A 72,089-nucleotide genomic window follows, 5' to 3' on the forward strand; every position below is an offset into this window, starting at 1 on the left:
ATCTCACTTTCTATGTTTTCGTGAAACATATTTGTACATTTTTGTTTTTGCTTCTGTACTTTCATGGAAAAATCAGTAGAACTCATGCGTGTATGAACTATTCTATAGAAAACTAGTCTTGGATCCAAAATTATGTAACAACCGAACTAGGATACTGTTTGTCCTATATAGGTAGATTACTTTAGACAATAACCGAACTAGAACTTGAAGAGATAACTGCAGTTTCAGTAGGTTACCAACTCCCGAATCACTCTGGCCGAGATAAGCTCATTGAACGAAGTTTGAACTCATTAAACTAGGAACCTCGGTCTTCAACCGAGCTAAGCCTTTGGGGCTAAGCCAGCTTTCCTAATTTCTGAACCAAACTCAGAAAGCTGCCCCTAGAGGCTCAACCGAAGTAAAAAAACTCATATTTCAACCGATTTAGGCCTTTTGGGGCTAAGCCAGCTTTCTTAGTTTTTAGACCGTACTTAGAAAGCTGCCCCTAGACAATGAACCGGTCTAACAAAATTGTTTCCAAAGCCAATATGCCAAAATGCTCACCAAGATCTTGGCTAATAAAAACCCTACTCAAACCGAGCTACCTAGCATTTTTGCCGAACCGAGATAGAACCTGTCCCCAAAACCGAAGTAGGGCTCTATTACCTTGCTTTTAATTTGTAGCACAGTCCAATGATCTGTGCTTAACCCCCCCTATTTTCTACTTTGCAGACTTAGGTTGCCCAGGCACTCCTGCGTGCGCTCAACCGAGCTACTGAGCACAATTTTTGCACCGATATAACTTATTCGTAAATTATACAACAAATGGGTAAGTATAGGTATCTCGTAGACACTCTAGGCGGCCTAGCCGAATTCCGAAAGGACTATAATATACCTGATGACGCCCACTTGTCTTTAGCCGAAAAGGACGTCATTCCCTAGGATAATGAAGGCTTTGTTCCCTTCACCCTCTTATCCATAATCGAGACCGGACTATGATTTCCAGTCCAGCCTTTGATATGTGAATTCCTTAGGCAAAGTAGACTATGCCCAACCCAACTGTCCACCAACTCCTACCGTATCATAATGGGAATAGCCGAACTGAATCGCCAAGCCGGACTAAACCTTGGCCTGGCCGAAATCTTCCACCAATATTCCATTGGCTCCAAAGAAGATGGGTGGGTCTATTATCTTAGGATACGTCGCCGCCGAGAGAAAATAATAAAATATACATCGGACAAAGACTTAAACGACGACGACTTTTTCTGGGTCTCTGGGAACTTTGAGGATTTTCAAGCCCAGAATCCTGGCCGACCTATAAATTGGAAAAAAGGAGAGCCCGATAATTTAACTTCGGTCTTCTTCCTTGCATTTTTTTATTTTGGTTTGTTAGTCTATCAACCGAACTAACAGTTCTTCTTTCACAGATTCTGCCCACCTTCATTCCTTATACAGTTATCCAAACCTTGCAACTTTGCGAGCCGCACTACGATATCCTGAACGTAGTTGGGCCAAATTGCTGAAATTCGAGCCGACCTACCGATACAGTGGTCGCCGGAAAGCCAGAGTAACTGACTTTCTTCTTGAAGAGGCCCCAGAACCGGACCCATCCTTACCCGAGATTAGACTGATCCCACTAACAGCTGAAGAGGAGATGGCAAAAAAGAACAGAGTCAGGGCACTTTTAACCGAGACAACCAGGCCCGAAGTAATGCCACCAAGCCAATCACAGCCTGCTGTTGTGGCCCTCCCTTCTCAACAGCCGTCCTCTTCCCGCCGAACCAAGCGCGCCCGGACTGCCGAAGCCGAACGAAGTTTGGTTGATGAAGAAGAACCTGCTCTTCCACCGAGCTTGCCACCAAGCCCTCAACCGGAGCCTTCTGACCGAACTACCAGTAGCTGGGCACCAAAACTTACTTTCAACGACCGAGACATCCAAGACTCAGACTCGGTTGTTACTGAGAAAGACCATCAGTTGGCCTTCAACCTGGCCAAGAGTGTGTGCCTCCCCAAAAACATGGAGCACCACCAAAAACAACTAAACACCGAACTGAAGGCCATCCGGTCTTCGACAAAATCCATGATTCTGGTAAGTAACTTCGGCCGTTTTCTTGTCTACTTTTTTCAACTTTTTCTTCGGCTAAAGGGAAATCTTTGTTTTGTCAGGCCATTCAGAAAAACCACATTACTCACAGGAAGGTGGTTGAGCTCAGGAAGACGACAAGGCATGCCGTGGCAGAAGCCGAAGCGAAGGCGACCGAGCTAGAGGAGGCCAGAAAGCAGATGGCCGAGCTCCGAGCTGAGAACGGCCGACTGGCCGGATTGGTTAGTTCGGCCGAGGCAGAAAGGCAGAAGGCTGCCATTGCTCTAAAGGACAAGTACCTGCACGAGCTGGTGAAGCTTGAAAAGAAGAAAGATACCGAGATAAACCAGCAGAAAGAGAGCGCCACAGGAGCCGAAAAGAAAGGCTTCAAGAAGGCAGAGGATGTATATGTCAAGCAGTGTGAAGCCGCCAAGGAACTGTTCTTTAAGTGCGGTTGGAGGGGAGCCGTTGAGAAGCTCGGTCATGATCCACAGACCGAGGTTTTTAACCCTCCAGCCTACTTCATACCGAACTCCCTTATGGAGTATGCTAATGCCATGCAACAGCAGTTTCTTGAAGGCTCACTCTGATGAAGACTCTGCTTCTGAGGACACTCCGGTTGTCAATGTAGACCAATCAGTTCGGCTGGAACCCATGGTGGAAGACCTGACTGTTGAACAACCAGGTGAAACCGTGGTTCCGACCGAAACCACCCATGCGACCGAAAATGAGCTCCCGCCTGATGCCGGTCTTCAAGTTGATGCCGATGCAGCTTTTGATGCCGAAATTGAAGAACTTTTCTCCTGATTTTGTACTTTTTCTCTTTTTTGTTACCTTTTATCTTTGTAATCGGGCTATGCCCCTCTGTAATAGCTTTTCAATGAATGAAAATTTTGCTTGAACTCTTATTCCGGTTTCGATGTGTATGCGTGTACTTGTAATGTCTTCTATTATTCCAACTGTTATTCTGGTTTTGATTGTTAAACTAACTATGCTTACCAGCCAACCACTCCTTAACCGAAATAATTACTTCGGCTGAGGAGTACTCAGAGTTGGTTTAATCCAGCCAACCACTCTTTAGTCGTACCCATACTTCGGCTGAAGAGTACAAAGAATTGGTTTAATCCAGCCAACCACTCTTCAGCCATACCTATACTTCAGCTGAAGAGTACAAAGAGTTGGTTTAATCCAGCCAACCACTCTTCAGCCATACTCATACTTCAGCTGAAGAGTACAAAGAGTTGGTTTAATCCAGCCAACCACTCTTCAGCCATACCCATATTTCGGCTGAAGAGTTCAAAGAGTTGGTTTAATCCAGCTAACCACTCTTCAGCCATACCCATACTTCGGCTAAAAAGTACAAAGAGTTGGTTTAATCCAGCCAACCACTCTTCAGCCATGCCCACACTTCGGCTGAAGAGTACAAAGAGTTGGTTTAATCCAGCCGACCACTCTTCAGCCATGACCATACTTCGGCTGAAGAGTACAAAGAGTTGGTTTAATCCAGCCAACACTACAAAAAAATTGACTTTTTGCGACGGTAAAATACCGTCGCTAATACTCCTAATGCCGTCGCTAATACTTTTTGCGACGGCAAAATGACTTTTTGCGACGGCAAGAGGGGGGTCGCAACTGCAGGAGTTGCAAAAGAGTTTTTGCGACGGTAAGTGCCGTCGCTAATGTTTTGCGACGGCACCGTACAGTCGCTAATAACGTTTGAAATTTCTTAACTTTTTTGCGACGGTCCTATTTTACCGTCGCTAAAAATGTTATTTGAGACGGCAAAAAATACCGTCGCTAATAGTCTTTTTTTAAAAAAAACACTATTTTTTGCGACGGTATGTGCCGTCGCAAAAAGTATAAAAAATATTAAATTTTTTATTTTTTGCGACTGTTAATGCCGTCGCAAAAAATATTAAAAAATAATAAAATTTTTATTTTAAATAATAGTCTTTTTTTAAAAAAAACACTATTTTTTGCGACGGTGTGTGCCGTCGCAGAAAGTATAAAAAATATGAAATTTTTTATTTTTTGCGACTGTTAATGCCGTCGCAAAAAATATTAAAAAATAATAAAATTTTTATTTTAAATAATAAAATTTCTATTTTTTGTGACAGTATAATGTCGTCGCAAAAAGTAAAACCTATAACAAAATTAATAAAAATATTAAAATTTTCTATGTTTTTTCCGACGATGGTACCGTCTCTCACTCTCTAAGAGCTGATTATTTACATTCCATTCACAAAAACATCATAACATAAAATAAAAATAAAAATTGATCAAACCATCAAATTCAATATTTTACAAAGAATAATTAAGCTGTACATGTTCATAAAAGCATATTTAAATTATAAAATTCACCCAAATCCTAAAAAAAAATAAAATAATAAAATAAAATCTAAAATTCAGCATTATTTTCCATTATTTAAAAAGGCCTACAATGAGAACTTTCGGTTTTGGAGATTATAGGGCAGCCCAAATCCAAGCATTCAAAACAAATAATAAGTCTTTCGAAAGGGAAAAATATAAACATGTAGAAGATATTGCATTAGACAAATTGATTTCAACTGCTCCAGTGACGTCTTCCAAGTAGAAATGGCCATCCTCTAACTGAGATATAATGCCCATGACCCATCCTCTAAAGAAGGAAGACAAGAACCTTTTAGATGAACAGCCAGTAGAAACAACAGCAGTGCTTTTCCCGGAAAAACCAACATCAAGTCTGTTGAAAAATGCATAAGCACCAAATCAGTTCCATAGAAAAGGTTTCAGTGTGGACACAATTATGGCTCTACTATTAACTACCAGGTACATAAAACTTGAAAAAAGGGCAAGGGCTCAGTATGCGTTGCCTTTGGGTTCCAATATGTAACAATATCTCATTCCTACAGTCACGTTTTACGCACTCAAGCGTCATGCAGCTTATTTCACAAATTTCCACTGGGTTACGTAATTAATGTCGATGCTAGTTTATGTAAAGGTTAATTAAAGAATTGACCTCTAAGAGTAACTGAATGGTGGCTAATAAAAATTGATAGCAAAGACATGAGTTATATAAGAAAATTTTGATAGGGAATATATGAAATGATAGAACCACAGTTATCCCTGCAAGACTACCTAGAACCAACACAAAATTACTTTTGCCTTCTATGCTATATAGGCTTTTTCACACCACCATTTCCGTGTTTAAAAGAAGAGATGACCACTTTTGAGTAGACAGAAGGGATAGACAGTTACCTAAATTGGGTCTGGAATTGCATATATATGTGAACAGACAGTTACCTAAATTGCTTTCATAATTGGATTTTAATGTGCAATTTGGTGTTTCATAAATCAAAATGGGTTGGCCCAGGCAGTATTGGGATGGAGAATAAATAGGTTTTTTAACGGACAAACAAACAAATAAATAGGTTTTTTATTACTCGAATTCATTACCAAATTCGTTATATTATTATCAATTTTAATGATATCATACACGTGCCACACAGACACAGAAATCAGAGAAATGAATGGTTACCTCAAGGTGGAACTTGTACTTTATACCAAAGGGGCTTGAAGATTTAAATTTCTGAACCCAAAAACAGAAATAATCCCTAATTGTCAGATAGTGTCTCCAATGGTAAAATGAAAATGATAATGACTAATACCCCAAAGATCTACATGTATGAGGCAAAAAAAAATTACCTTCTCAGAAAATTCTTCATCAAAACGTATCCAGTAAACACTATTACGAAAAACCAGTCCTTCGGCTGCATACTCACAGAGAAAATCACATCAACCAGAAATTGAAAAAACTGGTGTAACTTGCCAACAGTTTCAACACTCGTATTCTAAAAATCAAGTAAAGATCTTTTGGTTCACACATGCATATTATCTTGTTCAGAAAACAAAAAGTTCATAATGATTAGGCCTTTTTTAAATTAATCAAATTACTTGGCATCAAAAAATTGAAGGGAGAAGACAATCGATGATTATGAGTGACAGGTCACCTCATATTAAATTGGAAAACGAATTACAGTAGCTGGTCAGATTTTTTTTTTTTTTGATCTGTCAACATATTTTCAAGAATAAAGCTGTCTTATGCATGTTAAGAAGAAGAGGATGTCTACAAGAATAAACATGTTAAATAACATGTTAAATAAATAAACAAAAATGAAGAAGAAGAGGATGTTTACAAGAGACAAACACTCTTATGTAAGAAAGCTGCCTTAATCAGTGTATCACATCCAAAATCATCACAAAACTACAGATTCATTTTGAAGAAACAAATATATAGGACTCTAGGCAAATACTTCAATAAGAAAATCCAACAAAAAAGACAACACCTAAATATTTATAGTTTTTCTACTTCATGAAGGCTATACAAATTGACCATAAGAAAAACACGGGAAGAAAAAAAAGAGTGCATCGAAAGAAAAAATTCATCCAAAATCATCCTCTATATAAGAAAACTCCTTTGACTAAGGAAGTATACAACCATGTGACCCCCAACATCTAGCAAAATAAAAGGCCTCACTGAAGGCACAAATGTATTATTAGGTGATCCAACTCCTGAAAATCAGATTTGCATTTAACTTTCCAAAATAAGTAGAGCCATTAAATAAGCTTGTCGGGCCTAAATTAAGCATGCCTAGTGTGTGTGTGTGTGTATGTGTGTGTGTGTAGTATCTCATGCATTATAATATGCAGGAGATATGCATATATATATTGTTTGTTAAAATGAGTGCCTTTGAAGCTATATTCATCATATTTCTTGTTTTTCATGCCATATATATTTAGTCTGTTGCTATTGGACAAGCACACAACCAATATGATATTTGATTAGGTTCTAGTTGTTAAAAAAAAACAAAAGAAGGTTCTAGTTGACTAATCTCTTTGGGCTGTGATGGGTTTGACATGGGCTAATTAATCAGTTTGGTATGGGCTAGCCTTGGGCTTATGCCCCAAACCACAAACCAAAATGAATTCTGGCTAATCCAAATTAGACTTCCCATTCTCTTTCCCCTTAACCCAACTTAAAACACTTCCATACCATTAAATTTTATCACCAGACGTCTGATAGTTTTATTCTAAATAGTGCCTAATTGAGTTTTGTGTTAGGCCAGCATACGCCAAAGCCTAATATAACTCAACTCTAGAGATAAAAATGTGTAGTGGATACAGTGGTTTTAAGCCTATCCCATGAAATGTTTGGAAACTCAATGCGGTGTTAACAATTCAAAAGTCCAAACTTAATTCGGACTAGACCGTAACAGATATACTGAATATAATCCCAATATAATGTTGCGGTGTTAACAATTCACTTTCCTTGGTCTACAACAATAAAATTCAATGCTCAATGCTCAATGCTCATTTTTATCTTATTTTTATATCTTATATATAGGCTTATTATTTCATAGAGAGCTCATATTGGTGGAATTAATTCAGACCAAGAAAACCGCAAATAATAGTGGTAATTAGGACCACATGACCAAACATGTACTAATCTCAGTTTTGCAGTCAAAGAGCTTGGGAATATTTATCTTTATCATCCATAATCGTTTCCCAATCTCAGTTTTGGCCCCTCCTAAGTATAATTTCTAATTCCATGAGCAGGGGATTGATCGCACAGCGTAACAAGCCTTCTAACCCATGCAGCCGGGGCCAAGTCAGGCTTCCCAATGATTTGGGCAACCTAAACCAAACCCCATCCCACAAAGTAAATTAATCTCCACCATAAACATCATTAAACAGAAACTATCAATCAATATCAAGTATCACAAGTAACCAAATCAAATATCAAAACAACCTAAATAGTGAACCCAATTGGAGAATTAAAATAAGAATAGCCAAATTCAATAAATAGTGCATAATTCAACAAATCCCTTGGCATTAATTTATACCCATTCAAAACCCAAAAACGAGCACAAAATCAAAAACCCACATAAGAAGTAAAATCATTGATTATACCATGAGAATTAATTAACAAGTCTCTAGAGTACAAAATTAAATATTCAAAACAACCTAAATCAATTGTTTTGACATTTTTATGGATGAATAGTCTATGGTAGTTTATACAAGTCCCAAGTGAACCCTGCATGAAATTGTAGAACATACCCACTAAGATAGATTTTATGGTGAGTTAAATAGCACCCCTACCTACCCGATTTTAGACCATATAAAAATATCAAAAACAAAAACATATGCCTGTCAGTTTCACCCCTACATAAATAATTTGAGTATTTTCTTTGATTTTATTTTTATTTTTTACTCTTTTTTTTTCATCTCACACAAACTATGTTGAGATGTGAGAGAGAGAGAGAGGCTTATCCGTGAAGTCGATCGGTGAGGAGTCGATCTTGCGAGGTTGATCGGTGAGGAGTTGATCTTGCGAGGTCGATCTGTGCAGACGAAAATGAGAGAGTGAGAGAGAGACTGATGAGATGAAGTGAGAGAGAGACTGATGAGATGAGAGAGAGAGAGAGAGAGAGAAGCTTACCTATGAGATCGATCGGTGCAATGAGAGAGTGAGGTCGATCGGTGAGGAGTCGATCTTGCGAGTTTGATCGGTGTGGAGTCGATCTGTGCAGATGAAAATGAGAGTGAGAAAGAGACTGATGAGATGAGATGAAATGAGAGGAATGAGAGAGCTGTGTGCATATTAGGGTTTTTTTTGGGGATTTTTGGTTGAGGGGGGGAAAAACCAGCGGGAATGGAAAAGGGGGAAGGGATTAGGGATTTTTGACATTGGGGATTTTGGGTTTCGGGGAATGGAAAAAGGAAGGGGGGGATTGGAAATGTTTTTTGGAATTTTTTTTATTTTTATTACAAATGAATATTTAAATAATAAAATGATTTTTTTTTTTTTTTGGCAACGGAAGAATTGTTAAAAAATTTATTTTTTATTAAAATAAATTTTTTTTATAGTTGATGAATTTTATTTTTTTTTACATTTAGTAAGGTTGAAAATTTATTTGTTTCATATTTATTTTAATGAATAAAAAATTATTTTTTTTTTATTTGGTAGAAGTAGGGATAATATTTTCCATTAAAATAAAGTTAATTTTTTGTGGTCAATGATTTTTTTGTGACTCATTTTTTTTTTTATACTAAAAATCAAGAACTAATTTTTTGTGGTAGAGGATAGAAATGGCAGTAGTGGTGAAAGTGGTGGATAAGAGGTGATAGTGGTGGTGGTAGTGATGGTGAATGAGATAAGTGGTGAAGTTGTGGTAGTGGTAGAGGAGATAGAATAGCGGTGGTAGATGAGAGGTAATGGTAGTAGTAGTGGTGGTAGTGGAGTGGTAGCGATGATGGTAGTAATGATAGTTGTAGAGATGGAGTGACAACAGTGGTAGTAGTGGAATGACATTTGCAGTAGTGGTGAATATGGTAGAGAAGATGGGTGGTGAGAGAGAGATAAGTGAGAGACAGACACAGAAAGAGAGAGAGACATAGAGAGAAGAGAGACAGATAGACAAACAGACAGAGAGAGAATAGTGATGAGTGAGAGAGAGAAAGAGAAGAGAGAAAGGAAGATGAAAAAATGGATGAAAAGATATAGACAAAGAGAGAAAGAGCGAAAAGAGATAAATGAGAAAGAGACAGAGAGAGATGAGCGAGAGAGATAAAGAGAAGAGAGATGAGTGAGAGAGGCAGAGAGAGAAGACAGATGAGAGAGATAGAGAGAAGAGATATGAGCGAGAGACAACGAGAGAAAGAGAGAAAGAGAGAGACAGAGACAGACAGACAGACAAACAGAGAAGAGTGATGAGTTAGAGAGAGAAAGAGAGACAAAGAGAGAAAAAGATAGAGAGTGAGAGACAGAAAAAGAGACAGAGAGAGAAGAGAGATGAACGAGAGAGATAGAAAGAAGAGAGATGAACGAAAGAGACAGAGAGAGAAAAGAGATGAGAGAAGAGATAGATAAATAGAGAATATGAGAAGGAGAGAGTGAGCAAGGCGAACATAATGAGGGAGAAATAGACAAATAGACAAGCATACAGAGAGAGAGATGAGTGATGAGTGAGAGAGAGACAAAGAGAAAGAGATAGACAGAAAAAGAGACAGAGAGAGAAAGAGAGAGAGAGAGAGAGATAGAAGGAGAGATAGAAAATGAGAGAGAAACAAGAGATGAGCGAAAGATAGACAAAAAGAGAGAGAAATAAGGCGAAAAGAGATGAGCGAGAGAGAGACACAGAAAAAGAGAGAGACATAGAGAGAAGAGAGACAGATAGACAAACGGACAAAAAGAGAATAGTGATGAGTGAGAGAGAGAAAGAGAAGAGAGAAAGGAAGATGAAAAAATGAATGAAAAGATATAGACAAAGAGAGAAAGAGCGAAAAGAGATAAATGAGAAAGAGACAGAGAGAGATGAGTGAGAGAGATAAAGAGAAGAGAGATGAGTGAGAGAAGCAGAGAGAGAAGACAGATGAGAGAGATAGAGAGAAGAGATATGAGCGAGAGACAACGAGAGAAAGAGAGAAAGAGAGAGACAGAGACAGACAGACAGACAAACAGAGAAGAGTGATGAGTTAGAGAGAGAGAGAGACAAAGAGAGAAACAGATAGAGAGTGAGAGACAGAAAAGAGACAGAGAGAGAAAAGAGATGAACGAGAGAGATAGAGAGATGAACGAAAGAGACAGAGACAGAAAAGAGATGAGAGAAAAGATAGATAAATCGAGGAGAAGCTCAATAAATAGAGAATATGAGACGGAGAGAGTGAGCAAGACGAATATAATGAGGGAGAAATACACAAATAGACAAGCATACAGAGAGAGAGATGAGTGATGAGTGAGAGAGAGTGAGAGTGAGAGAGAGACAGAGAGAGAGAGATAAACAGAAAAAGAGACAGAGAGAGAGAGAGAGAATGAGAGATAGAAAAAGAGAGAGAAACAAGAGATGAGCGAAAGATAGACAAAAAGAGAGAAATAGAGCGAAAAGAGATGAGCGAGAGAGGGACACAGAAAAAGAGAGATGGGCGAGAGAGATAGAGAGAGAGAGATATAAATAAGAGAGAGAGAAAAAAAAATGAGAGAGATAGAGAGAAGAAAGATGAGCGAGAGAGATAAAGAGAGAAGACATAAGAGATAGAGAGAAGAAAGATATACGAGAGACACAGAGAGAAAATGAGAGAGATACACAGACAGACAGAGAAAGAAGAGTGATGAGTGAAAGAAATAAAGAGAACAGAGAGAGATAAATACAGAGAGACAGGAAGATGAAAAAATGAATGAAAAGAGATGTTATATTAAAAGAATAAGACAACATCGTTTTTTTTATTTTTTTTGTGACAGAAAAATACCATTGAATTTATTCAAACTATTTTGTGACTGTATATATATGAAGCTGTCTCAAAACCACAATCACTATGTTAGGTTAGAGTTTTTCAAAAACTCTTTTGAGAAAATTATACTTTCTTATTTTCCGTGTTATATTATTTTTACTGAATTTTTTTAATATTTAATTTTTTTAATTTTTAGACACACCTAACATAAATACACCTAAAAAGTAAAAAAATCTTTTAAAAATTCACTAAATACCAAAAATACAAAAGAAATACAATAATTCAATACATTTTTTTTTTATATTTGTATGTATTTATTAATTTTTAAAAATATTTTTTCATAATTTTTTTTTTTAGATACATTTAAGTAAAGTGCATCTAAAAAAAATATTTAAAAATTTAAAAATATTCACTTAAAAAAAAAACCACAAAAGTGACTTTTTGCGACGGTAAAAAATACCGTCTCAAAAAATCAGAGTATTTGCGACGGTAAAAAATACCGTCTCAAAAAACAGAGTATTTGCGACGGTAGAAAAATACCGTCTCAAAAAAGAATAGTACTTGCGACGGCAGAAAATACCGTCGCAAATACTCTCTTTTTTTGCGACGGTATTTTTCTACCGTCGCAAATACTCTGTTTTTTGAGACGGCATTTTTTACCGTCGCAAATACTCTGTTTTTTGAGACGGTATTTTTTACCGTCGCAAAAAGTCACTTTTTGCGACGGCAAGTGTACCGTCGCAAATAGTTCCGTCTTTTAAGCCCCATTTTCTTGTAGTGCAACCACTCTTCAGCCATACCCATACTTCGGCTGAAAAGTACAAAGAGTTGGTTTAATCCAGCCAACCACTCTTCAGCCATGCCCATACTTCGACTGAAGAGTACAAAGATTTGGTTTAATCTAGCCAACCACTCTTCAGCCATGACCATACTTCGGCTGAAGAGTTCAAAGAGTTGGTTTAATCCAGCCAACCAATCTTCAGCCATGCCCATACTTTGGCTGAAGAGTCCAAAGAGTTGGTTTAATCCGGCCAACCTCTAAGTTAGTTTTTCCAGCCAACTTAGAATAATGTTTGGTTATTCCGACCAAACGTCCTGCAGCCTGGATCCTTATCCTGGGCTTAGGAAGGGTGTTGGTTTAATCCAGCCAACCTCTAAGTTAGTTTTTTCAGCCAACTTAGAATAATGATGTTTGTAATATTTCTAACTTCACTAAAGCTAACTTTCACAAAGAACAACCCATGCTTGAAAAGAATCGATTGTTTTATTGAAGAAAAAGAAATTACACATGTTTAAAAGGAAAAAAGCTAAAAATAAAATAACTTGAGATTGGCCGTGTTCCATGGCCTAGGGATTGCTTTGCCATCCTTGTCTTCTAGGTGGTATGCCCCTTTGCCTGCTAACCCAACGACTTTGTAAGGACCTTCCCAGTTCGGCCCTAACTTGCCATCTCCTGGTATCAAGGTGTTTCCCATTACTTTGCGCAGTACCCAATCGCCGATCTTGAATTGTCTTGGATGCACCTTTTTGTTGTATTTTCTAATTAACTCTCGTTGGCATGAAGCAATGTGAACCAGTGCTCTTTCTCTTCTTTCTTCTACAAGGTCGAGTTCCAATGTTATGGCTTCTCCATTTAAGTCTGGATCAAAGTTTTCGCTTCGAATTGTGGGGAGGCCAACTTCCAGTGGGATTACTGCTTCCATTCCGTAGGCTAAGGAGAATGGTGTCTCTCCTGTTGATCGTCGAGGTGTGGTGCGATAAGCCCATAAAACATGAGGAAGTTCATCTGCCCACTTGCCTTTTGCCTTTTCTAACTTTTTTTTCAGTCCATCCAAGATGACTTTATTTGATGCTTCTGCTTGGCCATTTGCTTGAGGATATGCCGGTGTAGAATTGTAGAATTCTATCTTGTATTCTTCACAAAAGCCTCTAAAGATTCTGCCGTCGAACTGAGTGCCATTGTCTGAAATTAGGGCTTTTGGTATGCCAAAACGAGTGATGATATTCTGCCAAACGAACTTCTTCACATCTTTTTCTTTGATTGATGCCAATGCTTCTGCTTCCACCCACTTTGTGAAGTAGTCTGTTGCCGCGAGAAAGAACTTCCTGTTGCCGGATGCTGTTGGAAGTGGTCCTACTATGTCCAAGCCCCACATTGCGAAAGGCCATGGGCTAGTCAATGGTAGGAGTTCTCTAGCTGGTTGATGTATTTGGTGTGCGAATTTTTGGCATTTCTCACACTTCTTCACATATTTTTCTGAGTCTGCCTGCATGTATGGCCACCAGTATCCTTGCGAAATGGCCCTATAAGCTAGCGATCTTCCTCCTTGATGGCTTCCGCACACCCCTTCGTGTATTTCGAACAAGAATGCTTCCACTTTGCTGGGGTGAACGCATTTTAGGTAAGGTCCTGAGAATGATTTCTTATATAATGCCAAGGATGGGGAGAGCCAAAATCGCTGTGACTTTGCTCTTATTCTGTTGGCTTCTTTTTTCTCTTCTGGTAGGATGCCGTCTTTTAAGAATAGGATGATGGGATCCATCCAAGAGGGGCCTAGTTCTGCTCAACATACCTCTTCTGCTTCTGGTTCTTCAATACTCGGTCTAGGTAGGTAGTCGATTAGTAGTGGATGAGGTATAGAGGAATCTGCCATTGAGGCGAAGCCTGCTAGTTCGTCTGCTCTGCTGTTTTCCTCTCTGCCAATTTGTTCTATCCGTACTACTTCAAATTTCTTGATCTCTGTTCTGACCAACTCTTGGTACTTGGCCATCCTATCATCCTTTGCTTCATAGTCGCCGGAAATTTGATTTACCACCAACTGTGAGTCGCTGTAGACCATTAGTTCGGTGGCCTTCATGTAATATGCTGATTTGAGTCCTGCGAGAAGCGCTTCGTACTCCGCTTCATTGTTTGATGCTGGGAAGCCAAGGTTGATTGCTTGCTCTACAACCAGGCCGTCTGGTGAGATGAGGACTATGCCGAGTCCTGCACCATGCCGGTTGGATGCTCCATCCACAAAGAGCTTCCACATCTCACCAACGAATAACTTCCAGCAAGTGGAGGGGTCAGATGATGTCGTGGGGTCAAGAATGGTGTTTTCTTCAAGGTCCATGCTTGCTGTCTGCCCCTCGCCATCTGTTTGTACTGTTGGTGAACCTTGGTTTGTTTCTTCCTTGTTGTCTTTAGTCTGGTCTGCCTTGGGGTCTGACTGAGTACCGTCTACTAGGGGTTGCGCTATTCCGGCGTCAACTTCCGTCCCCAGTTCGGTTGTATCAGTTAGGTCGACTGGGCAGATATGATGACTTCCAGGTGTAAACTCTACGACGAAGTCTACCAAAGATTGGGCTTTTATTGCGGTCCTGGGTTGGAACCTGATGTCGAATTGTCCCAACTCTACTGCCCACTTCAAAATTCGCCCAGAAAAGTTCGCCCTCTCAAACAAAGCTTTCAGTGGGAAAGCTGTGAGGACGACTATGGTGTGGGCGTGAAAGTAGTGCGCCAATTTCCTGGAGGCCATCATCAAGGCTAATGCCAGTTTTTCCAGTGGCAAATACCTTGTTTCGGCTCCCAGCAGCGTCTTGCTGACATAATAGATGGGCAAGTGTTAGATTCCTTCTGCACGAACCAACACTGCGCTAACTGCGTGCTGAGAGACTGCCAGGTATAAGAAGAGTTCTTCACCAGGTACTGGGGTAACAAGCAGTGGTGGGGAAGACATATATTCCTTCAAGCTTTCCAGAGTTTGGTCGCATTCTTCATCCCACTCAAACTTGGCCTTTAAGGCATGAAAAAATGGTCGTAGTCTGTCTGACGACCGGCTGATAAATCGGTTGAGTGCGGCCGCCATGCCGGTGAGATGCTGTACTTCTTTCACAGAGTTGGGTCTCTCCAAATCTTGGATTGCTTTGATCTGGGAGGGGTTTGCTTCTATACCTCGGTTGGTCACCAGGAAGCCTAAGAATTTTCCAGATCCAACTCTGAATGCGCACTTGGAAGCGTTGAGGCGCAACTTGTGTTTCTTCAAGATTTCAAACATCTCCCCTAAGTCCTTGCGATGGTCATTCTCATCCTTGCTTTTGACCACCATGTCATCGATGTATGCCTCCATTGTTCTGCCTAACAATGGTTCAAACATCTTGGTGACCATCCGTTGGAATGTTGCCCCTGCGTTCTTCAGGCCAAAGGGCATGACCTTGTAACAGTATAGTCCTCTTGGAGTTGTAAAAGATGTAACCTCCTGGTCTGGCTTATGCATGGCGATTTGGTGGTAGCCTCTGTATGCATCTAGAAAGCTAAGTCGATTGTGCCCTGCCGTTAGGTCCACCAGTTGATCTATCCGTGGTAGAGGAAAGCTGTCTTTTGGGCATGCCTTGTTGACTGTTTTGTAGTCGACGCAGACACGCCATTTTCCATTCTTCTTTGGCACTACGACCGTGTTGGAGATCCATCTTGGGTAGTGCACTTCTCTAATTGCTCCTGCCTCCAACAGGTTACCTACTTCTTCCGCCACTATTTCGGCATGGTGAAGTGCCGATCGGCGAGTGCGTTGAATAACCGGCCTGGCGGATGGGTGGACATTGAGTTGGTGACTGGTGAAGTTTGGATCAATGCCTGGCATGTCGTAGGGTGTCCACGCAAACACTTCGATGTTAGAGGTCAAGAATTCCAAGACCTCTAATCTCTCAGTGCTGGACAACGATGAGCCGAGCAAGAAGAACTTATCCGAGTTCTTTTCATCTATTTTTACCTTCACCAAGTCCTCCACCGCTTTCTAATCAGCCTCTTTGCCGACATCTGCGAATAGTTCATTGCTTTCAGGTTCTTCCACCGAATGAACGTATCCTTTGGCAGCGCGGCTGCCATTTACCATGGCGAAACATTGCTTTGACATGATCTGATCTCCATAGACTTCTTCAATTATTCCGGTGTCGTTGGGAAACCGCATTACTTGGTGGTAAGATGATGCCACCGATCGCATGGCATGCAGCCATGTCCTGCCCAGGATGATGTTGTAAGTGGAGGGGACCTTCAATACCCAGAACTCCACTTGTTTTGTTACGCTTCCTACTCTGACTGGAAGAATTATTTTTCCGACGGGCCATTCTGGCATGGAGTTGAATCCAATTAGAGGAGATACGGCAGGTGCCAAGTCTTTGTCCTGCAGTTTTAATTGTTTAAATGTTTCGTAGTACATGATTTCACATGAACTACCCTGGTCAATCAGAACCTGCTTGACGTCAAAATCCTTGACTCGGAGAGTGACAACTAGGGCATCATTGTGAGGACAGTATATTCGATCCAAGTCTTTATCCGAAAAAGACATGACGTTTGTTGCCTCTGTTTTCCCCTTCTTGATGGCAGGTTGGGCACTTAGCACCTCTCTAAAGTGCTCAGCCTTTTTGATTGATCCCCTGAGCTCGCATACACGCTCAGGTTCAAAGACTCCATGTATCACATTGATAATGCCTTGAGGTGGGGCGTCGATTGGCATTCCGTTGGGGTTATTGTGATCCTGGGGGGCTGGCTGCGTCCCTCCTTCAATGTATTTGTCCAAGTGACCTGCCGCCACCAACTCCTCCAGGTGCTGTCTCAATGGTGTGCAATTCTCAGTTCGGTGCCCCTTTTCTTTGTGGAAGGTGCACCGCGATCTTTCGTCATAGTCCTTCTGAGCTTCTCCTAGTTTGGCTGGCCACTTGACGAAAGGCTCATCTCTTATTTCGCTAAGAATCCGATATATCGGTTTCTTGAATACTGTGGTTATGGCAGTGCGGATTCTTAGCCATCTTTTATCCGGGTCTTCTCCGTTATCTCGTCTGCCACGTCCGTTTCTGTTCTGACGATCCACTGTGTTGACCTTTGCTGAGGTTTTCTTTTCTGGTACTGCGGTCGCACAAGATTTTGCTTTGGCACGTGCGCCATCCTCCTCTACCCTGATGTGCTGATGCACTCTTTCCATCAGGGCTTCCATGGTGAGGGGTGGCGTCATGGTGATCGAGTCCCGTAGCCTGTTCCCGACTGGAAGGCCTCTTTTATATTGTGCAATGGCGAGATTGGTGGGGCAGTCCCCAATCTGATTGAATGTCTCCCAATAGCGACTATTGTACGATCTGAAGGTCTCTTTATCGCCCATGTCGATGGAGAGCAGTTGGTCGATTTCCACCAGGGTTTTAGTGTTTGTTCGGAACCTTGTTACAAAGGCCTCTGCTAATTGCGCCCAAGAGGCTATGCTGCCCTCAGGAAGTTTCTCGAACCAAGTCAAGCCTAGGTCGCCAAGGCTTGATGGGAAGAGTATGCACATCAAGGCCTCGTTTCGCCTGTATACAGCCATGACTTGGCGAAAGTGGCTCAAGTGTGAGTAGGGATTCGTCTTCCCTTCATATGTAGTGAATTTTGGTTGAAGGAAGCCTGATGGTAGGGACGCGTTTTCAATCGCCGGAACAAACGGTGAAGTCTGTAGCCTTGCTAATGCCTTGTCCGTTGGTTCGTAGGCAGGGCGCGGTATTGGCATTCCAACCTCGACGCTTCCATGCGTCCGAGGAGCCAACCGCTGTAAGGTAGAAACTCTGTGCGGATCCCGCGCCCTGGCATCCTCATTGCATCGTGCTTTCTCTTCGAGCACGGTTCGTAAGTCGGATGATCTGGGTAATTCCGTCTGTCTAGATCTGGTTTGGTGTGAATGCGAGGGCCAATACGTGCTTCCTTCAGTGTATGATCTTTCAGATCTCATCATCTCAGACCTGGAGTGACGAGTTCTGGAAGACCAGGATTGAGTGTCGCCTGTCCTGAGGCTTCTGCTCTCTCCTTGCGAGGGTGTAGTATTCCTACTACGATTTTCTGAGTGGTGAGGGGGCGTCTTGTTTTTGCGCCCCTCTCCTGTCGCCACTTCTTTTTTCTTCATCTGGCGTTTCAAGGCCTCCATGTCCGCCGCCATCTTTCTTATCAATTCATCTTGCTCTTTTACGCGATCTTCCAGAGCTTGAGGGTCAATCCTCCGCCTTTGCCTGTCAGGACTTTGAGAACGAGAGTGACGGGGGCTGTTAGCTCGCCTTCCCCTAGTATCCCTCCTGGTGTTATGTCGTTGGGGCTCCAAGTCCGCCATGGGAGGGACAGAGGGTAATCCTTCACGCCTTGCGCCCCCATCTGGAGTTAGCCCGTCGACGGCGGACTGTGGCAATTCTTCAATGTGTGCCATTGATCGTAAAGGGGAGAAGCTATAATCAAGAGGTTTTGTTCTGTCTGTTATTTCCACAGACGGCGCCAATTGTACGGGAAAGGAATAATTCTCCTCGTATAATCCTGTTGACTAAGTCCACGCTCCTCCGTACGACGTCGCTTTGTCACCTGAAAACACAAACGTGAGCTAGCCGGCGGGTGTGTGCCGGAAACCTCTCCGATGCCCAAGTCAGCAAACTTGACAAAAAGACAAAGCTCAATGTATTCAGAAAACAAAATTGTATGTTGTGTTTTTGTGTTACCTCCTCCAAGGTGATGTTTGTGAGCTTTTATAGGTTTTGAGTGGCACAATCCTAGTAGGACTTTTATTCCTCCATGCAGAGTCCTCCTAGGATTTATACTCCTAAAGGATAATGCTTATCCTTTTACACCCTCCCCCACTGCTTAAACCAAGTGGGATGGTTTCTACCATGGCCGAATTACCATTTGACCGAAGTAAAACTGGCTATGTTGAGTCACAGAGTAGGCCGAACTATCCTTAGTTCGGTTCTTCCGTTAATCTTTCCTATCTCGGCTTTCCATGTAGAACTCATGGTACGGTTTAGACCGAACCAACGATTCGCGACCGGTATAACTCCAAGACCGGTCTAACTTCAAGTTGCTTCCAAACCGAAGTAGTTTTACAATTCCTCAGCCGAAGTAACTTCATCTCTTTCGGCCGGAGTAACTTTATCTTTCTTGGGCCGGAGTAACTTCTCGGCCCTTTCTACCCAGTCCGTACTTTGGGCCATAAAGTCCACTTCATAGCTCGGCCCAATTTTTACCAAAATTACCCTCTCACCAATGAAGTACAAAAACCAACAATAATTTTATTTTTATGGCAATAAAAATGGCACATGTTGTATGTCTTTCTCTTAGGAAAACTAAACCAGTGATTTAAATATATTAGCAATATAAATGATGAGGGAATCCCCTCTTTTGGTCCAGTGAAATTTTGTGGCATGAATGGATTTTGGAGAATGAACATTGAGTTGCAATATGTTCTATGCTTATTAAGAAATTTTGTACCAGCACTTTCAGAAGATGCTGTCAAGTGATAGCGCTGTGATTGTTGAGACTGGGGACTCTTGGTTTAATTGCCATAAACTAAAGTTGCCTGAGGGATGCGAGTAAGTTGTGGAGAGAATGTTGCATTTTTTTTTTTGGTTTTATTATGCTTTATGATACAAAAAATAATATGAAATTGGGGTTTGCATGTATGAGTTCCAGATGCAATATGGATCAATTGGCTGGGCTGTAGGTGTGACTCTTGGATATGCACAGGCTGCACGGAATAAGCGAGTGATTGCTTCCATTGGTGATGGTAGCTTCCAGGTAATTATGCATACATTTCAATCTTCATTGTATATAATATAGTTTTGATTTTTGTAAATTCTCCTAATCTTATGAATACTGTATTGGATATACTTCCTACGTTGATGTTTGTATATCTTCATCTTATGTCACCTAGCATGCACAATATGAAGGATTATAAACTTAAGGGATTACAGTAATGGGATTCACTGCTCTGAATTTGTCCTTGTTAACACCTATTTTGGTGAATGCTTGGCAGGTGACCGCACAAGATGTGTCAACAATGCTGAGATGTGAACAGAGGACCATCATCTTCCGTATAGAACCCGAGAATTTTTGTTTCTTAGTGGATGCTTTCATAGTACTTGTATGTATAATTAGTTTGAATTGCATCTTTTGTGCCGATTTGTTTTGTAATAATTTTTAACTTACCACTAGGCACTAGTTTAACTTTATTTCATCTTGGAATTGAAATATTTTTGCATATTGAGGAATATGAATTGATCTAGTATTATGTTTACCTAAATTTAGTCAATATATTGTATATTTTTCATCTTTATAAAAGGTATTTTTTTTAGTTAAATCTTACAGAATTAGCCCAATTTTTTTTTTTTATAAAAAAAATGAAGCTATAACAGCGTTTTTAAACGCCACTATAGAATACCAACAGTTATATTTTTAAAATAGAAAAGATCTATCATGGCGTTTTTAAAATGTCGCTAAGTGTAGAGTGACGTCATTGAATCATTATGCAGCACATTTAGCGGTGTTTTTAAAAACGCTGCCCATACTGAAATAGCGACGCTTTTAAAGCGTTATAAAGTTACAGCGACGGCCGCATCTTCGACGTTTGGTACTAAACGTCGCAAAAACAATTGGCGGCGTTTTTGATACCTATGGCGGCGTTTTTTAAACGCCACTAAAAGTTCAATTTCCAGCAGTGTAATACGGTCTTTGTTTGACATTTCTTTAGATAAGTGAATTTTTTGTGTTATTACCAAAATTTAGACCCTCAATTCACACTACACATTTATGTACAAAGCGGAGGTGAGTTGTTGTGCCCGATTCTGTCCCTGAGAACACCCACAGTTATGAGGTCCTTGGACTATTCAATAGTATTTGTACTAAATCAAAAATTGGAAATGAAGGCTTTCAAAACCAGTCACATTACTTTAATTGTTTAATTAACAGATGAATCCTTCTAAATGAATCGCCACCTGTCACCTTAAATTACTATTCATGCTCATGTATCTGGGTCTTTGAATCTAGGGCGTGACAAAACCTTTGCCTTTCATCAACAAATAGTCTAGCTTTTTGCTATTAAAAAAAATAATAATAAGATAAAAATATTTCCAACTAGTGCTATCAAAAGCCTTCTTGAAATTGATTTTGAAGATGAACCCCTTGATCTCATCCTATTCTATTAAGTAATTAGATGCATTCTTTCAAGAAAATTTAGCTCAGCAAGCAATTATCTTAGTTTCCACTTGGTAAGAAAAGTATTTTTTGTAACACAATTGGTAAATACTATTATTATATAATCTAATTAAACATAATTTTAATGAATATTTTGTTTTAATATGATAAGTTTCAATAACATGATGAGAGTTGACTCTTAATTGATTAATTTTTTTGGAAGAATCACGCTATTGCGCATAAATTTAGAAGAAATAATTTAAAAGTCATAAACATATTCTTTATATTTTTTTGGTTTTTGTTTCTTGGTATTATACTATATTAGACTTTTCAAATCACTTATGTAATGCTATTTTACTTAAAAGATTGGGTTTATCCCATGTTGAAATCTCAACAATATTTTAAAAATCATATCGGTGAGCGAATTGAAAAAAAAAAAAAAAAAAAAAACAGGTGGACGGGTCACCGATTCAATCGTCGAGTTGGATCGGAATCTAACCATGACGTCATAAATATATTAAAATTATATTTAAATATAAGTAATAAAATTATAATTAATTTAAAAAATAAAAACATGAAATTATCTTAAATATTTCTCCTAATATTTTTTATAAAAAATACAATAATATATTTTAAAATATTATTAATTTTAATTTTGGAAGAGGAAACCAAATATTCAATATTTCCTCCATATGATTTTAATTCAAATAATTTGATTGAAAGAAGAACAAAAATTTTGGAAGATATCAAAATTTCAAATCTCCCTCCAATAAATTTGATTGAATCACACATAGATTTCTTTAATTTTTTTGGAAGAATTGTTTTCTTATGAATAGGTAGAGACTTTGACAATAATTTCAAACTCTCAATGGGATTCTTCACAAGAAGAGACACTTGAAAAAGAATTTCTAATTAAAATTTTCTTATATATATAATATGAAAGATAAAAAAGAAAAGAAAGAAAGAATAAAAAAATTAGTTAGAAAGTATTAAAAAAATTCAATATATTTAATTTCATAAACCTGGTCGGTTTGTCGGACCCGTTCCCGGGTCACCCGGTTCGGCGGTCCAACCGCCGATTTTTTTGGCTCTCTCTAAATAGGCCGGTTTTTTACTTGGAACTGCTTAGAGGGCATGGACCAGAACCTCGATCGGTCGATGGTTTAACCGATCGAACCGACCGATCCAGTCCGATTTTTAAAACCACGAATTTCAACATAAGAGAATTTGAGGGACTTATAGGGCCCACCACAAGTCTCGTTTAAATAATCCAAACCGTTCATTTTGTAGGACCCTCAATGTATAATATCCATGAAAAAATTTAGGTCAATCCAATAATCGTAACTTTTTCATTTTATTGCATTTGTTTCTTAAAAAAATAAACGGTCTATTTCAAATATATGTTTATCATCTATTTTTCAAAGACGAATATAATAAAATAAAAAAATTATGATTATTAAATCAAATTAATTTTTTTCATGAATATTATACAATAAGCACTTTACAAAATAAATAATTCAAATTATCAAAATACAACTTATGATGAGTCCTATAACCCTCTCAAATTCTCTCCTATTGAGATCGTTAACATGAAATATCCACACCCGTAGGCAAATGCACCTTCTTTGGTGCATGTTGTTCCTCCTTTTGATTATCTAAGCTTGCAGCCATGCATCAAAAACCTGAAAAGTTGCCAACAGAGTTATAACAGCCTCGTTTCGCTTGTCGATATTTTAATTTAAAAGCAAAAAATTTATTAACAAAATTAAAATGTGAAAAAAAAATTCAATTTATATAAAAAGTCAAAAACTTCTTTTAATTCACTTTACTTTTTTTGTATATTTTTTCCGTAAACAATTAAAATGTCATTCTCAAACATTTTTTTCACCACATATTGTAGTCAAATATTAAAAAAAATACTAAAAACACTACTTTCCAAACGATCCCAATACTCAAAAAATAGAATATATATGATCCAAATTTAAATTAAATATTGATTTAACTCTCATAAAATATTTGAACAACACATTTTATTTTATATGCCTTTTTTTATGTATATTTTCAGTATTCCAAGCTTTACTATTTAAAAACATGACAACATGTAGGAAAAATTACACATCAGTAGGATTTTTCAAAATATTTACAGATTAATGAAAAAAATTATAAATTTAATTAATAATATTTATCAAGTTTATCATCACAACTTTACCTTCTCCACCCTAAAGCCCAAAATTTTAAAATCTGACTTTAAATCTTTTTATAATCTGAAGGTCGACGTTGAATAACACGTTTGTTTCATGTTAAACAACCACCTCTACTTTAATGTTATATCTTGACCATCAGATGTGAGATTTTCAAATTCCAAGTTGAACGCTGTAGAACAGTGGAGTTTTGGATGGGTGCAATAGCAACTTAGATTTGGTATTTTTTTAATTTTCTTAATTTTTAGTTTATTGATATAATAATCATTCCTGTATGGTGACTTATTTCCCTCTTTTGTGGGAGCCTTTTCTCCTCCTCTATGGAGGTTGGGATCATTTATTCTATAGAAGTTGTTTATCTATTTTTGAGATTTTGTGATACCGTTATTATACCTCATTCATCCCAGTTGTTACTAATTTTACAATAAAAATTTTCTTCCCTATCTAAAAAAAAATTATCATTCATTTAAAATGATAAATTTTTTTTAAAAAATAGAGTTGTAATTCTCCAAAAATAATCCTCAAAAGTAATTAATAAATGACATATTGTATTCCCCTTATTTTTTTTTCATCCTTCGCTGCAATAGAGATTATTAGGTTAGATGAACCTTCACAACGAAAAAGTGTAGGTCCATGTGCGCTTTTAATAATGCATGTTGCCATTAGTTTCCCTGTAACTCTGATTGAAGGGTGAGAATTGCCTATGCAACAACTCTCTCCGTCTCTGTCTCTCTTTAAATCAAGCCAAATCTAATTTTCAATTCCATCAAATAATATCGATTGCATGAATTTTTATCTCCACTCAACCCTATTAAGGCCATTTTGTTAGTTAAATTTAAAAAATTCATATTTTTATTTATTACACTAGTTTACGTCAATCTAAGTCTACTTATTCCCCTAATACTACCATCTACTATCACCGTATCGCATATTTTCAGTATTGCCACTTTTAGTCTCCATTGTATATGACTAAACTATGTCAATGTATTCATTCCGAACTTTGCCTTTTCTAATCTTGCCACACATCAAACTTAACATTCTCATCTTAGCAACACTCATTTTATCTTCATGTTTCTTAGTTGCCCAACATTTCATCACATACATTATCGCTGGTCTAATAGCCGTTCTCTGGAACTTCCCTTTTAATCTAATGGGCACTCATTTTTTGTATAATACTTCAGACGCACTCCTCCACTTAAGCCACACCGTCTTAATTCTATAGATCACATCCACTCCAATCTCCCCAATCGTTGTGATAATCAATCCTAAATAACGAAAATGTTTACTCTTAGATAGTTCTTGGTTCTCAATCTTCACTTTTTCTCTGCTTTCATTGTGACTGTTACTAAAATTACACTCCATATACTCTATCTTAGTTCTACTTATCCTAAATCCTTTAGATTTAAGTGCTTCTCTCCAAATCTCCAACTTAGTGTTAACTCCTTCTCTAGTCTCATACACTAACACGATATCATCTGCAAAAAGATACACCATAGCACATCATCATGAATATTGCACGTCAACTCATCCATAACTAAAGCAAAAAGATAAGGACTTAAAGTTGATCCTTGGTATAACCCTACAATAATTGAAAATTCACTCGTCTTTCCAGCAGGTAATCTAATAATGATCACCATACCTTGATACATATCCCTAATCACATCAATGTAACCTTTAGTCACCCTTTTTTTCTCTAACACCCACCAAATTATATCTCGAGGCACTCTGTCATATGCTTTCTCAAGATCGATAAAAATCATATGAATGTCTCTTTTTTTTTTCTCTGTATACTTTCCTATTACTCTCCTTAAAAGATAGATCACTTCCATTGTTGACCTACCAGGCATAAATTCAAATTAATTCTCTGGCACCTCTGTTATATCTTGCAATTGACGTTCCATCACTCTCTCTCACTTTCATTGTGTTACACATTAACTTAATTCCTCTATAGTTGTTGCAATTTTGGACATCTCATTTATTCTTATATATTGGCACTAAAAGACTCTTCCTTCACTCCTCTGGCATTTTTCTACTCGACAAAATCTTGCTAAATAACCTAGTCAACCAAACAACCCCCTTCTTACCCAAGCATTTACACGCTTCAATAGGTATATCATCAGATCCTAAAGCCTTATTCGATTTCATCTTCTTAAGTGCAAATTTCACTTCAAAGTTCTTAATCCTACGATAGAACCTATAATCCTGGTTTTCCTTATTACTGCCTACTTCCTCTCATTTTGACCTACCTCCATTTTTCACATTTAACAACTTAGTTCTTCCATCTCTCCTTAATCTCTTCATCCTTCACCAACATCTTAGAGTCCTCACCCTTGATGCACTTAACCTGATTAAAATCTCTTGTTTTTATCTCTCTTATCTTAACAAGTTTGTATACCGTCTTCTCTCCCTCCTTGCTATCTAGTCTAGTGAATAGGTTTCAACTTAGTCTCTCTCACTACTTTTTTGACCCCCTTATTGGCCAATCTATAGCGTTTAAGGTTTTTTTCAGTTCTATCAATCTGACACTTTTTAAAGCTCCCTTTTTTTGTCTTTATTACCACGTGGACCTTCTCCCTCCAGCACTAAGTTTTCCTAAAGTTGGGTTCCTTTCTTTTCGACTCTCGAAGAACTTCCTATGAGATTCTCCTCATACAATTGACCATTAAGTTTCACATAGTGTTAGCATCATCTTCCAAGTCCCAAGTGCCTTTTTTATTTATTCTATTATAAAATGTGTCTAATTCATCCCCTTTTAGGTCTCACTATCTAGTCCTGCGATGTTCACTATCTTTCCGAGCTTGGTATTACTCTTTAAAGCATAAATCCAGTATCAAAACCCTACGTTAAGACGTTAGGCTCTCTCCAGGAATCACCAGTCCCCTTTTTTCACCAGAAAGTAATCTATTCGGCGCCTCATTGACCTACTCTTGAAGGTTATCAAATGCCCATCTCTCTTCTTATACAAAGTAGTGGCAACCACTACGTTAGAAGCCAACACAAAATCTAAAACACTCTCTCCATCCTCATTTCTATCACCAAAACCATACTCACCATGCACCCTCTCATGACCTAGTTTATCTACTCCTACATGGCCATTAAAATCACTAGCTATAAATAGGTTTTCTCTTACGGATATCTCTTGTAATACCTCATCTATTTGGTCCTAAAAAAATCTCTTAGTCTGATCATCTAATCCTACTTGGGAGGCGTATGCACTAATAACGTCCATTATATTCTCTTCAATAACTAGTATAACTAACATTATCATGTCACCTTTCCTAATGACCGTAACTACATTTTCTACAAGACCCTTGGCAACTATTATTCCTACCATATTCCTATGTCTATCATTGCCACTATAATATAGTTTAAGACTGGTATCCTCTATTTCCCGAGCTTTCTCACCCGTCCACTTAGTTTCTTGTACGCAAGCTATACTAACTCTCCTCCTAATCATGACATCTACCAACTCCATAGTCTTACCAGTAAAAGTTTCCACATTCCATGTGGCTATCCAAAACCTATAATCTTCGACTAGCTTCTTTATTCGCACTCGTCCAGAAAAATGCAGAAATCTTTGCCCATTTTTCACCGCAACCAAGCATTGATGTGGCATCCCTTGCTCACTTTTTGAAACACTCGGAGGCAAGCGCAACGCATCACTTAAGGGGAACGACCTAGAATATAATCGATTCAGAGTATTAGGTTTCATGTCATAAAAGATCTAAGCAGTTTTTTTACGTGTTAGCTGTCAGCTACCTAACACATAACCCTCCTCCTTTACCTAGGTTTAGGACTGGCAGAGTTGTTAACCAACCCCGACGGGTTCTGTCTGTCTCTCTTTGTATACATATATTTATATATTAAAAAAGAAAAAAATAGTATGAAATTTAAGGGTATGTTTGGTTTGGTTTTGGGAGAGTAGTTTTTAAAAATTGATTTGGGGAGAGAGTTTAGAAATTTTTTTGGTTTGTTTGGTTGTGTATTTTGAAAATAATTTTGGAGTTTGGGAGCTTGGGATGATTTGATATTGTGTTATAATTGACTAGATGTGTGTGGAGAAAAAGTGATTGATTGATGTGTAAGAGAGAGAAAGTGATTTTGAAATTTTTTTGAGAAAAATCTTAAACCAAACAATTTTTTGAATTTTTTTTTCTAAAACTCATCTCTCAAAGCTAAACCAAACATATCCTAAAACTTTAAGGGAGGCAGGCATACTCATAAGTGTGAAACTAAGTATAGTTTTTTCAAATCTTAAGAGATAGGAGTGTAATTTGTTCAATAAGTAATGGACATGAGCTTGAACAATGAGGGCATTGGTTGCTTAATAAAACACTAATTAAGAGTTTGGAAGTAAAAATTTAGAAATAAATAAGGTTCACAGATGAAATATTTAAGTTTCTAAAAGTGTTATTATTATATTTTTAGCGACGAAATTAGATATTTAATAATGAATTTTTAGCTTTTTAGAATAAAAGTTTTGTCTGAAAACATTTTGACACTAAATTGTTTCGTTCCTAAATGCGTATTTATTAGTTATATTTTCAAAATGTTGCCATTATTTTTATTTTATTTTTAACTTTTTGGGTTGGATTTTTCGTGATGACGTCTCTTAATATTTTCTGAAACAAAATTTTTATTTTTTGAAATGAAACACTATGGTCCCTATCACCTATATATGTTGTATGATTTTTTTTTAATGTTGAAGTTGATAATTAAAATGTATACATTAAAAATTGAGACATTTATTCATAAATCCCTCTTCACTTATTTATGTTTCACTTAGAATACTTTGTTTTTTGATGTTCCAAAGAGTAATTCTACTTACACCATCATTCTATCTCTTTACACTTATAATTTTTTTTTTCTTTTTTTATTGCAATTTTATCCTTATTTAAAATTATCGAACAATCCCCCAAACCCAACCCTAATTCTAACCCACCCACCTTTTCACCACCGGTAACCACCACTTCACTACTATCAATAACCTCAATTAACTTTCATCTCTGGCGACTTCACTACCTCCGGCTAGCCCATTCTCCCCTACCGACGACTCTCATTCCAACAACGACATTTCCTTCTCATCCACTAACGACTCAACCCACCATCCCAACGACGACATTTCCTCCTCATCCACCGACAACTCAACCCACCATTGTGACCCAATCATGCCTTCATCGTGAACTAGTTTCTTTCCTCACCTCACCATCGAAACTCAACTCCGCCCTTCGCCACCTCATCATGAAAAGTACCACTGCCTTATTGTGAACTACTTTGCCGCCGCTTACTTTCACCATCACGACGCAGCCCCTCCGTCATCTTCTTTTTCTTCTTCTTTAATTTACTAGATCTTTCTCTCACTTCTTGTTCTCCTTTTTATTCTTTTCTTCTTCTTGTTCTTCTTATTTTTCTTCTAGATCTATAGAGTTCTAGACCATACCCATCTCTCTCTCATTCGTGATAGAATAAAGCAACGCTGGTTTACGATTGCTATAGGTTTGAGAAGCACGACGGGAGAAGGTATGAGGGGCATGATTGGGTCAACGGGGAAGAAAAGGGTAGTGAAGGGTGACTGGGGGGTTCACCATTAGAGGAAGGGGGTTGGGGAGAGAAATTACCGGTGGGTTATGCCGGAGTGGTGCTGAAAATGATGATTAGGATGGGGGTAGGGTTTGGGTATGAAAAGATAAAAGGGTAAATTTAAGAAAGGTAGGGAAATAGATGATATCGATTTTAAACTATACTATAATAGTAAGGATAAACATAGGAATGGGGTAAGAATAACAATTGCTAAGGGAATTGTAGAAAATGTAGTAGCGGTCATTAGGAAGGGTGATAGGATTATGTTGGTTAAACTAGTTATTGGAGAGATAATAGTGAATGTTATTAGTGCATATGCTCCAAAAGTAGGATTAGATTATTAGACTAAGAGAGATTTTTTGGACCAAATGGATGAGTTATTACAAGAGATACCCATAAGAGAAAACCTAGTTATACGGGATGATTTCAATGGCCATGCAGGAATAGAAAAACTAGGTTATGAGAGAATGCATGATGGGTATGGTTTTGGTGATAAAAATGAGGCTAGTGAGAGTATATTAGATTTTGCATTGGCTTCTAACTTAGTGGTGGCCAATATTATGTATAAGAAGAGATATGAGCATTTGATAGCCTTTAAGAGTGGGTCAATTAGGAGCCAAATAGACTACTTTCTAGCAAGAAAAATAGATCGTCCAAAATGCAATAACTATAAGGTGATTCCTGGAGAGAACTTGACGTCTCAACATAGGATTTTGGTAATAGATTTATGTTTTAAAAGGAAATACCAAGCTAAGAAAGATAATGGGCGTCGTATGACGAGACGATGGGACCTAAAAGGGGATAAATTAGAAATATTTACGAATAGAATGGTTAAAGAAGATACTTGGGACTTGAAGAATGATGCTAACACTATGTGAAACTTGATAAACAATTGTATAGCAAAATCTCAAGGGAAATTCTTAGAGAGTTGAAAGGAAAGGGACCCAACTCTGAAGAAATTGAGTGGTGAAAAGAGAAGGTTTAAGCGATAGTAAAGATGAAAAAAGTGTGCTTTAAAAAATGACAAAATGATAGAACTAAAAAAAACCTTAAGAGCTACAGATTAGCTAATAAGGAGTTCAAAACAGTAGTGAGAGAGACTAAGTTGAAAGCCTATGATGACCTATACACTACACTACACTAGATAATAAAGAGGAAGAGAATAGGATATACAAATTTGCTAAGATAAGATAAAGAAAAATAAGTTTTTTTAATTAGATTAAGTGCATCAAGAGTGAGGACTCTAAGGTATTGGTGAAGGATAAAAAGACTAAGGAGAAGTGGAAGAACTATCTTGAGAAATTAAATAAGAAACATGACGGTAGGTCAAAAGGGGGAGGAAGTAGACAATAATAAGGAAAATCGGAACTACAGGTTTTATCGTTGGATTAGAAACTTTGAAATGGATATTGCACTTAAGAAGATAAAATCGAATAAGTGTAACAATCCGAACCCATGATTAACGTTAATCCATTCTTAATTATGCCTAATAAATAATTAAAGTAAATTTTTGCATCATATGTTGCCTTATATGTGTTTATATCTGTTTAACATAGAAAGATCTGTTCATGTTTCCATTTCAGTTGCGAATTGAAGGCCTTATCGGCATTCAATTCACAAATTGACTTAATTTATGTGTCGATTAGAATTTTTAGAATTTTATGGTAGGTTTAATTGAAATTCAATTTGGAACAATTAAATTAGAGTAATTAATGCTCAATTAAGACTAATTGATGAATTCCTTAATCCAAGCCTAACTAAAGAACTAGTGGACTCTTATATGCATCCTTACACTCTCATTTCATTCTTTTTGAGCTACAAATGTGGGGAAAGAGAGGGAGACCAAGTGACAGGGATTTCAACAAGGGAGAAGCAGTGAATTGCTAGGAATTGTTGGAAACTTAAGGAGAGTTTAGAAATTTAAACCTCTACACTTGTGAATCCAAAGTATAAGGTAAGAATTCAAGCCTTTAGTCTTGCTCTTGAGTTGGTAAGTTCATGAATACAAGAGAATTAAGTTGAAATTGAACTAGAATGATGGAGTATAAATCATATCATGCATGCATGCATATTTCATGACATTTTGAAGTTTTCTTCAAAGATTTTCTCTTATGCATGTTGTAATTCTAGCATGGTTTGAAGAATTCATACCATTCCTCATCGTTGGACCTCATTTGATCATGTTTTGGAAGCCATGAACCCAAGTGAATACATGCATGTCATGTTTATATCATGTTCTTACATTTCAAGTTGAATTTTTGCACAATTGACTTATTCTTAGGCCTTGATTTTGTGAAAACATCTTTAATTCTTAATGTTTTCAAAGTCTAAACTTGTTTTCTCAAGTTTTGGGGGCCAAAAGTTGTGTTTTGATGAGTTAGATTCGAATTTTGAGCTAAGGAGTGCAATCTGGATATTCCAGATTTTGCACTTTCGCTCAAACGAAAGAATCTACGCTTGAGCGGCCACTCTGAGTGCGTGTACTTCGCTCAAGTGACTAGAAGCCCGCTCGAGCGTAAAATGCAAGCTCCCAGAAGTTCTTATGTTTTGCAGTCCGCTCGAGCGACAAAAGTTGCGCTCGAGCGAGGACATGTCTCTCACGCTCAAGCGAGCATCAAGCGAAAAAAACAAGCAACCAGCACTTTTACAAAAGTTTGCAAACCACTCGAGCGACGAATCTTGCGGTCGAGCGACCACTCACATTTTGCATGTCCACTCGAGCGTAGGAAGTTGCATTCGAGCGAGGACCCTGTTTTCAGCAATTTTTGTTAAGTATTTTCAAGTGCATTTTTGCATCCTCTTTCTATCCTAGGCATTCCTAGGCCAAGTTTAAGACACTATAATAAAGATAAAGAAGTAGTAACACACCAAGATAAGAAAGAACAAAGTAAATGTTTTCGGGTGTGTGATTCAATATGAATTCGTTTTGTACCTGTGTAGGTCACGCACCATAAGATATCTGAGTTGCCTACTCTATTCGTTTATTTGGAGCCACCTGTTATTTGTGAGTAATAACTCTGTAAAGTTATGTTAAACTTAATTATTTTCTGATGATACGACACGATTAGTTTCTAAAATGCTATGTTTTGTGTGAATGAATGATTGTCCAAGTTTCTAAAATGTATTTGTGATATCCTTAGCATCATATGATATGCGTCCCTTTATGGGTCATCAGGTCCCTTTTATGGGTCATCGGAATGCCTTTACGGTTGTCCCTTTATGGGTCATCAGAAACGTCTCCGTGCACATGAGTCATTGGAATGCCTTATGGTTGTCCCTTTATGGGTCATCAGAATGCCTTCACGGCTGTCCCTTATGGGTCATCGGATTTGTTAATGCTAATGAATGTACCACGTACTATGATGTGAAATGTATAAACTCTGAAAATGAATATGATCAAGTATATGAATCTATTTCTGATTTGACATCCGTATATGCAAAAAACTCTAATTTCTAACTCTTTGATGGACATCATTCATTAAAATCTTTACCTTGTTATTATTCATTGGGCTCCAGCTCACTATTTATATTATTTATGTATGTAGGTGATCAGGTGCGAGACCAAGCCCAGAGTTGATAGCCTAAGATTCCGTTTTGTCAACCACTCTTTATGCCTCCCAAGGAGGTTCCAGATCATGTTAAATCCCATGGCTATGTTTTTGTGTTTAAGACTTTGGTTCTTTTGTTTTAATTATAGGTAAATTTTCTACTTATATGTATAGTACTTGGAGTGACGTGTATTAACTGTATCTTTTGACGTCACACACATCTTTATTGAAGTTTAAGAATATCTGTCTCATATATGTCTTCACAGCTTGATGAACTACGTACATTTCTATTTATTGCTTCTACAGCCCCTTATTATATGTTTTTCTGTTAAGAGGCCTTCGGTAATCCAAGGGTTACTGGTCGGTTACGACGCTAAACCTATAGGGACGGGTTTAGGTCGTGACAATAAGGCTTTAAGACCCGATTATATCCCTATTGAAGCTTGAAAATGTTTGGGTAAGAAAAGGGTTGCTTGGTTAACTAAGTTATTTAGCAAGATTTTATTGACTAGGAAAATGCTAGAGAAGTGGAGGAAAAGTATTTTAGTGTCAATCTATAAGAATAAATGAGATGTCCAGAACTACAACAACTATAGAGGAATCAAGCTAATATGTCATATAATGAAAGTGTGGAAGAGAGTAATGGAACATCGATTGCGAGATATAATAGAGGTGTCAGAGAATCAATTTGGGTTTATGCCTAGTAGGTCAACAATGGAAGCGATCTATCTTTTAAGGAGAGTAATAGAAAAGTATTAAAAAAAAAGAAAGATATTCCTATGGTTTTTATCGATATTGAGAAAACATATAATAGAGTGTATCGACATATAATTTGGTGGGTGTTAGAGAAGAAATGGGTAACAAAAAGTTACATTAATGTGATTAATGATATGTATCAAGGTGTGGTGACCACTATTAGATCGCTTGTTAGATAGACAATTAAATTTTCAATTACTATAGGGTTATACCAAGGATAAATCTTAAGTCCTTATTTTTTTTGCTTTAGTTATGGATTAATTGACGAGAAATATTCAGGATGATGTGCCATGGTGTATGCTTTTTGCAAATGATATTGTGTTAATGGATGAGATTAGAAAACAAGTTAACACTAAGTTGGAGACTTTGAGAGAAGCACTTGAATCTAAAGGATTTAGGATAAGCAGAACTAAGATAGAGTACATGAAATGTACAGTAACAATGGAAGTACAGGAGAAATGAAGATTGAAAGCTAAGAACTATCTAAGAATGAACATTTTCATCATTTAGGATTGATTATCACAACGGCTGGTGAGATTAGAGTGGATGTCGTCTGTAGAATCAATACAGGCTAACTTAACTGACGAAATGCATTTGAGATACTATGCGATGAACGAATACCCACTAGACTCAAAGGGAAGTTCTATAGAACGACTATTAGACTAGTGATGTTGTATAGGTCAGAATGTTGGGCAACTAAAAAACAACATGTAGATAAGATGAGTATTGTTGAGATTATGATGCTAAGGTGGTTGTGTGGTAAAACTAAAAAAAATAGAGTTAGGAATGAGTATATTCGAGAATGGGTAAAAGTAGTATCGATAAAAGATAAGTTGAGAGAGAATAAATTGGGATGGTTTTGTCATAATACAACGAAAACCAATAGAGGTTGTACTGATGAGATGCGATACAGTGATAGTAGATAGAAGTTTTAGGGGAAGAGGCAAACATTGATTGACGTGGGCTACTGTAGTAAATAGATATATGAACCTCCTTGATTTGACTAACGAAATGACCTTAGATAGAGTTGAATAGAGAATAATGATTCATGTAATCGACCCCATTTTGTGGGACGTAAGGCTTAATTTGGTTTGGTTTGGTTTTAATAGGTGTAATGCGAAGAAAATAAATTTTCAAATTTTTAAGAATGGTGTAAAAAGAAAATGAGTGTAAGGAGTTTATTTGGTGGTGTAAGTAGAATTTTTATATTCCAATAAGTTCTATAGATGACATAATTATTAAAATACTCCTAATAATAATAAGGTGAAGCGTGCATTAATATTTACATTGATAGTGTAAATGTTCCATGATGTGAACATTTACATTATCAAATTTATTTAATGTGAATGTTCACATTACCAAGTTGCTAAGGGTTCAAATTTGTAAAGGTAAAATTATTTATAAAATACCTTAAATATGTGAATTAAAATTTTATAAATCAAATGTCTAAAATAATAGGACTTATTAAAATATAAGAATATCTTATAAATTAATTAGAATACAAGTACTTGTAAGAGAATCTTCTAAAAAATTTCCTTAAAATATCTTGACTAACATTAAATAATAAATTTTTATTTAGTTACTGTATGTACATTATTTTTATCTCATTGATTATGAGAACATTATTAGATAGTTTTAACTACAATGTGATGTTGGCTATGACCTTATTTGGAAAGTTAACTATTTTAATAGACTATTTTAGTTTTTAACTATTTTAATCGGTTAAAATATTTGTATTTGGGAAGAGGGTTGGATTTTTTTATAGTTGAATGCGATGCTAGTAAGAGAAAAAGTGAAATGATTATAAATTTGACGTGACATTTTGTCCTATTGATTATTTTAACTTATTTTATCATTTGGTAGATATTAGCCCCAAAAAAATGAATTTTTAGTTTCCCAAACACTCCATATGTGTGCTCCCGATGAAAGACATTTTGCAACCCACACTTATCATCTCTAACGGTGCATCAATTTTTTCATCAAATTTGAGTAAAAGTTTCATTTGATATCAAGTGCTCCAACGAAAGATTTTGGAGCTCATCAGAACACCGATCGATTAGTGCAAAAAAAAAAAAAAAATTGGCCTTGAGGTGGTCGACCGGGCAGTTGACTAGCCAGTATAATTTTTTTACAAATTTTTTCCTTAAGGTGATCATCCAGGAGAACATTCGGGAGGACATCCAAGGGACATTTGGTAATGAAAATCAAATGGTTATAAACAGTGATTTGATGAAAGACACATTTGTCCTCAATTTGATGAAAGAAAAGTGAAATCTTGGATTTGATACTTATTTGATGAAACCGTTGGAGCAGAAGAAAATGGTCATTTTTCATCAAATTCAAATTTGATGACAAGTGCGAGTAACCATTGAAGATGGTCTTAGTCACCTCTTATTTTCAATTACATAACAAATGTGAATTATCATATTTCACTCGTAAGGTTTGTTAGACTTATTTATTTTGATGATTTATTTAATTATATTTTAATTTATTTGAAAGAGAAAAATAGAATCCAAAATTTATTTTGATGATTATTTAATTATATTTTAATTTATTTGAAAGAGAAAAATATAATCAAAATTTATTTTGATGATTTATTTGAAAGAGCAATATAGAATTAAAATTTATTTTGTCTCATTATTTCTCACCTAAACCTTTATCCTAAATGTTGTTAGAATGTATTTAATATTTGATTAAATCAGGAGTTCAAACAGCCCAAAACAAAGGTTCAAACAGCCCAGCACAACAGCAGGCCAAAAGGTTCAAAAGGTTCAATTGGAAGATATTCAAATTTGTAATGATAGAGTAGAAGATATTCAAATTAGTAATGATGGAGTACAACGGTTATAAACGGCTATAAATTCAAATGAACACAACGGCTATAAACGGCTATAAGTTTCATTATATATACCAAAGCCTCTAATGTAAACAAGTCACAAAAAAATAACCAAAAAATATTCTTTGATCTAAAATTACTCTCATCTATTCTTTGAAAAATTTTCTGATAAGTGTTCTTCAATTTTTGTTTATATCCTCTCTCATAAATTATACATTAAGTCGTATAGCTTTAAGCCCAATTTTCCTGTGTGGGGTTTACAGAAAATCCAGAGCTTCATTTTATATATCTATCTTTGAGAGATAATTCTTGTAGCTTTCTATGAAAGCAAAAATACCTTCTTTTCAACCTTGTAAGAGTGTAGTACACTCAGTGTTCTTGACTTAGAAAGTCAGTGTAAAATTTGTGGAGGATTGCTCCATCTGTGAAAAGGTTGCTAGCACCCTGTGAAGCTTTATAGTGGAAAAGCTCAAGTAAAGCTTGGGGAGTGGACGTAGGCCAAGTTGAAACCGAACCACTATAAATTTGTTTGCCTCTCTCTCTTTTATCTCTTTATTTTATTTTAAATTGTCATAACTATATTTCAGATTTTTACTGTGCTAAAATCATTAACTGACATAGTTGTTAAGACACTTGTTTTATTTATTTTTATTTCATTAATATATTTATCTATTGTGCTGGACATAATTTTTATTAAGGTATTATTAATTTTAATTATAAAAACCTAATTCACCCCCTCTTAGGTTGTTTTTTGAGTAACAAGGTTTTTGGTTATGTCATTAATTTATATTACTACATAAAGAATATCACATAATGTGCTTAGAACATCCAATAATTAAATTATTTTTTTTTATCGGCAAAAGTTAGTTGTTAGTTATTATATTAGTATTTATGGGAGTCAGACTCCTTGCCCTTTGCAAAGCACCAAGTGTTTATTCCCTTAATTCAACTTCCCTAAAGAGAGTTGAATATATTACCTTCTCCTAGGAATTAAGCCTTTAGGAAAGTTACAGTGGTCAGCTAAGCTAAACCTAGTTGGTTATCCAATAATTAAACTTTACCAAATACTTTAGGAAAATCCTACTATACACATCACTCTTGTGGTATGTATCATATGCGCCAATTACGATGTTTGTAATGTTTACGTATAACCTATTCTGGTATTAGTTATAATTAAATTAAATTTACTGTGATATTAATTATAATATTAGTTTGATTATGTATGTCTTGTATAATATTTGATTATGACTCAATTTTTTTTTAGTTACAACATTAAAAGAATTCAATTATGACATTTATAATGATTAATTTTATAAATATCATAAATTACATATAGTACATATATTTAAAAAATGGGAGAATTACTTAACAGTGAAGCAGAAGAAAAAAAATATATTAGGCTTTGTTTGGTTTATGTTTCCCAAAAATTTTTGGGAAAAATTCTCTATAAATAAGTTTTCAAAAGTAATCAAACCAAACAAATTTTCCCAAAAAATTTTTTCAAAACTTGTTTGGTTTACAAGTTTTCCAAACAAATCTCTCTCTCATACACATCAAATCAATCACTTTTTCCAAAACTCTCTCTCAAAATAATTTTCCAAAACATCTTTTGAAAAAAACCAAACCAAACAACTTTTCGTACTTTTTATCTCTAAAACTCATCTCCCAAACTCAAACCAAACATATGAGATACAAGTGATTCTGTTATGAGGTGCAGGTAAAAAGTTATAGGGGTGCAAGTCTCATTTGTAACCCTCTATATTTGTGTATTTTTTTTTTCCTATTACACTATTAAGTAATTAAAAAAATAAATTAAAAAAAAACACTTCAACACATCTTTTTAAAAAAGTAAAACAAAACAAAATAAATAAAACACTCAATCAGTGAGCCAAACAGTGTCTCATTCCTACCCTAAAACCCATCCCTCAATTACAGGTTTCTGCCAAAATCTGCAGAACAGTAAATAAACAAAATTTAATCCTTTTCTCTATTCAGTACGTGCATCATCTCCATCACCCTCCTTACTGTCTCAATGACTACTACTATAATCTACTCTCTCAGAATAGGGGACCTGGGGAGCTTGTGCCATGTGAGATTCACTGAGACTTATAATGGCCTTGTTTGATTTAATTTATAATGGCCTTGTTTGACTTATAATGGCCATGTGAGTATACTTTGATGGTTTGAATCATCTATACTGCAAAATTTATCAAATATAATGGGCTTGTTTGATTTAATTCTTAAAACATAATTTTTGAAAAAAAAATTAAAATTTTGTTTGGTTGAAAAATTTTTTAAAAAAATTTCTAAAATCCCTCTCCTTAAAATCCCTCTGTCTCTGTTACATATCAATCAATCACTTTTTTTCTCTCCTCTCTCCTTCTTAAACACTTTTTCTCTTACACAAATCAATTCAACTACAACAAAATATCAAATCATCCCAAATTCCAAAACTATTTTCAAAATATACAATCAAACAAACCAAAAAAATTTCTAAATTTTTTCCCTAAATTTTTTTTGAAAATTTATCTCAAAACCAAACACACCCAATATTTATATAAAAGATCAAATTAATCGGACATATATAATCCAATGATTAAGTTTTAACTGTTTTGAAATGAATGATCAAAATTATTTTTATCATTTATTTTTTAAAAACAAATTTCGTTATGTTTAAGCTTATAAATATTTAATTAATCTAATTTTTTTCATGAATGATCTATTCATCGAATCATATAATATAAACGGTTGTGATCAATGACATGAGCTCGGAATAAGATCCATGGACCCTCGCAGTACCATGTTGTGCCTTATAGTTATAGACAATATAGGGTAAATTATATCACTCTTTCGTAAAATTTTTAAAAAAAAGTATATTAAAATTTGTAATTTTAATATATAAATATTTATTTATGTAAAGTATATATTTTCATGTAAAATAGATAATAATTGGCTAGTTTAATATATTTTTCATTCATATTATAAGGCTCATTTAAAAATTTGGCTATTTTAATTGGTTTTTTTGCTATTGTAACCTAGCATAAAAAATTATGTTTGAGATGATAGCTGGCACTTTTTTATAGTTGATTAAATAGTTGTGAGAGAAAAAATAAAATAAAATGATTATGATTTGATTATGATATTTTATCTTATTAACTATCTTATTTTAATAACTATTTTAGCTATTCACCCAAAAAAAGTATTTTAACCAAAAAAATCACTAACCTAAACTTCCCAAACACCTCCATACAAGCCTCTTTTGACAAAAAGATTAAAAATAATTTTTTTAACTTATAATAAGTACCTCTCCATTTTTTTATATAATTTTTTTAAAAAATTAAAAAAAAATTAAAAAATTAACTTTTAACTTTTAAAACTAGCTATGGTATAAAATTCATATATGATATATATATATATATATAACAGAGAGAGAGAGAGAGCATAGAATCAAAGAATACAAAAGAGAAGTGTCAAGGGGGACAGGTTTCCTGTTATGGGGGTCTAAAACAACAGTGGCAATACCTTAGTTGGCCATTAATATGAAATGGGACCTAACACTCTCACCTAACAATAAGATGACATAACCCTACCCAACCCTCTCTTATCTTTCTTACTTTAGAACAATGTTTTAAAAACCGGACCGGTGAACGAACCGGAAAAGGCATCGGGTGGACGGGTCACCGGTTCAACCGTCGGGTTGAACCGGAATCGAACCGTGACGTAATAAATATATTAAAATTATATTTAAATAAAAATATAAGTAATAAAATTATAAATTAAAAATATTAAAAATATTAAATTATCTTAAATATTTGTCCTAATATTTTTTTTACTGAAAAATATAATAATATATTTTAAAATATTATTAATTTCAATTTTGGAAGATGAAATCAAATATTTAATATTCCCTCCATATGATTTTAATTCAAATAATTTGATTGAAAGGAAAGCAAAAATTTTGGAGGGATATCAAAATTTCAATATTCCCTCCAATACATTTGATTAAATCCCACATAGATTTCTTGAGTTTTTTTGAAAGAGTTTTTTTCTTATAAATAGGTGAAGACTTTCACAATAATTTCATCAAACTCTTAATGGGATTCCTCACAAGAGGAGACCCTTGAAAAAGAGTTTGAAATTAAAATTTTCTTATATTCTTATATTTTATATATATATATATATATATATATATAAAATAAGAAAGAAAGAAAGAAAAGAAAGAAAGAAGATAAAAAAAAACACAGAAAAATTAAAAAAAAAAAAAATTCAAACCGGTCCGGTTCGGTCAACCCGTCGCCGGGTCGACCGGTTCACCGGTTTAACCGGTGGGTTCACCGGTTTTCACTAAAGAGGCCGGTTTTTACCTTTGGCCGGTTTTAGGGGGCTGACCGGACCGGAACCCCATCCGGTCACCGGTTCAACCGGTTGAACCGGCCGGTCCGGTCCGGTTTTTAAAACCATGCTTTAGAACACCTTTCTTTTGATATCTTTTTTATTTGACAATTGACAAAGAGGAAAACCCTTTTCCATTTAATGTTTGTTTTCCCCTTGTGTTACTATACCATCACTTTTCCATCCATCCATCCATCCATCCATCCATAAGACCCATTCAAAAGAAGCTTTTCAACTTTCTGCGTCAAACAGTACTAGTTCTAGACAACCATCTGATTTCTTTAAGTCATCTCTCTCTCTCTCTCTCTCTCTCTCTCTCTCTCTCCACAATACACACCAACACACACAGGTACACAGATTTCAAAGGGGTCAATCTAATACACACGATTCTGCATTCAATTGCCCATGTTTCCTGCTCTCTTCTTTTTTCTCATCAAAACCCTTAAAAACAAGCAAGTCACAACTTCAACTGCAACACAGCCCACCTCTCTCACTGTCACTCTCCCTCTCTCTCTCACTCTCTCTCTATCTATTAATTCTACTGCAAAATGGGTGTTTGGAAGAGACATCCTCCTCTATTAATTCAACTAGTTTGGGTGGTTATGGTGTTGTTGTTGATGTTTATTGTTGGTGATTGCCAGGGTTCAAGAAGCACAAGCACAACAAATGTAGTATTCAAAGTGAAGCCCAAAACGGTGACGTCCCAGTCTCAGAATTCAGTAGGAGGCCACTTCTTGGGGTTCTTGCCCAAAAGAATTCCCATACCTGCCTCTGGTCCATCAAGAAAGCACAATGATATTGGAATCACATCATCATCATCATCATCATCATCACCATGAACACACAAAGCTAGCAGAACCAAGAACAGAGACAGATTGGCGACCAAATATCTCTTCACTTCACTGCCAAAATTTGCTGAGAATTTTTTGACTCTTCAAAAAGGTGACATCCTAGTCATATTAGTGTAAATGGGGTTTGATGATGGAGATGGTGATGATCATGATGATATGGGTAGGGTGGGGTGGGTATCCATTTTTTGGTCTTTGGCTACTTGGTTTTATGCAAAACTTTTTTGGGTGTGCTTCCAATCCAAATGTTAATGTTAGTGGTGGATCTCTAGCTAGCTTTCTAATCACTTTCTTTTCTTTGTTTTGGTTTTGGGGGTAAAACATGATTATGTGTATATGGAAGAGATTTTACAAGCAAAATTAAACTTCTGTGTAGAAAGAAACTTCTATTCTGAAAAGTCTCTTTTTCTTCCTCCTTTAATTATATTAATACGTTGTGTTACGAAGAAATTAATATGGGTATGTGCCTTCTTAAATTTAAAATTAATATTTATCCCATTTTGGATTGATTTTTTCATTCCCTCATTTATATCTCATGTTGCAAACAAACAAAATTTTGTGTGGTTAAATCAAACTAGTGATTTGTAATTAATCTTTTGATTTAAAGGTGGAATTATAATCATGATAAGATATTTAATATGATTATTGCCTTGGTCTAATGAAAGGTTTGGGAGGCTCCCCATGGGTTGGGGCCCAGCAGATTACCTCTCTTATGATAATAAAAATCGTCACAACTATGAACACAGTTCTATTCAACAGTTAATCAAGTAAATTTGTATATTTGTGTGTTTGCTTTGATTCGTTTTAATTTTATTATTTGTTATTTTATATTTTACCAATCTTTATTAGAAATTGTCTTTTTTTCCTAACAAATATTGTAAGTCATCCCAATATATGGTGGTTTTAAATTCAATCAATCAAACTGTACATTAACAGCGCCATTGGTTTCTTTCTAGTAGATTTGAATTTACAACTCATGAGTCATGAGATCTATGTATTGTAGTTGTTGTGGACGTACGTACTTGAGTTGATACTGATGATGATAAGGATGATTGTTACTTGTACGCAAAATTTTGTCGTGTTCTTTGTCAGGAGGTGTAGTTGTTGTGTACGCACTGACTCTACACAATCATTCTTGTACAAATTTCATTTTATCATAATAAAAGTGTAAAATTTTATGGGTAAATTACAAATAAGTGGAATGATTCAAAAAAAAAAAAATTACAAGTTAATATAAAACTTATCAATTTTAATAATTAAAGTGATAAAAATTTTCATGATTTAAAAATATAAAAAAAAAATTGAGATCTTTCCACTTATTTGCAATTTTCTCAAATTTTATTGTGTTCTTTGTGTGATCTGAGAGTTTAAAATTTGGATTATTTTATATGGGTATTTTTATTTTAATTCTGAATACTATATGTTTAGATTTTATCAAATTTTAGCATTTGGGCTTAATGAGTCTATTTTGGAGTCAACCTGAGACTGATTTGGATCATTAATTTTTTAAAATTTATTGAGGAGAATATTAATGAAAAATCAAGATAATTGAAACATTAATAGTTATATGTTTAAATTACATTTGTATGACTATTGTTGAAATGATAATTGCCATATATTTTTTTTAAAACAAATGTGATTTAAATATATAATTATCGATATTTGATTAATTTAATTTTTTATATGAATATTTTACTCAATAAACGATTTGTATCATGAGTCTACTAAACTTAAACGTTCTCTGAAGTTGGTTAAGAAAATCCAAACTCATTGAATAGTAAGTGTTGAAAATTGGGTGTTGCGGTCATAAATGCAAATCTTGTTTTTATGGATAAATCAAATATATATACTTAGAGTTTGACCTTAATAATAAATTAAACTCAACTTTTAAATTATTTAAATTTAAACATTTAACTTTTTAAATCATATTAATTCTAATAAGTTTTTTAGTTATAAATAACAAATTAGGAATAATTTAAATAATTTAATCACTTCTTCTTGTTGGTGGTACTTTGGAGTGAGAAAGAAAGGGGAGGGATGATAGGGAGCTAGGGGAAGGAAGGAATTGCAGTAGTCGGGAAAAAGGGACAGGGGGGTGGCAATTAGAGAAGATGAGGGACGGTGATGGGCAATAATAAGGGTGAAAGGTAATTTATCAATAAGAATAAAAAAAATAGTTAAATGACCTTAATTACCCCTTCTCTAAGTAGTTATAAAGATATAATTACAATTTCAAAAGTTCATAATTTAAATTGAAACAAGTAAAAAGTTATGGTTTAATTTATTACCGGAATCAAATCTTAATGTTGTATTTGGTTGAGAGATATAAGAAGGGATTTGAAAAGAGAAATAAAAAAGATAAGTAAAATGTAAATAAGATATATTTATATTTTACTTAATTTTATATATATATGTATATATTTATTTTTTTAAATCTCTTAACTAAATATAGTGTACCAGATTTTTATTTTTTAACTTTGTTATTGATAACTATTCTAAAAAGTTTCTGATCATACGTGGCATCCGAATTATTAGAATACACCGAAAGGGTAAAAGGGGATGGGTGTGAAGAGAAGTTCAGGTGTGTATTTAGAATGGCCGATTTGAAAGCTATTTATATGTTGTGGTATGGACATAGGAAAATTATATATATATATATATATATAGTTTGGATTCACAAAAGAAAATAAATTTTATTGAAAACAAATTGAGAATTACAAATTTGCACACTAATTTGCGCACTATTTAATACGTGTCTCACATCTATGTGAGTGTAGGTGAATTTGTCAATAAAAGAAAAGTGCAATTAGCATTGTTGGTGAACTAGTCAAGAAAATCACTGTCATGCTTTGCAAGTAAATGTGAAATTTTACTTTAACCTTTATAATAAGTTCGACAATATAGAAAGTTTAAACTAACTTGGAATGATATAGCAAAACAGAATAATTATTTTTAAAATAAAAATTTATCTTGTAATACAACTTTTGACAGAGCATAATAACAAAAAGTGATTTATATAAGATCATTTTTAATGGACTCTTTAAAATGGACATGTTGGTTATTATAGTTAATATTATCTTATTTTACCTTGGCTTACTACTACACTAGCCATTAAAAAATTAATAAATCAAACTAGCTACATTTTAAGAGTCTTGGAAAACTTGCCTCGGAAAATTCATTAAACAATTTGTGTGGATAAATATGTAAAAGAAAAAAAAAATAGTGTTAGAGTACATAAATAAAAAATACTTCAATAAAATTATATATATATATATACATATATTGGTATTTTAGCAAGTGAAAGATAAATATGGGCATTGGAGTTGCTCTAACCAATCACCAAGGCTTCGTTTGTTTATCTCAGTTGGGACTAAAACAACAGAAAAGGCAAAATAAACTAAATAAATCAATAAAATAAAATATCATATCTCAATCATAATCATTTCACTTTTTCTTTCACAAAAGTCAATTTGTCAAATAAACTTTTTAATCTCAAGTTAAAAAAGTGTCAACTCTAAAACATGAGGTAAGTTTGTGCTATGATTCCTCTGGTAAAGAACTGCATTGAAAGCCGTATATTTTATTACATTTTCAGAAATTGATGCAATTGTAGGGGTTAAGCTTAACCTTTAAACATATCAATAATTATTTGCTGGGGCTAGTTTTTTTGGCAATTTTTGTCAAAAGCAAACATAAAATAAAATAAAAAATATTATTATTATTATTTCTTTCTTATTATGGGGGCTTTTTGTATTGAGTTATTTATTTTCTCTCAATATGTACTCTTTTTGTGGTAATGGTCGAGCTTGTAACTATATATATATATGTTGTTATAATTGTATATTTTGATATAATTTTTTTTATTTTTTTAATTAATCTCTTATTGAGCGAAAAGAAGAAGAAGTTAAAGTATGTTTAATAATATGGGCTTCCTTTCTTAAATTTATAATTAGAGGTCATCTTAGTTTGCTTGAATTATGAACTAAGAATGCCTCTAATTGCAAATCCAAGGAATGAATGCAATATTCCCAAAGTATAGTATTGTTTTAATAAGAAAATTTAAAATTGTGAATTTGTTAAAATTAAAAAGTTACTTTTGATCATAAATATTACTTTTAATATGCATCTTCACTTAATATCACATCAGAAAGTGTCAATTAATTTCCCATGCGTATAGGAAAATGCCTCGATATTTTTTAAGCTTTGTTTGGATAATAATTCATATCTTTTAAGTTGTTTTTAGATTATGAATTTAGGTAAAAATTCACGAAACCCTCCACAAATTTCTAATTAAATCCATAATCTAAACATATTTTAAAAAAAGTAAATAGATTTGCCCAATTATAGTTCGTGATTTTCTTTTTTGGGGTGAATAATAGTTCATGATTTTCCATTCATACAACATATCATTATGTGTATGTGGTGACAAATGCAAAGAACTGAGCAGTAGTTATTATTTGCCAGGAGCCACTTTTTTCTTAGGACTCAATGAAAAGGGCCAAAAGGAGGAATCCAAAGTTTATGAAAAGAATAAAAGAAAAATAACAAGAAGCAACCTCTATAATAAAAAAAATAAATAAATGAAGTTGATAGAAAAAAAAAAATAAGGTGTTGATGGCTTTGTAACTTTATCACGAGGTACAATGAAATTAACCCCCCATACAAGGCCCCATCTAATACTATTGATATTGAAAACGAAATTTGAGAAAGAAACAGATATATGTGCTTTTTTCTTTTTTTCTTTATAGTGCAATTATAATCTACATTCAGCTTGATCTTTCCTCTAGGGATCCTTCTTTTCTTTTTCTTTTTCTTTTTTTTGGTGCTAGATCTGTGTGTCCATCTGTTGTACATATAAAATTTGTTATTTTGCCTATCAAATCATATTGAAATATTTTTTGAAAACATGATTAGTTAAAGGATTAGTCAAATTTAATAACAAACAGAGTCAATTCGAGTTAGAGTTATACCTAGAGACTATCACGTGATAACTATAATTAGATTCGGTAATAAATAGGATCATATTTTCAACATTAAGATCACAAAAATCACTTGAAGTGACGGAGACATTTTTTAAAAATTTATCACCTTTTTTGTATCCAATTTTGCTGGTCTAGATTTTTCTCCTGAAAATGATTTTTGGATAGTCTCCAAAATCCACTTTTTATGTACACCATAGAAAAATCTCCTAGACACATAACTTTTATCTAAAGAATAAATCTTGCAACAACTTTAAGGGGTCGATCCAATGGGTGTAACTTGAAGTTTAGAGGTATATTTACTCTAGGTCTTAGGTTTAATTCTCATTAGAAGCAATCCGCTCCTTAGAGCTATGTTTGCAAACTCTATTTAAAATTTGTCCAATCCACATGAAGGCAACATTTTGCGTTGATCTCGAGATTAATTGAGTTACGCATAACTGGCCTAAACATCCAGCTATCAAACAATAAACCTTGCAACCTTTCATTTTCTTTATTCACAAAAGAGAATTCTGTTCTCATCATTTTTACTATGTCAATTTAAACTCTTGTTTATGATTTTGAAAATAAATGATTTAATCTTTTATAATAAAATAATTTAAATCAAACATTTATAATTATTAGATCAATTTAATTATTTTTGATGATCTACTTATAAAGATCTAAAAGATCAATGAATTAAATTATTAAAGTGAGACTCGTGAAAAATGCAACAGCCCCAATTATAATGCAGAGAAGTTGCTTGCTTTTTGTTTTTTTATTTTTTTATTTTTTTAACCCTTTGAAAAATTCAAAATCTAGACATAAGTACAACCCAATTGATTTCTAAATGTATCCAGTACAAACAACTTGTGTTTGCTGTGGGATAATAAACAATAAAGGATTTTAACACTGTTATTATGATCCATAACATAAAAACGCCAATTTACTACTGTGCAGTAGACAGACACCACACCATGTGCAACAAACTTGATGAATGGGAAACAAATAGTAAGAGTCCAGTCCCAGTCCAAGTCCAGTCCAGGCTGGCTCAAAAGTCAACACTTTAAAAATGACAAAAAAAAATAAAAATAAAGTAGAATTTCTTTCTTGATTTAGCCAAACCAAATCAAACTAATTAAGTCTTAATTCCATCAAATAGGATGGCTTGTATGAATTTTTTTTTTAACTTGGCTCTATATAAGGCTATTTTGTTAGTTAAATCAAGTAAATTCATATCTCTATTTACTACATTAGTCCACGTCAATTTAAATCTATCCCTTTCCCTAAGATTATCATCTGTCATCACTGTATCGCATCTCTTTACTACTGCCTTTGTTGGTCTCCGATGTATATGATCAAACGATCTCGATCTATTATCTCTCAACTTATCTTCTATCAGTACTGCTCCTATCCATTTTCGAATATATTTATTCATAACTCTATCTTTTCTAATCTTGCCACGCATTCATTTTAGCATTACCACTCATCTTATCTACATGTTCTTTTTTGAATTAGTCAAATTCAAAAAAATAAATAAATAAAATAAAATAAAGGTGGTCTTCATGCAAATTTAAACTTGATGGTCCTGTTTGTAACCTTCCTTTGAAATCTGAGGCACTCTATTCTGCATTAAATTAAAAAGTTTGTTGAATTGAAGTATGATATTAATTTTGTGAAACATGTGGTGCTCTTGATTTCTTCATTCAATCTGGTAATAATCAAACAAAGGGTGGCTGGGTCCCTCCCTCCTGTTGAAATCTTGATCTGAGCTCCATATATATCTATATATATTAGAACACCATTTGACTATACTATATTAAAGACTACAAAACAAACAGTGCTCAATTTGTTCCACCCTGTTTTATGGCGAAATTGTACAATAAAGAACTAAAAGGTTTCTCATTTAGTAGTTATTATAAACACTTTAGAAATAGTATATAATCATGACAATAATACTAATTCAAATTGAAGGTTGGCTCTGGGTGGCTCCACATTTATTTATTCACTGACAAACCAACGTGGATCAGCAAATTATACTTCTTTATTAATCTTGTAATTTTATAAGAAACATGCTTCTCTCCGCCATGAATTTTGTTTTAATAATTCGAATAATTTATTTTAAAAGATACTTTATGTATATATTTTATATAAAAAATTAAATCGATTTGATAATCATAATCTATTCAATTTATTATATTTATCATTAAAAAATAAATGATCTATTTGTAAAAATACATTTGTCGTCTATTTTTTTAGTGACAAATATAATATATTGAATAAATTATAATTATCAGATCGACTTAATTTTTTTAAAAAAATAATATACAAATAGTGCTATACAAAAGGAATAGTTTAAATTATTAAAACGGAATCAGTGATAGATTCCACAAACCTGAACAACGCCCTCCAATCTAAATTTTAGACTAGAAAAGACGCTGTACCATTTTATAAACCTAAGTCCACTCGGTGGGGATGTTTGTTAATATTACCTTTTGTTTGTTCCATGAATAATGCGGGGTTTTTTTTATAGGTAGACTATCAATAAGTCCTAATAGTTAGACTTAATTTTTATCAAGTTCTATTGAAAATAAATCTTGATAAAATTGTCGCTAAAAATATTTTTTTTGTGATAATTTTTTATATACGTTGCTAAAAATTGATAATTATTGACTTTTTATTGTCATAATTTTTATAAATTGTCGCTAAGACTTACAATTAGTAACTTCTTTTATGACAAATTTTTCTCATAGGACCTATTAAATAATAAATCCACTTATTAGGACCTACACGTAAGTACTCCTTTTTTTATTGATAAATCTCATTTAGAAGTATTCTAATCGAAAAAGTCTATGAAGAAATTTTTTAACCCACTTAGTCCCATATATTTACATTTTTATTTCATAAAGTCATTTTTCTTGATTTACATTATTTTCTTAGACTCTTATGCCCTTATATTTAATATTGATAATGTGAACATTCTCTCTCATCTGATGTGAACGTTCACAACACCTTTCCAAAAAATTCTTTCTCATCTAATGTAGTGATGTGAACATTCACAACATGTTAACCTTCTTATTTTTGATTGACAGCACATTAAAATAACGTTCATTATATTTTTAATTAACAACACATTCTTATTCACAACATGTAGTGATGTGAACATTCACAACATGTGAACATTCTCTTTCACCTAACATAGTGATATGAACGTTCACATTCGTATGTTTTAGTATAAATATTCACATCATGTAATTAACAACATAATGACAAAAATTCATTTCAAATTAATGTGAATATAATGAATGAATATTCATTTCAATTATATGATGTGAATATTCACATCATGTAATTGACAGTACAATGACAAAAATTTATTTCAAATTAATATGAATATAATGAGTGAATATTCATTTCAATTATATGATGTGAATATTCACATCATGTAATTGACAGTACAATGACAAAAATTCATTTCAAATTAATATGAATATAATGATAGTCAACATCTTGATACATGGGAACTACCAAAACATAACGACAGTCAATATTAAATATCAACATTAATAGGCGTAGAAGAGATTGAGAGTGTTTTGGTCTTCTTACCTCAAATAGAACCTAATGAAATAGTCAAAAACAATGAATTTGGTAGAATAAAACTCTTAAAAAAAGAATTTATCAAAATAAGCTCCCAATAATGTGCTTAATGTTATTCATTTCATATCTTTTCAAGAAGTTTATGAATGTTGAAACATCCAATCCAACCTATTATTGAGGATTGAGCCATTCTTAAATTAAAACTATTTTTAATCAATTAATCTAATTCCGTTGCCCACACTTCTACTTAGGAAAGTCAATGAGTCCATTTTTCTTATATGCAATTTTTTCGCTTCTATGAGATTCTTAATTAAATTAGTCATTTCTCTTCTATTTGTTTTTTTTTTTTTTTTTGGTGAATAAGACATGAATTTCTCTTCTATTATAGAACTCTTTCTTTGGTGGATAGTTTTTTTTTTTTTTTTTCTCTCATTATGGACTAGTTGTTGAATTATAATTGTTTGTTAACTTATAATTTTCTTTTCATTGTAAATAATTTCATGTGGATTGATAAAAAATAAAACTAAAATAAAAAATCTAAAACAACTTTTAACAAATCAATTGAGTGTCCGCGTGCCATAGCCAATGAAACTGCACTGATGAATGAGTCGTAAGTCATATTATTGTTATTATTGTTTTATAAAAAATACCTATCATTGTTAATATTAGGTGGAGTGCAATTGAGGTCAACACCGTAGATTCAATTTTATCATTGTATTGAATCAAAAAAAAAAAAAAAAAAAATTATCATTGTATGAAAGGGTATGTATTATATTCAAACTATGAAATTTGTAGAATTGATTATTACAAATATTATAACTAGATATTCATTAGTTAAAATTAAAAAAATAAATTATAATCAAATATCACATGAGATATAAATATCTTTGGAGTCATAATCAAAATAATATCATAACTAATATTACAATAAATCATAACTAATAATTGAATCATAACTAATACTACAGTAAATCATAACCAACACTACAATAAGACATGATACACATCCAAACAAAAAATGTGTATGATAGAATTTCTCACTTTCTATTGCTTGAATTTTGACAAATAACAATTACAAGAAGTCATTCTTATTGAACTTTTTGCCTAACACCCAAATTTATCATCGTACTTTCATCGTAAAAATAAATTCTTAATTTATTATATATATTTTTAAACAATATCGTTATATTTATCAAATTTATTTAGTCTGAATTCATTCGAATGAGCCTCTTATCAAAAAAAGATTCATTCAGGCAAACTCAAACTAAACAAATTCGATAAATGAATCATTAATCATTTTTAAAACAATACCACGACATTCACCGAATTTGTTTAATCTGAATTTGCCCCAAATGAGTCTCTTCCTGGGAAGAATCTCATGTGCTCAAGTCTCTTCCTGAAAAGAAACTCATTCAACCGAATTCCAACTAAATAAATTCGATGAATGAATCATTAATCTTTAAAACTCGATTTTTTTCACAAATTGGTGAATGTACCTTTCTCCAAACCTTTTTCATTATACAAGACAATTATAGAATGTGAACTCTATATTTTTTTAAAATTTTGATACATGTTGCTTTCTTTAATTAAAATTCTGAATTTCCTCAAGAAAAAATATCATTTTACCTTTTAAAACTATAACTCAAAAAATCAATTCAATCCCTGTTTTTTAATAACATCAATTTTATATCTAAATTATTTGATTTTACATCAATTTTACCCCCATCAATTGTCAACGAAAATTGCTAATGTGACACCCATACTTTATTTGAAATTTTATTTTACCTTTCAAACTATTTCTAAAATACCAATCAGACCTCCACAACTTCATTTGATTATAAACGGCCGTGATGAAATTGATCTAAAATTAAATAGTTTATGTATAAAATTGATATTATTAAAAAAACACAGAGATTAAATTGACTTTTAAGTAATAACTTAAGGGACAAAATGATAGTTCCTCTTTTGTGAAACTATTATGGTTATTCTTGAATTATTTCAATACTAATTGGAGGTTTGGGAACTCTCAAATAAGTCTGCTCTTGTTCTCAATTTTTTTGTTTGGTAATTTTTTTTTTTTTTCAAATTATGTCAAAAAAATTTATTTTTCTAGATGACTTTGAAAATTAAACAAAAAATTCAAAAAAAAATTCAAAATTCAAAATAAGCCGGAAAGTCTACTACTTTTTGTTTTTTCAAGACCTTTTTTGAATTTTTTTTTTTTTTTAATTTTGGTTCTTAACGAGTAGAATTGAAAAGCTTAAAACTTTTTGAAAATTTTTATAAAAAGTTTATTAAAGACGAATATAAGTCAACAGAAATATATTAAAAAATTAATTTAAAAAAAAACACAAACGTTTAGGTGTGTTTGGTAACGTTTACGTTTTTTGTTTATGTTTTTAAAAAAATTATAAATTGATTTTTATTTATTTTTAGAAAAATATAAATTACAAAACGCATTTTGTTAACAAAATGCTTTAAAAAATTTAAAAACATAAACTAAAAAATATGTTTGTTCAGACTTAAAATATTTATATTTATATTTATTATTTATGAACATGGGATCACACACATTATAATTAAAAAAAATAATTGAAAAAAAATTAATTGGAAAAAAAATATTTGAAAAAAAATTAATTGAAAAAAAATGAAAAAAAAATTAACTAAAAAAATAATTGAAAAATATAATTGGGAAAAAAATTAATTGAAAAAAAAATTCAATTGAAAAAAAAATTAATTGAAAAAAAAATTATTTGAAAAAAAATTATTTAAAAAAAATAATTGAAAATAAATTATTTGAAAAAAAAAATTAAAAACTAAAAACGTAAACTCATTTTTTGAGTTTACATTTTTTCCTCAAATTTATAAACTGAAACAACCATTTATAAACCAAAAAAAATATTAAACAAGTTTTTATGACAATTTTTTAAATTTTTATAAATATAAACTGAGAACAGAAAACGCAACGGTTACCAAACAGGCCCAATAAGTTACAGTTTGGTGGGTATAACTTTTATAGTCAACTATTTGTCTCTTCAACTTGTCACAATGGCCATTTTATATAATGACAATTTTTACTTAATTTCATAAATTTAATTTCACGAGATTTTAGGTAGAATTATTATTTAGCCCTCACTTTACAAAAATAATAAAGTCACATTTTATATAATAACAATTTTTACATGATTTCATAAATTTAATTCTAACCAACTAATATCACTATAAATAAATACAATTTATCTTATATATCTAATCTAATATCATCACATTAATAATTATCTTACTCAATTTTATCGTACTAATAATGATGATACTGTGGGTTCCAGATGGAACAGGTCGGACTGATCTACGCTTCCCAAACCAGTGTTCGGGTGACCAAGCCCACAGAGAAACCTGCACAAGAGTTCAATGGGGAACGGGGAGTCCCCCAGTAAACCCTCCGACAAGCAAGTTAGAAAGAGAGATGGAGTATAGAGATAGATTACAGATAGAAAGTTTAACCTCCTGCTTGTCTTCAACGTCTGCTTATATCCTTTGGTAATCATTTCGTTGTCCCTTCCGACCTACCATCTTAGCCGAAAGTCTATGCTCTATCTTGCCTTGTTCATGGTGAGGTCATTCTGTCTCGACGGAGAGGGCTTATCGCAATAAATGCTCTAACGGGCTTCATTAATGGTTGATGTGCAGTGTAATAACTTTGCAGGATCTTTGTCTGCTTATGTCGTTTGTCTTTTACCTGCCACGTGTCTGAGTGACATTGGTTCTTAGTGCCATGTTGAGTTCTACCCATGTTGGGCCTCATTAATTGAATTATGTATTGGGCCTAAGTGATGGGCTTGGGTTGTTTATAGTGGGCTGTAGCCTTTATGGGCTTACCCATGTCAGTAGTCCCCCATTCCCGAGTGCAACTTTAGTCCAACGAAGGGAATAAGAAAGAAGATGGTGGTTGTGAAAGACTGGCGAGCTGAGGACCGACCGAGAGGTGGGTCGAAGGCGGTGTGGCTGCAAAGGAGTGTCGGGTGAGGGGCCGACCTTGAGGAAGGCCGACCGCGAAGGGTGACCGAGTGGTGGGACCGACCATGTGAAGGGCCAACCGCGAAGGGTGACCGAGTGGTGGGATCGACCATGAGAAGGGCCAACCGCGAAGGGTGGGTGGTGTGGCATGGGGCTCGAGGGGCGGCGGGTCACGTGGTGAAGCGAAGTGGAAAAGACATGGAAGGGGAAAAGAGGCAGTGGATCGTGGGCGTACACGTGGCGGAATCCCGTGATGGGGAAGGTTAGGCGTTGAGCAAAAAATGAAACGATAAGTCAATGTAGGGTGTTGAAAAGACAGTTTTGGCAGATTTTTAATAATTTTCAAACTGACGAAATTTAATTGTAACCCTTAGAATATAGGCAAACCTTGGGCTTTTGGTATTATCCGTTTTACGTATCTCTTGGCAAATAACCAAAAATATTCCAAGTGTAAACTCCTTTGTGTCGAGTGATACATCGTTGAAACATTTTGTGAACTATCTCGCACCAGCATCTGAAGCTATTTGCAGACACACGAGAGAGGTGGCCCAAGAGGAAGCAACAACCACAAGGGTTGATCCATTGGGTGACGACGATGCGGTAGATTTGGCGGAACAATACCGTATGGAGCGTAGGGAGGGGGAGGGAGCAAATCAAGCTGTGCGGGCTCGCCCTAAGACAATAATCTCAGCTACGAGACCTATTAGCCAGGTGGAGCCGGACCATTGGCACACCAAACCGGACAGATCCGTACTGACAGTAGAGGAGTTGGAGGGAATAAGGAAGAAGTATCAAATTCCCTCGGAGATAAGGCTAAGATTGCCCACAACTAAGGAAAGGGCATCAGATGTGCGGCCGGGCGAATTTAGCTTGTACGAGGAGGCGTTGCGAGGGGGTTTGAGGCTACCTCTCCCCCAAGTAGTGGTGGATGTGATAAACAAGCTAAAAGCGGCGCTAGGGCAACTGATGTCGAACACCTAGAAGATATTAATAGTGTGCACGAGTGCCTGGACGCAGGCGACTGGAGGGACGGTGATGACAGTAGAGGAGTTCTTCTCCTGCTACAAGGCCTTCGGTCAGCAGGAGACCTAGGTGACGCTACAAACAGTGACGGGACGGGGTCTGGTGGCGGGTCTTCCATTGTCGGTAAAGGGGTGGAGACTGAGATGGTTCTTTATAACAGCGAATGGTGGGGCTGGGGTGCATACAACGTGGAAGGTCCCTACTAAATCAGTCGAGTCGAAGTTGGACGGGGCAGCCAAAGACCGAGTGAAAAGGGTGAGGGAATGGAGGGAAGAGAAGGGGGTGAGGTGGGACGAGCTGGTCCTGCCTTCAACGTTGTTTGCCTTGAACTTGGGGCTGTAACCGTTGGGGAAGGACCCAGCGAGGGAGGAGCTAAAGGCGCAGAGGAAAGCAGAGGAGAGGAGGTTGTTCGCCCGGGCGAACAAGTATAAGGAGACACAACTGGGGCTTGCTCCAAAGCCGATTGTCACGACCCAAACCCGGCCCTATGGGTTTAGCACCGTAACCGGCCAGTAATCCGAGATTACAAAAGGCCTGCTTAACAGTAATACAGTAAAACAGAGTACAGGGCCTAACGGAAGCCAAAACAGTAAATAAATAATGTCCACTGAGCTATGACAGTCTATATGAAAAAGACTTTTCATACATTCATACATAAACGGTACAGGACAGTATGCACAATATTTACAATCATTCAGACTAGGGACTCAACCCTATAAAGCAGTACAGTAAACAGTCAGTCTATACAGAATAGTAAGACGGTGCAGAAGGGGAATTGTAAAACACCCCTAAGCCTTAACACGATAGGCTCGGAACCTCGCAGTGAGGCACATAGGCTGGCTTGACAAAACTGGAGTTACCCTGACGCCTCTAGCCGCGGTCTGGTGCCTGTACACCTACATATATATATGAGCAGTGAGCTAAAGCCCAGTGAATAACATAATGCGTAAAAAGGTTAAGAATGAATGTCCTTACAGTATGAAAACAGTTCATTTAAACAGTATTCAGTCATTCAGTCAGTACAGTCATATGTGGTACACCCATTAGCATAACAGTACAGTAAACAGTAGGTCTTAAAAGACCGAACAGTAATGATGGCCATCAGTCAGTAAACAGTAGTGGTTCCAACGAGGGAACCGACAGAGATCTCTGTAACAGTAACAGTAAACAGTAGGTGCTAAGGATGCCACAATACAGTTCAGAATATAGGACATACATTCATTCAGTTAACAGTAATCAGTTCAGAAAACAGTACAGTTCAGTTGTTCAGAAAATAATCATTTGTGAACATATCTTTACACAATCGTTACTCACAGAGTTTGGGTTACAGTATGCTAGAGCGTGTCTCCCCAATCGCCAACCCTACACAGTTAACAGATTGAACACACTCTAAGTTTCACAGCTGGGAAAGATAATAACTTAATCCCTAATGCCTCGGTGTGTTCTACATCTATATCCTTATTAAGATGTCTTAAACTAGGCCTAAAAAAATGGGACGAGGATGCAAAGATGTACATTAAAAGCATTTTCAGGAAACAGAGTCCCGCTCGAGCGCAGGTTTACCCGCTCGAGCGGTCATGCAACAAAGGTACACGCTCAAGCGTAATCTTTCCCGCTCGAGCGTACTGTAAAAGTACTGGATAGGCGAAATCTCCGTTCGACGCCCGCTCGAGCTTGAGACATGACTCCGCTCGAGCGCCCGATCCTCCGCTTGAGCAGACTGTAAAACAGTGCAGAGAGATGCTGGATGCTCGGATTCCACGCTCGAGCGCCACTTTCCCCGCTCGAGCGTAAGTGCAAAATCTGGGAATTCCAAATTGCACCTCCAAGCTCAAACTCACATTCAAAAGCATTAAAACCGATCCTCTTGGGCCTATTTTCTGGAAAACACTTATAAGCATATAGAATAGCATGGTTCAAAGCTCAATTTGAGAAATCAAGCCCAAGGGTGTTTAATTCAAACTCAATTTCAAACCATTTTTCAAGAATATGAAGAACATGCAAACATGCATGAATTCAAATCATTTTGAAGCTCCACTTTGATGCTCTAAGGAGCCAATTCTTTTCAAAACATGGTGAAACCATGGACTTAACATAATTATGAACATGCATGTAACCTTCTTGTCATGAATTCAACTCAAACTCCAACAACACTAACATGCATGCAAGAAATGAGCTTCAATTCACCATTAATGAACCAATTCCAACTTAGCTCGACATTTAGGCGTGAACCATGCATGAATCAACTTAAAGACAAATCAAAAGGATGAAATTCATACCTAGGTTCCTTGAATGCAAGTCTAGAGGTTCAATTAAGCAATCTACTCTTTAATTAGCAAGCAATTCTCCAAGTTCCAAGCAATTCAAGATGAAAACCAAATTCTCTCACTCTCTCCCTCTCATGGTCGATTGAACAAGAAGAAGGGGCTAATGAAATGTTGTTCAAGTGTGTACAAGGCTCACATGTGTGTGAGATAGTGGCCACTAAGTGTGGCAAAATGGTAATTACGGCAACTGTTGCAATTTAACTCATTTTAATCTAATTTAATCATACCTAATCAGTTTTTCGATAATTATACCATAAAATCACATTAATTATGACGATCATAAAACACCAATCGGTTTCTAATTCGGCCGCCGATAAGGCCTTCAATGAGCAGTTTAAACATAAGACATGAACAGATCAAACAAACAGTCAACAGATAAAATGCAATTCAAACAGATAGATGCACAATTAAACAAATAGACTCAGTCAATTCAGTTTCAGTTTTCAGTCAGTCAGTTCAGTACTTTAATCAGTTCAATTATCAGTCGTAATCAGTTCAGTTTATCGGTAAGTAGTGGTGAGGGTTATTACACCGATCATGAGGGAGCGAATCCGACCCCGCCCGAAGCTGCTAGGGTCAGATCTAGGCTTTGAGCCACGACCGCCCCTAGTGGATCCTCTGAAGGAGAGGAATAAAAAGGAGATAAAGGCGTTGAAAAAGAAGAAAAAGAGAATGAGGGAGAGTGAGGAGGAGCCCGCCTTCAAGAGGAGGAAGGAGGTGACGGTGGAGGAGGCCCCCGAAGTGGGGTTAGAGGAGGCATCAAAAGAGATGATGAGTGAGGCGATTGGCCCTAAAAAACAAGTTGAAGATAGGGCGACTGGGTCTAAAGAGAGGGTAGAGCAACAGCCAAAGGGAGGGGCTGGCCCCCAAGGAAAAGGAGAGAGGGTCAAATTGAAAACTGCTATCTACCACGCTCCAGCAGTTTCTAAGTGACTGGAGGAAGAAGGAGGCCCAGCCAGGACTACTGCCGACCGGCTTTTGGGCGTGGTGGAGGAGACGGTAGTGCGTTCGATGGCCAGTTTCACTAAGGCCGAACTACTAAAGGGGTCGTGCTCGGCTCAGATGGAGGCAACTGCCTTAGCAGGAGCCTACTGAGAAAGGCTGCGGCTACCAAAGGCGAAGTGGGGCCACTGAAGGTAAAGTTGGAGGAGGCGAAGGCTCAACTGGAAAATTTGAGGAGGAAAACTGCAGGGTGGAGGAGGACCGCACGAAACATGTGTGCTAGGGGGTTGGAAGAGGCCCAAAAAGCCAAAAAGATGGAAGTGTTAGAGATGGCGCAAGGCTATTCAGCCGACTGAGCTAATGCTGAGCTGCTCGTAACCAAGTTAGAGCTGGAGACAGAACGTCGTAAGGCGGTATCGCTCGAGTTCCAATTGGGGAGCGAGCAGAAGAAACTGGAAGAGGCGTAGAAGGCCTGCACCATCGCCAACGAACGGTGGGATGAGGCCATGACTTGCAACGAGGATCTGTGGGCCCAGTCGATCAAGGAAAAAGAAAAAACAGATTCGAAGATCGCTGGGTTAGAAAAGGAGTTGGCAGACGAGCGCACCAAGGCGGCGGCGGAAAAGGTAGGGCTGGAGAGGGCCTTGGAGGAAGAAAGGAGCAAGCTAGGATCTGAGAGGGTGGCGTACCCCGACTTGTGCGTTGCAGTGGTAGAACAGTTCAAGGGATCCGCCGACTTTCAGACGGCTATTGATGCCGCAATCGCCAATAGCTTGGCAAGAGAGAGGTCTGGGGGGGCTGGCCCGTCGAGAGCGACCGCCGGGAGCAAGAGTGAAGAAGAAGTGATTCAGAGCTTCTAGCGGTCGGACTTCTACAAACATGAGATGGCTGAGATCTGGGACAGCGGCTGGAAAACGTTCAAGTGAAAGGCTGAAGAGCTGTTCCCAGACTTAGACTTCAACAATGTTAGAGTAGAGGAAGACGATGTGGCCCAGACCCTCTTAGATGAAGGAGTTCACGAAAAAGATCTTGTTTCAAGTGAGGAGGAATGAAGAATATAAAATTTTTGTACTTCGTTTGTAAATAAATAAATAAAAATTTTGTTGTTGCGTTGTTTGTGGTTGTTTTTCTTTCTCTCTCTTTTTTTTGTTAGACGTGTAACTTCTATAGTAAACTTGTGTATAAGTCTGTGAAAAAATAAAATTATGAGTTGTGTTTGTCACACTGTGGCCTTTATTTTTGTAAATTTGAAAAGAATGAGAATGGTTGTGCAAATAAGGCTGATGTATAAATTGTAGTGAAAATTAAGAAGTAGGAAGCCAAGTTAGCTTGTGAGAAAATTATGATGCAAAAGGTGTTATCAATAAGAACGTTGTAATGTAAAGGTCTTAAAATGTGAAGTTTTAATGCGTGTTGTAAGAGTGTTGAGAAATGAAAGACTGGGTTGGGAAATAAAAGTTAAAAAATGTAAAGAATGTTCAAATGTGTGAAATCATGGACCTGGAATCCGATTAAGTATGGCAACTATGCCACAATCATGAAATTGCAAGAATGGCCTTGGCCGAGCTCTTCATTCGTGCTCAGTTTGGGTTGAGCCATGATTAACTCGGTCGGGCTGACTCTTCAAGTAACTCAGTTTGGCTGAGGCTTTTCATGCTCAGTCTGGCTAAGGCTTTAATTGGCTCAGTCTAGCTGAGGTTTTAATTGACTCAGTCTGGCTGAGCTCTCCATGCTCAGTCTGGCTGAGGCTTTTCACGCTCAGTCTGGCTGAGGCTTTAACTCACTCAGTCTGGCTGAGCTCTTCATGCTCAGTCTGGCTGAGGCTCTTCATTCGGACGTTATTGAAATACCACACAGATAATTGGAGATATAAAATTGTTGTCATTTAAAGTGTAGCTCATTTGATCAGAAATTTACATCATATGAGAAGAGAATAAGAACATTCAAGTGCGTAGATTGTCAAAAAAGGAAATACAGCAAAGGATTGATACGACAATTGGGCTTTTATTGAAAATAACGCTTCAAGTGTTCGGCGTTCCATGGATGAGGGAGGTCTCGGCCCGCCATATCCTGAAGTCGAAAAGTACCCGGACGAGATTTGGCTTTGACAACGTAAGGTCCCTCCCACTTGGCTACCAGCTTGTCCTCGACCGGATTTTTAGTGGCAAGAGTTACTTCGCGTAAAACAAGGTCCCCCACAGCGAACTGCCTCGGTCGGACTTTGCGGTTGTAGTGTGTTCTCATTTTTTGTTGGTATGAGGCCTGCTTGACAGCAGTGGTTTCTCGGAGCTTTTCAATTAGGTCTAGGTCTGCCCGACATAGCTCTTCGGTTAGTTTTGGATTCGAGTGTAGAACCTTCGGTGCAGGCAGACCGATTTCCACTGGGATGACCGCCTCAGCGTCGTATGTTAAGTGAAAAGGGTCTCCCCAATGGGGGTTCGAGCGGTAGTGCGGTAGGCCCAGAGTACATTTGGTAGTTCTCGTAGCTTCCAGCTTAGTTTTGATGATCTTCAGAAGAGAACGGTTGGTAACCTCTACTTGGCCGTTGGCTTGGGGAAAACCTAGGGAAGAGAAACATGGCTGGATTTGAAGTTCTAAATAGAATTTCCTAAACTTGGCATTGTCAAATTGTTTGCTGTTGTCAGAGACGATTGCTTGGGGGATGCCAAATCGGCACACAATCGACTGCCAGATGAATCTGGTTGTGTTCCGCTCGATAATTGTGGCAAGGGGTTCCACCTCCACCTATTTAGTGAAGTAATCAATGGCGACGATTGGGAATTTGGTTTGGCCTCGGCCAGTGGGTAATGGGCCAACTAGGTCGATCCCCCATTTGGCGAATGGGAGGGCTGCAAAGTGTGATCAATTCTATAGAAAGAGCATGGGGGATGTTGGCGAAACGTTGACATTTATCACATTTAAGCACGAAATCAGTCGCATCTTGGTTGAGAGTAGGCCAGAAATAACCAGTGCGAAGTATTTTGTGGGCTAGTGACCTGGCCCCCAAATGATTACCACATATACTCTCATGGACTTCCCTCATCACGTAGGTCGCTTGAGCTGGATTGAGGCATTGTAGATATGGGCGTGAAAAGCCACGTTTTTACAAGAGGTCGCTGACAAGAATGTAATTGGACGACCGGGCCCTGACTTTGGCGGCCTGCTATTTGTAATCTGGCAGGTCCCCGTTGTCAGAAATAGAAAGATGTCAGCTGCCCATGGGATAGGTTCATTTTGGAGGAAGTAGACATCCTGCTGGTTGGGGGAAATGGCAGGGTGGGTCAGGTACTCGAGGCGAACGCCGTGGCTGAGGTCTGACTGGTCTGCAGAAGCTAATTGAGCCATCTCATCTGCCTTGGAGTTTTCCGCCCGAGGAATATGCTTGATATGGAAAGTATTGAAGAGCCGAGCAAGGGGGAGTGCAATATCCCGATAAGCCCGCATTGTGTCTACCTTGGCATCGAACTCCCCCGTGATTTGTCCAACAATGAGTTGGGAATTGCTGAACACCTGGATATGGCTGACACCAATGTCTCTGGCTAGGCGGAGACCTGCTATCAATGCCTCATATTCGGCCTCATTATTGCTTGAATCGAACAAGAACCGGAGAGCACACTTGAAATAACCTCACTCGGGGGCGGTGAGGATGAGACTAGCCCCACTGCCTTTTTTGCGGGATGATCCGTCAACGTTAAGGGTTCAAGAATGGGGGTCTTCTGCCTCAGTCTGGGGTTGGGGGGCAGTGAGACAGTGGGTTGAGTGAGATTAGTGAATTCCATGATGAAATCGGCAACAGCCTGCCCCTTAATCGCCGTTCAAGGTCAGTAGAAGATGTCAAATTGGCTGAGCTCGACCGACCATTGCATGAGCCTGCCGGACAGCTCGGGCTGTTGCATTACCTTCTTTAAAGGTTGTTCAGTGAGGACCACTATGGAGTGGGCTTGGAAGTAAAGACGGAGTCATCTTGAGGCGGTGACCAAGGCCAAGGACATTTTTTCTAGCAATGGGCAGTTCTGTTCAGCGCCTCTAAGAGCCTAGCTAATGTAGTAAATCAGGCACTGTACTAAACCGTCCTTCCTGATGAGGGTTGCATTGACTACGGTGCTCGAGACGGCTAGACAAAGAAAAATAGGCTCGCTTGTGAGTGCTTGGGAGAGTAAGGGTGGGTTGGCCATGCACTGCTTCAACTGTTGGAAGGCTTCTTCGGATTCGGTCGTCCACTCGAAAGTCTGCCGAAGAACTTTGAAGAATGGGAGGCACTTGTCCGTTGCACGAGAAATGAAGCGGTTGAGGGCGGCGACTCTTCCAGTAAGCCTTTGAACTTCCTTAACCGTTCAGGGTGACTGCATTTCTATCAAAGCCTTGATCTTTTTGGGGATAGCTTTGATGCCTCGTTGACTGACCATAAAACCCAAGAATTTCCCAGATCCTACGCCGAAGGCGCATTTCTCTGGATTGAGCTTCATTTGATACTTCCGTAGGGTGCCGAATGTATCTCGTAGGTCGGCCAGATGATCAGTGGAGAGTTTGCTTTTGACTAGCATGTCATCGACATATACTTCCATGTTCTTGCCTATCTGATGATGAAAGACGGCATTGACCAACCGTTGGTAAGTGGCTCCGGCATTAGAATTTGGTTGTAACCAAAGAAGGCATCCATGAAGCTAAGCATTTGATGGCCAGCCGTGGCGTTAACAAGCAGATCTATACGATGACAGGGATAACTGTCCTTAGGGAAAGCTCAGTTGAGGTCGGAGTAGTCGACACAGAGTCGCCATTTACAGTTGTTCTTACGGACCAGGACCACGTTTGACAACCATCTGGGGTAATCCACGTTTTTGATAAATTGTGCCTCAATGAGCTTATCTACTTCAGCAGCGATAAGAGTATTGCGCTTCGGATGAAAGATGCGCTGCTTCTGGCGGAATGGTCGGAAATGGGGTTCAATGCTGAGACGATGGGTGATGAAAGAGGGGTCAATACCCAGCATATCGGAGTGGGTCCAGGCAAATACATCGTTGTCCTCAATCAGGAGGGCGATAAGGTTGGCCTTGGATTGGGGGGATAGTTGGCTGCCGATCTTGGCAGTTTTTGCCAGGTTGGTGGGATCGATAAGGACCTCAACAAGCTCTTCCACTGGTTCCCCTCTGACCAACTCGTCCTCATCTCTGACGTCGAGTCCTTCAATGATCATAGCCTCCTTGAGCTTGACCTCTTTAAGTGAGGCGACATAACATTCTCTGGCCACGATCTGCTCTCCCCTCACTGTGCCGACCCTAAGATCGGTGGGGAACTTGATGGCAAGATGGAAAGTGGATGTGATAGTTTGGAAGGCATTTAGGGCAGTGTGGCCAAGGATGATGTTGTAAGCAGAGGGGCAGTCGACAACAAGGAAGGTGAGTGACTTTGTGGTCTGCCGCGGGTATTCGCCGATTGTGATGGGAAGATCGATGAAGCTGATAGAGGTCACCCGGTCTCTAGTGAAACCGACCAATCGGGTTTGGAGAGGAGACAGACTTTCTTTCCCGACCTTGAGCTGGCGAAAGGCATTTAGGAAGATGATGTCGGAAAAACTACCATTGTCGACGAGAACCCATCTGACTTTGTAGTTGGAGAGGAGGGCAGAGATGACGAGAGGGTCGTCATGAGGGTAACGGATGCCTATACAGTCGGCCTTCATGAAGGTGATGGGCTCCATCCACTGTTTGGGCTGTTTGGCAAGGCGGTCCAATGTGACAACTTCTTTGTCTGAGCCCTGTCTTATTTTTCTGAGTTCTGCCCGTTGGGCCGAGCGGGATGGTCCTTCATAAGTAAGCCCGCCAGCAATAACTCTGATTTCTCCAACGGGTGGGGCGGGGTTACCTTTGTGCCCGGGGTTGCTATGGAGGGCAATCAAGACCTTGGTTGGGTTGTGCTGGTTGCTATGGAGGGGTGTGCCTGCGGTTGTTTCTGATGGGTTCAATCCTTTGCGTCTGCTGGGGGCGGGCTTCCGTGAACCGACTGAGACGTCCCTGACGGATCAGGCCCTCGACCTGGTCTTTGAGGTTAACACACTCTTCGGTGTTATGGCTGTGGTTCTGGTGGAAGCAGCAGTATTTGGACTGGTCTCGCCAGTTAGAAGGAGACCGCGACGGTTGGGGCCATTTGAGGGGATAATCTTGCTGAATCTGATTCAAGACTTGTTCCATGTGGGAGTTGAGGGGTGTGTATCTTTTAAACCGACCAGGCAGCCGAGTTGACGCCGACCGGTTGGCTCGGGGTGATCGGTCGGTATACTGAGGTGTTTGGTGAGTGTACTGGGTGTTTCTAGTTTTTGAGTCCTTTCTCTTCTCTCTGGGAGTCGGGTTTTTGGCTATAGGATCTTGTCGGGCGGCTAGGGAATCTTCGGCGTTCATGTATTTTTGGGCTTTGGAGAGTAGGGTTTCCATGGAGATCGGGGGGTTTTTAGAGAGGGAGAAAAGAAAACCAGATGACCGTAGACCGGCCATGAAAGCTGTAAGGATGACCTTGTCATCGTTTTTCGCTACCTATAAGGCTTCGGTGTTGAAGCGGGTAACAAAACTGCGCAGCCACTCTCCCTCGGTCTGACGGATATTGAGAAGTTGGATTGCCGGACGTCGCTGACGCTGGGCTCCAGTGAAATGGCTGAGGAATGAGTCACTGAGGTGCTGGAAAGTGGAGGCAAAGTCTACTAGCAGTTGACTAAACCAAAGTCGAGCCGACCCCATGAGTGTTACGAGGAAAGCCCGACACATGATTTCATCGGGGAATACATGGAGGATCATGAGGGTCCGGTAGGTCTCCAAGTGATCAACTGGGTCTGTTGTACCGTCAAAAAAGTCGATGGTGGGCATTTTGAACTTAGGCGGTAGAGGTTTGTCCTGAATGGAGGCAACGAATGGTGAGTTGGCTGTGGTGGATGGTTTATTCGGTATGTTCTGCATGACTCCCTAAGCTGGAGCTTCATGGCTCGGAGTTCTGCATCCCAGAAAGGGACGTTGTCACCACCAGAAGGGAACGAGGGCTGGACGCTACTAGCCTCTCCCTTGGGGGTGGGTGCCTGGACCGATGGATGTGGGGCCTGGTGGATAGGTTCATATCTGGGGAGGTAGTCGCAACTCCTCCAAGTTGGGCGGATGGGGCTGCTGGATAGTGTGGTTCGAGGCTCGTTCTTGATGGGGTGGGATATCTGGAGGTGGTAGAGTGAGCATAAAAGGGTTTCTTTGGAGTAGAGCATTAATCAGGGCTTGATTTTGCTCGGCCAGGCGGTTAATGCTGTTGGTGAGCTCGGTGAAATACTGTGGTGGGTTGTTTGGATTGGGAAGGTTGGCTTGGTGGTCGTTAACATTGTGGTGAGAAGCCATGGATCTAGTCGTGACCATACACTTTGGTGGGTGACAGGAAAGGGTTATTGGGACAGGGTCTCCGGCGACAATGAGCACAACTGGCACGCGGAGCAAAGCGATTTTCCATAGACGGCGCCAACTGATGATACTGCGGGTTCCAGATGGAACAAGTCGGACTGATCTATGCTTTCCAAACCAGTGTCCGGGTGACCAAGCCCACGAAGGAACCTGCACAAGAGTTCAACGGGGAACGAGGAGTCCCCCAACGAACCCTCCGACGAGCAAGTTAGAAAGAGAGATGGACTGTAGAGATAGATTAGAGATAGAAAGCTTAACCTTCTTCTTGTCTTCAATGTCTGCTTATATCCTTTGGTAATCATTTCGTTGTCCCTTCCGACCTGTCATCTTGGCCGAAAGTCTATGCTCTAGCTTGCCTTGTTCATGGTGAGGCCGTTCTGTCTCAACGAGGAGGGCTTATCGCAATAAATGCTGTAAGGGGCTTCATTAATGGCTGATGTGCAGTGTAATAACTTTGCAGGATCTTTGTTTGCTTATGTGGCTCGTCCTTCACTTGCCACGTGTCTAAGTGTCATTGGTTCTTAATGCCATGTTGAGTTCCACCCATGTTGAGCCTCATTAGTTGAATTATGTATTGGGGCCTAAGTGATGGGCTTGGATTGTTTATAGTGGGCTATAGCCTTTATTGGCTTACTGTAACAACCCCAACCTCTGATTAACGTTAATCCATGATTAATTGTGCCTAATTAGAAATTTAGTTGAATCTTGAATTAAAATGCATGTGTGTGTTGCATTGTTGTGTTTATATCTGTTAGGCGTAGAAAGATCTGTTCACGATTTAGTTTCGGTTTGCGAATTGAAAGCCTTATCGGCATTCGAATCAGAAATTGACTTAATTTATGTGCTAGTTAGAATTTATAGAATTTTATGGTAGGCTTAATTAAAATTCGGTTCGGAACGATTAAATTTGATTAAAATAATGACATTTATTTATTTGTGAACCATTACCACTTATTAGGCCAATTGAGCCCCACTCACCTCCTTTAGTCATTCTTAATCACACTTGGGCTTTGAGAGGAAGAAAACATGGGAGAGAGTGAAAGAGGGAAGGAATTGGGATCAAGCTTGAGGATTAGGAGAAATTGCTAGGAGACCTTGGTGGTTTGCTCAAGAACATCTCTAACCATAAGGAATTGAGAACTTCAGGTAAGAATGTTAGTCTCTAGCCTTGTAATTTAGTTGATTAATGCTTGAAATCAGTTATGTAGGCGAATTAACATGTGAATTGAATTAAAGGTTAGGAATTAAGAGCGAATTCATGCATGCATGCATGTTTCATGGCATATTAGAGATTTATTTCGAGAATTCCTTCATGCATGTGTTGAGTCTATTCTAATTTTGGAAACACAATGAGTTTCATGTGATTTGGTAGCATTTGATCATGTTTTGAAGAAACTTAGCTCAAAAATGTACTTGCATGTGATGTTCATAAATTGATTTTGAATTTAAGTTGAGTTTGTGCAAAATTGATATCCTTTTGGGCCATGATTTCTTGAAAGGATCTTTTAAACATGTTGTTCTATGAGTTATTAAGTGTTTTCCAAAGGTTTGGGCCCAGAAAATTGAGTTTGATGCTTTAAAGGTCGAATTTTAGTTTGGTGATCAAATCTAGAATTTCTAGAAATTTGATCCATGCTCGAACGTGGGACTTTACGCTCGAGCGTGAACTCTGAGTACGTGTACTCCGCTCGAGCGTGGAAGTATATGCTCGAGCGTGAAATGCATATACCCAGAAGTTTGTGTGTTTTGCAGTCCGCTCGAGTGGGGAAAACCACGCTCGAGCGAGACTCTGAGTCTCACACTCGAGCGTTGGTCAAGCGCCCGTCGAGCGTGAAAATCTTGTATCCAGTATTTTTGTCGATTTTGCAGTCCGCTCGAGCAAAGAAGTTCACGCTCGAGCGGAGCTTCAACATCTGCATGTCCGCTCGAGCGGGGTAATCCACGCTCGAGCATGGACCTTATCTTCAGCAAAATTTAGGAAATGGTTTTCAAGGCATGTTTGCATCCTCATTCCATCCTAGGCATTCCTAGGCCATGTTTAAGACCATTTAATGAGGATTAAAGGTTAGAAACACACTAAGAGCCATCGACGTAAGATTTGTACAATTAGAACGTGTGTTTCAAGTGTATATTTGTTATGTGTTATGTAGGTCATGTGCTGCATTCTGTCTGACTAATCAGCTCCGTTTGTTTGTCTCAAAGGCCAACTGTGAGTAATAACTTAGTAAAGTTATGTTCAAACTGTATCTACTTTCTGTATGATAAAACAAGATCTGTTTTCCGAAATGATATGTTTTGTACAATGAATGATTGTTCAATTTCTGATATGTATTCGTGACATCCGTAGCATCATGTGATATCTGTTAGCTGTTATCCGGTATCGGAGGTTCCTTTATGGAACTTATTTCTGTCTGCACTCTGTTACCCGTACCGGAGTCCCTGTCACGGGGCTCAGCTTCTGTTCTATTGCCCGGATCCGGAGGTTCCTTTATGGAACTGGTTATTCGTAACCTCATGTGTATACGTTCTGTTCTGTTCTGTTCTGTTAATGCTAATGGATGTATCATGTAAACTTAATCATGACTTATGATTTCTGTCTGTATATGATCTGGACGAATGATGAATTTGATACAAATCTGAATTATGATTTTTGAATTTGTACGAACTCATTCATTGAAACCCTTTACTCTATTATTATTCACTAGGCTTTCGCTCACAGTTTATATTATGTATGTAGGTGAGCCGGCACATGACCAGGGCCAGAGTTGACGGCCTTCTGTTCTGTTTTTGTCAGCCAACTATTGTGCCTCCCGAGGAGGTTCTGAACGAAGCCTAATGCCATGGCTATTTTTGTATACATGCTAGTCTTTGTGTATGCTCTGTAAAGTCAGGTCTTGGGAAGTACATTTTGTAAATACCTTGTAAATATTGTGTATCTGGACTGGCATGTTTATGTATATCCATATATAAGTTTCGAAATGTTCTGTCCCATGTACGTTATCATAGCTCATTGGACCTTGTCTATTTTGTATTATTGCTTCCGCAGCCCCTTATTATTTGCTAATCTGTTCAGAGGCCTTTGGTAATCTACGGATTACTGGCCGGTTACGGTGCTAAACCTACAGGGGCGGGTTTGGGTCGTGACACTTACCCATGTCAAATAATTTCATGTAATCTAATCCGACAAACAAATATGATTATAATTCATTCATACATTATTTTTAATGAAGTAGGACATTTTGATCCATGGTGCCACATGAACAGAACAAGACCCCAATAGGAGTGGCAACGGGGCGGGACGGGGCCAGGGATTACACTCCCCGTCCCCGATCCCCGATGGTGAACATGGCCCCGTCTCCGGCCCCGATCCCCGACGGGGAACCTTTCCTTCTCCCCACCCCCGTCCCCGATCGGGGATCGGGTTTCCCCGATCCCGAAAATTTCCCGCCTAAATTTGTTTCAACATCAACAACATCACATACATTTTTAACAACATACAGAAAGATCAACAACATCAAGAGACTAAAGTGAAAGAGAGAGAGAGAGAGATGGACGATCAACAACATCACATACATTTTCAACCAGATCAACAACATACAGAATAAAAAAAATAAAAAAATAAAAAATAAAAAAAAATTGACAGAAAGATCTGAGAGAGAGAGAGAGAAACTAGATCTGATGGAGTTCATGGAGAAGGACGATCGGTGGCGATGGACGATCTGAGAGCATCATCGGCGTCGCGATGGGTGGCTGTGGCTGACTGCGTCGCGACAATGGTGATGGACGACGGAAGGACTCCTCCGGCATCGTGGACAGTGATGATCGATGTCGCGAACTCCATCAGATCTAGTTTGGTTACAGTGATGATCAAGGATCAACGTGATGATCGACGTGATGATCGATGATCGACATCGAAAGAGAGTAGAGGGAAGAGAGAGAGACAGGACTGGAGAGGATGAGATGAGGGTTTGGTTTAGTTAGGTTAGGTCACAGTGTGTGTATATATATATCTAGGGGTAAATTGGTAATTTCATTTCGGGGACAAACCGGGCCGGGGAACAAGGACGGGGCCGGGCCGAGTACGGGGCTGGGACACTTATCCCCGTCCCCGGCCCGAATCTGTTCGGGGATTGAATTTTAAATACCATCCCCATCCCGTCGGGGGTATTTTTCGGGGAAAACCCGCACAATTCGGGACCGGGGGATCGGGTCCCCGTCGGGCCAATTTCAAATTGCCATCTTTAAACCCCAATTTCAATGCCACAGGCTATTCAAATTTGAGTTGAACACTCAAACCGTGGATGATGTCTAGTTTGTTTTGACTGACTGAATAAGAGAAGATTATAATAAAATGAGATGTAAGTCTATAGATAAATAGTTTTTAGATTATTTGGTTAAAAATGATTTGTATCATATGTTTATTTTATTACTAGATTAGATGTGTGAAAATAATTATTCTAATGAATTTCATATTTGATTAAAAAATTATGAAGAAAGATGACTTCTTAAATAACCATTTTATCCTTTTGAATTATTTACAATGACATTGCCAAATTTGAAATTTATTTTATTTTATTTTCTGTTACTAACACCACTTTTAGTTTTATTTAAATATTTTCATTTATGATTTTTCTAATACAAAAAAGAAAAGGAAAAAAAAAAGAGTATTATATATCTCATGAGATTAATTTACATATGTTTTAAAAAATCCAACATATTTAAAAAAGCAAAAATTTTAAAATAAAGAAAAGAGGTGTTATATATTATTTTCCTTTTGAACACTAAAAGTATATTTCCTTTTATTATTTTTATAATTCAAAAAAAAATATTACATATCATGAGATTAATTTACACATGTTTAAAAAAATACTTAAAAAAATCAAAGAAAGAAATGTTGTACTTTAGGGTCAATTTCATCATTTAACTAATTAATCCAAAGGTTAATTCAATCCGTCCATTTCTATCCCCCACACCATCATGGTATTGAGTTATTTCACATATGCGGGACTATTAGTGAGTGTTTGGAGTGCATTACAAAAGTATACTTTTTTATCGTTTTATCTTTTTTGGGTCATATAATCTCTCTATTTTTCTATATATCTTCTTGTAAAAAGTCAAAAAATATACTTATTTAAATTATGTTAAACACTCACTTAAGGTCTCGTTTAGAAATAGACTATTTTAATAAATTTTTGACTTTTTATAAAAAGATGTGTAGAAAAGTAGAGAGAGTGATGTGACACCTTATAATGACTTTTTGACTTTTTAACCAAAATATATAGTTATCAAAAGTAGGCGTGGGCGTGGGTCGATTGCGGCCACAGAACCTCCAATCCGCCATCTGTCCGCCAGATTGGCGGATTTGAGAAAATCAATCCGCATCCGTCTGCCAATCCGATGGATGTAGATTGAGCGGATTGGCGATTTGGCAGATGGATGCAAATCGGTTTAACAGTTTAAAATTTTATAAATTTTCAACATAATTCAACTTATGCACTTCCTCAAAAAAAAAGAAAAAAAAGAAGAAAGTATTACAGTTAATGACTTAAAAAAATATTACAATCACTGCATGTCTCATCCAAAGCAAGAAAGTTTGAAACTTTAGAATATCACAATCACTACATGCATCATCCACATACTACAATCACAGCATGTCTCATCCACATAAAGTATTACAATCTGTGGTTCTTAAAATATAAAAACAATTCAAACTACCAAAACCATGAACAGAGCAGTAGTAGAGATTATATGTTTCTGTATTGTTACATCTATATCTATTTTTGAAAATAAAAACCAACCAGCATATATCATATTTTCTATTTATTATTTTTGGAGATAGATTTAAAAATCAAAAAATATAGATAAATAATACGTTAATTTTTTTCAATTCAAAAAAGATATACAAATTGAAAACTTTTTTTCAACAGAATATTTAAACTCTTTTTTAATTGAAAACGCAAATATAATATTTAAACAAACTGAAAACACAAAGTTTTATAAATTACTAGGGGTGTTCGCGGTTTGGCGGTTCGGTTGCGGCCAAAGAAATCTCAAATCCACCATCCGTCTGCCAGATTGGCAGATTAGAGAAAATCAATCCGCAACCGTCCGCTCGTCATCACACATCCGTCCAAAATATGACAGATCGGTTCGATTCGATCGATTTTAACGAATCGATATATCCACTACTCACTCCTAATCAAAAGAGACCTTAACCTGACCGAACTAATTATTCTATTGGAGACATAGTCCAATCCCCCAATTCTATCCCACCTAACAAACAACTCCCGTCTCTCAAGGTTAAAAACTTTAGCCACATCAACTTATTGATCAAATCTATAAATTATATAAAAAAGGAATTTCTGATTACG

General features: G+C 36.8%; 1 long non-coding RNA gene across 1 annotated transcript; it reads right to left on the minus strand.

The window, feature by feature from the left end:
* Positions 1-4,449: 4,449 nt before the first annotated feature.
* Positions 4,450-8,794, minus strand: LOC114275462 (uncharacterized). Its single transcript, XR_014339547.1, has 4 exons — positions 8,541-8,794; positions 5,747-8,442; positions 5,580-5,630; positions 4,450-4,784 (listed from the first exon to the last, which is right to left on the minus strand). It is a non-coding gene; the product is annotated as an uncharacterized LOC114275462 (long non-coding RNA).
* Between the last annotated feature and the right edge of the window lie 63,295 nt (positions 8,795-72,089).

Source organism: Camellia sinensis, chromosome 1, assembly GCF_055761805.1.
Source record: "Camellia sinensis isolate YWXY chromosome 1, ASM5576180v1, whole genome shotgun sequence".
Taxonomy (NCBI): Eukaryota; Viridiplantae; Streptophyta; class Magnoliopsida; order Ericales; family Theaceae; genus Camellia; species Camellia sinensis.